We start from the raw sequence: 72,089 nt of genomic DNA, 5'->3' as shown, positions 1-72,089 counted from the left end.
GCAAATAGCAAACTCAGACTACATAATCCACATCTCTTAGCTTCCTCTTATTAACACACCATTGTCTTCTACATTCTTGAGATTTCATTCTCTAGCAAATAGCAAGTTCAAAGCTGACTACATAGTTTTGGTTACACAGCAAACAATTTCAACTTTTATTCTCCAATATATCCCCCCTTTGGGTCTCACACAGAGAAAGAAGACTAAGAGTCTGCGCACTCAAAGTATTCTCTCCCTGTTACCTTGGGCCGCTGAGCCAAAAACCTGTCCCTTTGTACCTGAGACAGGGAAAAAGACTCAAGAAGTCCTTACAATCTACTCCCACACTGTCGTTTTGCTCTTGTTCATCCTGCAGGTGTTGTAGGCTGTAACGATACATTTTCGGTGTTTCTTTCTCCACTAAGCTTGCTTCAGTAATTGCCACGAGCATCGGAAATTGTTTGGTTGCAGCACGCACTACAAGAGGCTTGAGACAAGGAAGCACAGCACAAGCGCACAGCTCAACAATACAATACTGACAGTTATTGCCATTTTAGTCAGCCATGCTCCCCATCCTCCGAGTCTACTTTCTAACCAGTCAAATAACTGATGTCCGAACCCTGCATTCTGTGCGCATACCTCGCACTGTGACAAGACAAAGTCCACTGAAGCCTGTAAATAAGGTGACCAAAAACCATCCTTCTTTATTTTCTTTATCACTTCCCCCCTTGCACAATGGTCCATCGCATGCATCCCAGGGCGGGTACTCTGGATGTGCGCGACTCAACTGGCAGGTGTGTTTACAGACATTTTTAATCTCTCTCTCGCCCAGTGTAGAGTGCCCTTTTGCTTCAAAACATCCACCATTGTCCCTGTACCTAAAAAGGTAACATGTCTGAATGATTGGTGTCCTGTCGCACTCACCTCAATAATAAGCAAATGCTTTGAGAGGCTGGTCAAGGACCACATCTGCAGCATGCTACCACCCACACTGAACCATCTACAATTCGCTTACCAACATCTGTTGATCTGTTGATCGACAGATGACTGAACAGCCACAGCTTTACACATGGTCCTTACACATCTGGAGAAGGATGCTTATGTGACAATGCTGTTCTTGGACTACAGTTCAGCATTCAACACCATCGTTCCCTCCAGGCTCGACAAGAAGCTCAGAGAACTAGGCCTTCACCCTGCCTTGTGCAGCTGGATCCTGGCCTTCCTGTCAGATCACTGGCAGATGGTAAGAGTGGGCTCCCTCACCTCTGACCCTCAACACAGGTGCCCCTCAGGGCTGTGTCCTAACCCCCTCCTTTACTCTCTATATACCTGTGACTATGTCAGCACCCACAGCTCCAATATGCTAATTAAATTTGCTGACAACACTACACTGACTGGGCTAATCTCAAATAATAATGAGCCTACAGAGAAGAAGTCATCACCCCGACACAGTGGTGTCAAGAAAACCTCTCCCTCAACGTCGCAAAAACAAAGGAGCTTGTTGTGGACTACAGGAGGAATGGAGACAGGCTAACCCCTACTGACATCAATGGATCTGGGATTGAGAGGGTGAACAGCTGTAAATTCCTTGGCATACAGTCCCAAGGATCTATGTGGTCTGTATATACTGACTGGTGAAAAAAGAACAACAGCACCTCTTTCACCTCAGACTTTTGAAGAAGTTTGGCATGAGTCCCCAAATCCTAAGAACATTCTACAGGGGCACGATTGAGAGCATCCTGACTGGCTGCATCACTGCCTGGTATGGGAACTGTACTTCCCTCAATTGCAGGACTCTGCAGAGAGTGGTACAGACAGCCCAGCGCATCTGTAGATGTGAGCTTCCCACTATTCAGGACATTTACAAAGACAGGTGTGTAAAAAGGGCCCGAAGGATCATTGGGGACCTGAGTCACCCCAACCCCAAATTGTTCCAGCTGCTGCCATCTGGGAAATGGTACCGTAGCATAAAAGCCAGGACCAGCAGTCTCCGGGACAACTTCTTCCACCGGGCTATCAGACTGATTAATTCATGCTGATGCAATTGTATTTCTATGTTATATTGACTGTCCTGTTGTACATAATATTTTTTATAAATTACTATACATTGCACATTTAGACAGAGACGTAACATAAAGATTTTTACTCCTCATGTATGTGAAGGATGTAAATAATAAAGTCAATTCAATTCAATAAATATTTGAATCAGTCCTGTTACAGTTTGACCAAAGGGACTTCTAATTCTGGAGCATGGCCTTCACTAGATCCAAGATGTTATCTGGTCCCGTAGCTTATTATTCAATAATTTGAACTTCTGTAATGGTGGGAATCTCAGGAAGAACCCTGAGGGTTACCTAGTTGTAAAATTGTCTGAAATAGTTGACATTCAGAGTGAGGGAGGATGAGAAACTTATCAGTATTTATATTGTTCAATGATGTGGTGCACAGAGTTTGAGAAAATGAAACCTGTGTTTTATCTCCAATTAATCTTGCCACAATTGGCTGTCAGTGGTGGCTTGTTCCTTGCTAATGTGTTTAAGATCATAAATTCCATTCTCCATTCTCTATTTTGGAGATTTTGATTCCAGTATTGAGTGAAGAGAACTGCATATTTGAGCCCTAGAAATTCTGCAGATGCTGGAAATCCAAAGCAACATGCACAAAATGCTGGAGGAACACAGCAGGTCAGGCAGCATCTATGGAGTGAAATAAACAGCTGACAGATCAGACCTGTAGTGATCTGTTTTCACTTTGACGTGATGATCAGTGTCAAAAAAGCCTAATTAAATCCACGGTGATTCAACGTTGTAAGACAATAAAACATGAAAACTTCCAAGGGGAGGGAATACTTTTTATAGGCAAGGTCCCTAATCAGGTGAGACCAAATGAATCAACATGGATTAGATTATGCTTTTTTGTCTGATTAATATATCGCTAATAGTAGAACTGTGGGCATGATAGACAAAAAAGAATGGCCAGTTCTATTAAAGAACAGAGTATTCCCTAAAGCTGGAGAATTCGATATTGAGTCTGCAAGGCAGCAACATGCCCAGACATAAGATGGATTGGGCCTTGTTGAAACAGTGCAGGAGGTCACAGACATAGCTGGGAGTGGGAAATTAGAGTACGGTCAGTGAGCTGGTGAGTACTGATCTCCCAGCCAACATTATTAAATGCAGATTGTGTAGTCATTTGAAGGAACTTGCTGTGTTAAGCCACATGAAAACTATTTCTTTGACTCCAAAAGCACTCTGAGACAAGCTGATACCATGAAAGGTGCATGGAATACAAGGGCTTTTTCTCCCCCTCTCCTGTAATTTGTTGAACGTGGGAATTTGCCTGTGGCATTTCTGCAGGAGGGGCAAAATATTTGCAACCCGCACAGAAACATAAAGGGGTCCCTGGATTCCCTGCCGAGTGTTGTTTCTAAACACAATCTGTTAAATCTGCAACATTGCTGAAATCATCAGAAAACACTGATGCCTGTAAATCTCCCTCTGATTATGTATACTTCCTTGCTGCTTCACCAAGAGGCCCCTGGAGGTTTCAGGGAAGGTTGGACAGGGGCACCTTATTCATGGAACTTTTGTGTAGACTCTATACTGGACGCCATGCTGTAAGTTGTGCCAACTTGTTGCTATGACAACCATATAATTTCCCTGAAATAAAGCCTTGTTCGTCTTCAGTCAAAAGGTTTTAAGAAAGAATATCCGAGCAGAGCTTATTGAGATTCTGTGGGCATAGGTAAATGCATGCAAGGCTATAGACATGCTGTGGTTACGTTACTGGATTGGCAGGTTTGAATCCCAACGTAGCAGCCTGAGGGGAAAAATAAGAAAGCCACCAATCATAAAATATAGAAACATTGATCCTGAAGCTGCCAAATTGTAAAACCCAATCAAATGGCCACCACGCGGACTCAACTCATAGTCTGGCCACACACTGACACAATGGAGCTTCCTTCTGTTGTATCACTGTCAAAGACAGACAGTTGAGCTCCAAGAGCTTCACCACAATAATAAAAGCTCACAATTCAGGGTGGTAGTGAACTCACTGGCCTGAACAGCGGTAGAAAGCTTCACCACATTTAGCGTGAACTTGGATCACAGCTGCAGAACTCTGACCTGCAGAGCTACAGACAGAAAGCGATGATATTTTAAAGCGAAAACTGCTCTCAGGTCTTTGAGCTTTGAAATCCGTTTTCCTTTTCACCTAAGTTCATTCTAGAATGACTACAGCATGTAAGAAGGTTACTGATCATCTACTGGCCCCAAGCAAGAGGAATCCACTCCTCTACTGTCGCAATGAGTCCACATTCAAGTTGGAGGAGCAACGCCTTATATTCCGTCTGGGTAGCCTCCAACCTGATGGGATGAACGTCAATTTTTTTCAACTTCCGGTAATTGCCCCCCTCTACTCCTTCACCATTTCCTACCCTGGTTCCCTCTCTCACCTTTTCTCCTTACCTGCCCATCTCCTCCCACTGGTGCTCCTCCCCCTTCCCTTTCCTCCATGGTCTTCTGTCCTCTCCTATCAGATTCCCCTCCTCCAGCCTTTTATCTTTCACCTGCCAACTTCCCAGCTCTTCACTTCACTCCCTCCCCCTTTCCCAGTTTCAACCATCACCTGCCACCTTGTACTTCTTCCTCCCCCACCCCCCCCCCCCACCTTCTCACCCTTCCTTTCCAGTCCTACTGAAGGGTCTCGGCCCAAAACACCCACTGTTTACTCTTTTCCATGGATGCTTCCTGGCCTGCTGAGTTCCTCCAGCATGTTGTGTGTGTTGCTAACCCATTCCACTGCCTCTCCTACACCCCCCACCCCCACTGGCCCTGCAGACTCATTCCTCTCAGATGCTAATTCCTAATGTTACAGTTGAATCTACCCCAGTGTGTACGCCAGACAGCTGGTATAGCAATGAGCCATTTGGCTTCTTACATAATTTTCCCTGATTCTGTTATGAAGGAAGGGTGGCAATGTCATAGAACCAAAGAGTCGTACAGCTTAGAAACAGGCCCTTCGGTCCTCTGAGTCTATACTGGCCATCAGGAATCCATACTACCACTGGCCTGTGTTAACCCTATGTTCCATATCTCTCTACGCATTGTGTATTCAGGTACCTGTTTAGATGCATCTAAATATTGTAACTGTATTGTTATTATTACTGTTACTATCTTCTACCTCTGGCAGCTTACTCAATATCGCTGTAACCATGGTTCCCTAACCAGGACCTTGACAGCCTTGCCCTTCACTCTAACTGGAGCATTCTGGTCTCAAACCTTCCTTATTTCTAAAAGCCTCCCCGTTGCCAGATATTCCTTTATCTGTCAACAGCCTCTTGAGAGATGTCATTGAATTTTCTTCCCCCATTTAACTCCTTAGCTTAAGGTCTCGTCCTGACTTTTTCCATGACTGTCTTGAAACTAATATAATCATGGCCACTGGTCCCGAAGGGCTCTTCTGCAGACACACCAGCCTCATTTCCTAAGAGGAGGTCAAGTGCAGCCCCTTCTCTAATAGGGCCATGATAGGGATCGTGAAACAAGCCCAGCAGAGATTGCACTTTCTGAGGGAGCTTAAACAAGCATCACTCCCCACTAACATCTTAACTACATTCTACAGAGGAGTGGTTGAGAGTGTGCTGACCTTTTGCATCACAACCTGGTACTCCAGCTGCAGTGCTGCCGACAAAAAAGCCTTGCAGAGGGTGGTTAGGGGAGCAGAGAAGGTTATTGGGGTCTCCCTACCTTCTGTCCAAGACCTCTTTCAGAGTCGATGCCTCCAGAAGTCATGGTACATCATTAAAGACCCCTCACACCCTCTCCATGAACTGTTTGTTCTTCTGCCATCAGGTAAGTGTTACAGGAGCATCAAAACTAAAACCACAAGGCTACTAAACAGCTTCCTCCCACAGGCAGTCAGACTGCTAAATAGCTGCTCTACCTGACTCTGCTTTGGACACTTTTAACTTGCACTGGACACTTATAACTTGTTTTTAACTGACATGTGGCTGTTGTGTTTTACTATTTATTGTTATGTTTATTATTTAGTGTTGCGTTTGTTATGTTATGATTGCACTGCTCCTGGGAAACGCTGTCTCATTCTGCCCTGCAGAGCTGATGTACGGTTAGAATGACAATAAAGTTTTTTGAATCTATATACGGCTTCAGAATACTTTCTGGGCACACTTAACAAATTCTGCCCCATCCAGTCTCTTAGCACTAAGACAGTCCCAGTCAATATTAGAGAAATTAAAACATAGAAACATAGAAAATAGGTGCAGGAGTAGGCCATTCGGCCCTTTGAGCCTGCACCGCCATTCAGTATGATCATGGCTGATCATCCAACTCAGAACCCTGTACCTGCTTTCTCTCCATACCCCCGATCCCTTTAGTCACAAGGGCCATATCTAACTTCCTCTTAAATATAGCCAATGAACCGGCCTCAACTGTTTCCTGTGGCAGAGAATTCCACAGGTTCACCACTCCCTGTGTGAAGAAGTTTTTCCTCATCTCGGTCCTAAAAGGCTTCCCCTTTATCCTTAAACTGTGACCCCTCGTTCTGGACTTCCCCAACATCGGAAACAATCTTCCTGCATCTAGCCTGTCCAATCCCTTTAGAATTTTATACGTTTCAATAAGATCCCCCCTCAATCTTCTAAATTCCAGTGAATTCCAGTAAAAACCATCTACTATTATAATCCTATTATTTCTACACCTGTCTATGACTTCCCTTCATGTATCCTTCTCTAATTCCTGCCTTTGGGAGCTGGGAGCTGGGGGAGCTATAGTATAATACCAGCAAAATCAGAGGTGCTGTCTTTCTGACAGGATGTGAAACTGAAACCTCCTTTGCTCTCCCAGGTAGGCACAATCCTTTTGTTGAAGAAGAGCTCTATTCCCCCATTTACTGAGGGATCGAGTTGAGCATAAGGCTACAAGCAATTGAAATTATACCCACAAGCCCATCAACTAGCTGGGAAAAATTATCACTGATTTCATAGGAAAAGGAAATCTAATTTTCTCCCCTTCTTACCCCATCCCTGACATATTTAGTTGTTTGCCTGTTCTCCATCTCCCTCTGGTACCTCCCCCCCACCCCACCTTTCTTTCTCCCTAGGCCTCCCGTCCCATGATCCTTTCCCTTCTCCAGCTCCGTATCACTTTCGCCAATCACCTTTCCAGCTCTTAGCTTCACCCCACCCCCTCCGGTCTTCTCCTATCATTTCGCATTTCCCCCTCCCCCTACTACTTTCAAATCTCTTACTATCTTTCCTTTCAGTTAGTCCTGACGAAGGGTCTCGGCCCGAAACGTCGACAGCGCTTCTCCCTATTGATGCTGCCTGGCCTGCTGTGTCCCACCAGCATTTTGTGTGTGTTGTTGTTTGAATTTCCAGCATCTGCAGATTTCCTCGTGTTTGTAAATCCTATACTTCCTTTCCTTATCTCTTCAACCCAGAAACTGTTCAAGCCTGGCTAAAAGAGAGACTCATATTTGGATGGCACCCTCTGCAGTCTCGGGACACCCCAAGGTTGTCAAGGTCTGAGCAGTCAATCTGTGCGCAGCAAACAAGGTTTTAAGATAAAAAATAATTTTATGCGTCACATGTCCATTGAAACTTCAAAGCACAGTGAAATACATCATTTGTGTCGGTGACCAACGCAGGCTGAAGGTGTGCTGAGGGCAGCTTCCAAGTGTGGTCATACCTCCCGTGCCAACATCGCCTCCAATAGTTAAAAGCTGTTCTACAGGGTTAAGTTAGCTTCATTAAAAAAACAGGATTCATTTGACTTTTGGAGCCGGGCAGTGTACTGAAGACAAGACTTCTACATTAAGGATTTAATGGAAGCCACTAGCTTTACAGTCAACATTTTGGGCCGAGACCCTTCTTCAGGACTTGTATCATCTTCCCTGCTGAAGGGTCTTTCCCCGGAAACGTTGACTGTTTACTCTTTTCCGTAGATGCTGCCTGGGCTGCTGCGTTCCTCCAACATTTTGTGTGCATTGCTTTGGATTTCCAGCATCTGTAGATTTTCTTTAGTTTGTGATATAGCAAATACACTTTTGTACTTTTATGTGAAGTTTGTTGAATAAGTATGAGAGCTCCTGACTGCAAATTTATGTCCAGGGATGTTTACACCTGTCTGAGTGGGTTAACAAAGCGACACACACAAAATGCTGGTGGAACACAGCAGGCCAGGCAGCAACTATAGGAAGAAGCGCTGTCGACGTTTCGGGCCGAGACCCTTCGTCAGGACTCAAAGGGTTAACAAAGCCTTGCTTTTAAGTCACAGCTGAAAACTGGCACCTTTAATATTGCAGCACCTACTCAATCCTGTACTCGACTGACTACTGTGTTCAGATCTGCAACTTGGCAAGTTTCGCACAAGAAAACAGGTGTGCCTTACACCAAATTCACCTGCCTTTGTCAGCTCCAAAATTTACCTGTAGACAGTAGGGGTTGGGACAGTGTGTGAAGTTAGGAATAGATCTGAGGAATCATTTAATTATAAAATAATTCAAGTATTTTTAATGAGTTTAAAAGGCTATCAATGAAAGAAATAGTTTAGAATCCGTACAGTGTATATGCTGTATAAATTGACAGGGGCCACACTCCTTGAAAGGGAAGAGATCTTATCTTAAAGTGAAAACAATTCACAAACACCTTGAGGTCTGAAATGATTGTTTGTTGAATCTAATCCAACTTCATCACATCAGATTACTGCACTACCAGTTAGTAGCACAAGTTTAGAGTTTCAGTGAGCAGACTAGCACTGAGATAAATGATACAATACCTCAAGGCAGCCTGCCAGAAATCCACCCACCAGCTTCCAATGGAAACACTGCACGAGCAGGGGAGAGATGGAAAATGGGACTAATCAGGGTGCCAATGTGGAGCAAACAAGGTTCTACAGATTCTGGTTTTGGGAATATAAACTTAAATCCTTTTACAAATCTCAGTCTGTTCTCTGAACATCAGAGAAACTCAACACCCAGCAGCTGGTCTGAACGGAGTCACGTGAACGGGGAAATCCTTGCCTTCAAGTCCTTGGTAATTACGGAATGCTACGGCTCAGCGGCTGCCCTGCCAATCATGCCTGCGTCGGCTCCTCAGATCCTCAAATCCACTCAGTTGCCCTACATATTCACTAAAGTATATCCCCTGGTCATTGCCCTGCATACAGCATGCTGCACATAAACCTGCTTCCACGTTTACTACCCTCCAACAGTGACTACACTTCAGATGTTCTTGGAAGGGACATGCAGAACAGCCCAGTGCACTTGTCTTCTACTTACTTACCTGAGTTGCCATTTGAGGTCACTGATCAAACTGTATCGATCAGCCTCTCAGATCTCAACAACCCATGTAGAGATGTGGAGGACCAGCATGGTCCATCTCCTAAACCTGAGGGAACGTGATCAGCTTTACAGTGAAGTTCTCCAAGATAGAATATTCTACTGACAGTTAATGATATTTTCAGTCATGGACAACATTCAACAATTATCTCAATGTTCCCATCGATGGTAATACTAGATAATTTCCTTATAATGATCACTCTTGCCAGGTCACTAGAGAATCTTAGAATCATAGAGAGCTACATCACAGAAACAGGCCCCTTGGCCCATTCAGCCTGTGCCGAACTGCCTCATCAACCTGCACCTGAACCATTGCCCTCCCTACCCTTCCTATCCTTGCATTTATCCAAACTTAACCTAAATGTTGCATTTGGATTTAAGTTGCAAGAATATATTGTAGAGTCAAGGAGTCATATTCCTTGGTTCTTTCTCAAACTGGGTTCTATTCCCTAAATTAAGAGGGCAAGAGGTTCCTTGGTTCAAGATTTTGTCCAAAAAACGTGTAGCACTCCCTCTACTCAATATTTGATTACCAGGTTTATTTTTGTCCTGGAGTAGGATTACTCACTGTGGCATGGCAGATATATCTCCCCAGAATACAAAAACACTAACAACTTTATTTCTGAACTTTGCAGTGCACGGATTTCATCCCCAATTCATGATTTCTTCAGTTAGCATCTTCTTTGGAACTGAGGATGACTTGTTTCTGCTTCATGTTTGGTTTCAAGGGTAAATGAAAAGGCCAATGTTTGATCTTCATCCTCAGTCTCTGATGGAACAGAAGGTCCATGACAGAGAGGCAGCTGGAAATTACAGGAGGAGGTGTGCTCCAATTGTGCACATATATATATAATTAAAATAAATAGAGCAAAAAGAAAACATATATACATATATATATATATATATATATATATATGTGTTATAGTGAGGTAGTGTACATAGTTTAATTGTCTATGCAGAAATCTGTTGGCGGAGGGGAAGAAGCTGTTCCTAAAATGATGATTATGTGTCTTTAGGCTCCTGTACCTCCTCCTTGGTGATAGCAGTGAGAAGAAGGCAGGTCCTGAATGATAGGGATCCTTAATAACCTTAATATTAAGGATAGGGATCCTTAATAATAAGGTAGCACCTTTTTGAGGCATCGCTCTTTGAAGGTGTCCTCAATGCTGGGGAGGCTAGAGCCCACGATGGAGTTGGATGGGAGGCTAGAGCCCACGACGGAGTTGGATGGGAGGCTAGAGCCCACGATGGAGTTGGACGGGAGGCTAGAGCCCACGATGGAGTTGGATGAGAGGCTAGAGCCCACGATGGAGTTGGATGGGAGGCTAGAGCCCACGATGGAGTTGGACGGGAGGCTAGAGCCCACGATGGAGTTGGATGGGAGGTTAGAGCCCACGATGGAGTTGGACGGGAGGCTAGAGCCCACGACGGAGTTGGATGGGAGGCTAGAGCCCACGATGGAGTTGGATGAGAGGCTAGAGCCCACGATGGAGTTGGATGGGAGGCTAGAGCCCACGATGGAGTTGGATGAGTTTGCAGCATTCTGAAGTTTTCTCAGATCCTGTGCAGTGGACCCTCCAAATCAGGTGGAGATGCAACCAGTTAGAATGCTCCCCACGGTACATCTGTAGAAATTTGTGAGTGATATACTAAGTCTCCTCAAACTCCTAATGAAATATAGCTAGTGTTGTTCCTTCTTTGTAAATGCATCAGTATGATAGGCCCAGGATAGATCTTCAGAGCTGTTGACACCCAGGAATGCCCTGCTCCTTTCCACTGCTGACCCCTCGATGAGGACTGGTGTGTGTTCCCTTGACTTCCCCTTCCTGAAGTCCACAATCAGTTCCTTAGTCTTACTATTGTTGAGGACAAGGTTCTTTACAACACCACTCAATCAGCTGATCTATCACGCTTTGAGTGGTCATGTGCCAAAAGATTCACAGGGCTCACGGGGGATGTTTGACTTTTCATGTGGGCTTTGAGAATATCCTTGAATCATTTCACTTGTCTATCCAGTAATCTTTTCCTTGACAGCTCTTCGATTAGAGTATCCATTTGGGGATCTTATGCACATGAGCAACATGTCCTGCTCATCCGAGCAAGGTCCTTAGTGCTGGGAATGTTGACTTGGCAGAGTTTCAGCCAAGAGGATTTTCTGTGTTCACAGTGAATGAGTTGCTGAGTCTCCTGGTCGTTCTCATCAAAAGTCATACATAGTCATATCTCATGGAGAAGTCGGGAGTTTCTCACAGGTGGTGGATTTTGGGGTAGTGCAGGTGTGGTGGGCACTCTGCTGCCCCTGTTCAGTGGGCTTCATCTTTCAGGGTCCTTGGGAGCATCAACACTGATTTTCTTGTGACAAGGTTTCTGCAGCTCGTGTTGTTTTGGGGCTTGGTGCTAGAAGCAGCAGGATAGATTACCCGCCAGCCAGTCCAACAGTCGTCAGCGCCTGACCCAAACCTCCTTGAGCTCTTGCACTTCGACAACACAATCCACGTTACCAGTGCCTGAATGTGTTATCATGGGGCACTGTGCTTGTCCCTGTGATAAAATCGTGCGTTAGTTATGACAAGACGTATTGTCAAGGTTAGTCTTCCCTCCTTGTCAGTCATAACCTTGCCAAAGGATCGTGTCCTTGCTGACTCTAACATTGTACTTGTCCAACATAATCGGTCAGTCTCTAACTGGGATGTGGGCCAGGGATTTGGCCTTGTCCTTAGTATACACTGGTGACTGTAGCATGCTGGTTTTGTACCAGAGTGAGCCACAGAATATTGAGATCTTCAGTAATCCATGGGGAGAGTTCTTGAGATGCGACGCCAGCTCATTCTTAATGACAAAATGCACAAACATGAACAGTCCATTCCTCCTAAAATGTACCCACCGCAATATGGCTTCTTCAAGCTGTAATGTCATTCTTGGGACTGTCCATGAGGGTAATAGGTTCAAATATTTACACTGGGGGATGAATTTGTTCAAAGTTCAATGTGAATTCATTATCAAAGTACATATCTGTTATCATATACAACCCTGAGATTTACTTTTCTTGCGGGCATACTCAGTAAATCCAAGAAGCACGGTAGCATCAATGAAAGACCGCACCCAACGGGCTGGACAAACAACCCACGTTCAAAAGACAACATACTGTGCAAGTACTAAAGAAAGTGGCACTGTAGTGTAGTGGTTAGCACAACGCTTTACAGTTCCAGCGACCCAGGTTCAATTCCCGCCACTGCCCGTAAGGAGCTGTACGCTCCCCCCCGTGTCCGCATGGCATGGGTGTCCTCCCACAGTCCAAAGGTGTAGATGTTGGTAGTATAATTGGCCATTGTAAATTGTCCCATGATTGGGGGATTGATGGGTGGCACCATTTGAAGGTCCAGATGGGCTATTCTGAGCTGTATGTCAATACATAAATACATAAATATTGTTTATGTCAATACATAAACAATAAATTAAAAAAAGGATTAATAATAATAAATAACTAAACAATAAATATTGAGAACATGGCATGAAGAGTCCTTGAAAATGAGTCCATAGGTCGGGGACAGTTCAGTGATGGGACAAGTGAAATTAAGTGAAGTTATCCCCATTAGTTCAAGACTAGGGGGAATAACTAGTCCTGAACTTGGTGGTGTGGGTCCTCAGACTCCTGTATTTGCTTCCTGATGGTGGCAGTCAGAAGATGTCCTGGGTGTCAGGGGTGGGCTGCTCGATATGGATGCCGCTTTCCTGCGACAGCACTCTGTGTAGATGGGCTCAATGGTGGGGAGCGCTTTATCCGTGACGGACTGGGGTGTATCCACTACTCTTAGTAGGATTTTCCATTCAGCGGCATTGGTGTTTCCATATCAGGCCATGATGTGGCCGATTGATATACTCTCTGCCATACATCTGTAGCAGTATTTCAAAGTTTTAGATGTCATGCTGAATCTTCACAAATTTCTAAAGAAGTAGAGGCACTGCCCTGCTTTCTTCATAATTGCTCATATGTGCTGGGCCCTCTCCACCTCTGTCCCCTGACTCATGAACCACTGGCTTCCTCCTCCTGAAGTCAATAATCAGCTCCCTGGTCTTGCTGGTGTCATGCCACCACTCAACCAGATTTTCAGTCTCCCTCCTACATGCTGATTTATCACCACCCTTAATTTGGCCAGTGGTGTCGTCAGCAAATTTTAATTTGGCATTTGTGCTGTGCTTCATCTCACAGTCATAAGCGTAAAGCAAGTAGAGCAGGGATGCAAGCACACAGCCTTGTGGTGCACCTGTGCTGATGGAGATTGTGGAGGAGATGTTGTTGCCAGTCCGAACTGACTGGGGTCTGCAAGTGAGGAAATCCAGGATCTAATTGAACCAAGAGGTATTGAGGCCAAAGCCTTGACAATAGTCATCGAGGCAGGTTACCACGTTCTTCTTAGGCACCAGTGTAACTGAAGTCTGCTTGAAGCAAACGGGTACCGCAGTCTGCCAAAGCGAGAGGTTAAAGATATCGATGAACACTCCAGCCAGTAGATCTTTAGTACTTGGTCAGGTAGCCCATCTGGGCCAGATGCTTTCCATGGCCTTACCCTCCGGAAGGATGCTCTCATGTCAGCCTCAGAGACTGAAGTGACAGGGTTACTAGGGACTGTGGGAGTTCATGAAGGTTCCTCAATGTTTTGTGGTCAAAGTGAGCATAGAAGGCGTTGAGCTCATCTGGAGCGAAGCCTTGTTGTTACCTACGTCGCTTGGTTTCACTTTGTATGAGGTGATGGCATTCAAGCTCTATCACAGCTGTCGAGCATCCTTCAGTAATTACAGTTTGGTCCGGAATTGCCACTTTGCCAGAGAGATGGCTTTCTGGAGATTGTACCTGGACCTCTGGTATCTTACTTTGTCGCCGGACCTGAATGGCACTAATCTGGCCCTTGGCAGATTCCAGATCTCGTGCTTCAGACTGGGGAAGACTGACTGATTTTGTGTGGACACACTGGTCTACGACTGTTTTTATGAAGTTGGTGACAACCATGGTGTATTCATGCGTGCAGGTGCAGCAGGCGGTGAAAAAGGCAAATGGTATGTTGGCATTCATAGCAAAAGGACTTGAGTACAGGAGCAGGGAGGTTCTACTGCAGTTGTACAAAGCCTTGGTGAGACCGCACCTAGAATATTGTGTGCAGTTTTGGTCCCCTAATCTGAGGAAAGACATTCTTGCCATAGAGGGAGTACAGAGAAGGTTCACCAGATTGATTCCTGGGATGGCAGGACTTTCATATGAAGAAAGACTGGATCGACTGGGCTTATACTCACTGGAATTTAGAAGATTGAGGGGGGATCTTATTGAAACGTATAAAATTCTAAAGGGATTGGACAGGCTAGATGCAGGAAGATTGTTTCCGATGTTGGGGAAGTCCAGAACGAGGGGTCACAGTTTAAGGATAAAGGGGAAGCCTTTTAGGACCGAGATGAGGAAAAACTTCTTCACACAGAGAGTGGTGAATCTGTGGAATTCTCTGCCACAGGAAACAGTTGAGGCCGGTTCATTAGCTATAGTTAAGAGGAAGTTAGATATGGCCCCTGTGGCTAAAGGGATCGGGGGTATGGAGAGAAAGCAGGTACAGGGTTCTGAGTTGGATGATCAGCCATGATCATACTGAATGGCGGTGCAGATTCGAAGGGCCGAATGGCCTACTCCTGCACCTATTTTCTATGTTTCTATGTTTCATTCAGGTCCTCGGACCAGCCCAGTCCACTGACTCAAAGCAACTCTGTAGCCTCAGCAGAGCCCTGCTCTTTAGCCTCTGCCCGTGTGCAGGTAGGAGGAGGATAGCCAAATGATCAGATTTCCTGAAAAGCATTCCAGGCATACGGGAGGCATTCCTCACCGTAGCATGGCAGTGGCCTAGTGTGTCGGGACCCCCGGTGCGAGATATGCTGATAGTAATTGGGCAGAGATTTCTCCGAACAAGCCCTATTGAATCCCTGACTAGATTTTTATACTGGAGAGTGGATTTGCCCATGTGCAGTTTCTTTAAATGTGGAATGGCTGCGAGAAATTAGCTACCACACTGGCTCGATAGAGCCTGGGAATCCCGCTCAATCACAAAATGCTGGAGGAACTCAGCAGATAAGGAAGCATCAATGGAGGGAATAAACAGTGAACATTTCGGGCCGTGACCCTTCATCAGGACTTGGCTCATCCTGATGAAGGGTCCCAGCCTGAAGTAGATAGATAGATAGACTGTTTATTCCCCTCCATAAATGCTGCCTGACCTGCTGAGTTCCTCCAGCATTTTGTGAGCTTTGTTCTGGATTTCCGGCATCTGCAGAATCCCTCGGGCACCCTTGCAGTTTGTGCAAAGTATCAGCAGATGGCACCAACATCAAAGCTCTGAATCATTGTATTAAACCGGTACGACCAGGAGGTGGAGAAAGAGAATCGTTGTTGGGAACAGCCTGGACGAAGTAATGGCGGGTATTGAAAACTCCCTCCTTTCCACACCGTTGCATGTGAGCATCAACCTGCCGGCTTTTATGATGATGTGATGTTCCTGAGTTGTGACTTCTGCTCTTTCTCACATCCTCTCGTCGATTAGCTGGTAATATTTAACTTCTGAAAATGATGTAATTGAGGGTGTGGACTATAACATGAAAGGTCAATGGTCAACAGGTGGGATTGTTCCAGTCTCTTTTGGGGTGGGGACTCTGTTTTATCAGCTCCTGTCTGAGACAGGAAGAGAGATGAGCTGGAAAAAATAGCAAAAACCAAACAGAAACAAGTGCTCTCTCCCTAAGTTCAAAATAAATTTATTACCAAAGTATATATATATATATGTCACCATATACAACCCTGAATTCACATTCATGTAGGCATTCACAGTAAATGCAAGCAAACAGAGTCATTGAAAATCCATGCACAACAAAGACCGGGAAACAACCAATGAGTAAAGGACAACAGAATGTGCAAAAACCAAAACCAAAATAATAATAAATAAGCAATAAATATCAAGTGTTTAGACGGTTCAAAAGTATGTTACATAAAGGCTGCAGGTTGCAGAGATAGTAATTCCGAGGAATTATTTCTAGAGGTTTTGTGAGCTGCACGCAAAATGTTGCTGTGTATCATCAGCGCTAACTTATTTTGTGTGTACGAGGGGTGATTGATATATCCGTGGCCTAAGGTAGAAGGAGTCAATATTAGAAAACCTAGCACATTTATTTTTCAACATAGTCTCCTCCTACAGTTACTTAGTCCAGCGGTCGTGGAGCATACGGATCTTGGACCTTCAGAAAGTGTCCACAGATGGGTGATTGATAAGTTTGTGGCCTACAGTCGAAGGAGATGAGTGAAACAGCTCTCGTTACGTGCATGTGCAGTTCAACTATTTGAGTGATTATGCAGAAAGTTTGAAGCTAATAACTCATCTCCTTCTAGCTTAGGCCACGAACTTATCAATCACCCCTGATGAGTCATTAACCAAACTTTCTGCATAATCACTCAGAGTTGAACTGTATGTGCATGTAACGAGAGCTGTATAACTCATCTCCTTCTACCATAGGCCACAAACTTATCAATCACCCTCCTGAGTCTCTCTCTCTCCCTCTGCCTCTTTCCCCAATATAATCAACTGCTCCTCCCACCCTGCTCTTCCTCTCTTTTACCTTCTCCCATTGAGCTGAAGATAACAGGCTCAAGGACATTTTACATCCCATTATTAATAGACTCTTGAACAGATGTCTAAAAGGCTGAAGTTGAATTCTTGATCTCCCAATCTCCCTCATCAAAGCCCTTGAACTTCAGTTGCTTACCCGCGCTTACGTTTCTCTGTCATTATCTTCTCTGCAACTTTATATTCTACATTCTAATTTCTTTTTACTGTCTTAATGTACTCATGGTGTGATCTGCTTGGGATGGACACAAAGCTTTTCATTGCGTCTCAGACAATGTGACAATATAAGCCAATAAATAGACACACAAACATGCAAAGCACAGTTTGAATCAGCCAGACTGAATCAGGAACAAATTGATTATCACTGACGTACGACGTGGTGAGATTGCTGGTGTGAATTCACTTTCGGCTACTGTGCATCTTTCCCCAGAAGGAAAGCAAATTAAATTTATCTGCCCCGTAGCGTGAGTGGAGCTTCGGAACCAATCGATATTGGTAACAAACAGACAGATGAACAAGCTTAACGGCCTTCTCTCAAACTCCAGGGGATCAGGCTGCTCTACCGATAATGGGTTCCCTGTATGGAGCCAGGTCGGTGAGTGAGGGCAGATCACTAATGAAAGGCAGCACTGTCACTGTACAGAGCTGCAGCCAAGGCCGCCGATCAAACACGAGTCAATAACCCCATTGCCCTCCCGTTTAAGAGCAGCCCCTAACCCAGCACATCATTTCACGGTGGGAATCCACGAGCTGACAGCAAATTGAAATCGGCCGCGAGTCAGGAAACTGGCAGGACCTTGTTCCCTGGGCGCTCCCACCTCCACAGGTAACCTGGATTTGTCCTCACCATTGCCCCAGATAGATTACAGACTATAAAACAAGATAAAGATACAGACCCTGCTCAACCACCCCAACACCGTTTAAGAAATCTAAGGGGGGGCTCTGCACTTGCACTCCACTCCACGTGGGGGTGACTTCATCGAGGCCTCAGTGGCCAGAACAAGGCCCTAGAGGAGGCTATTCAGCCTGGACTGCCACTGACCCCGACTCTGCTAGATCCCTGACTCTGATACAGCTCTGTGCAGAACTCTTAGCCACATGTGAATAGCTAGGCTGTCTAATACTCTGCTCCACGTGTCTGTCTGCGTGGAGTGGAGAGTGAGCTTCTAAACCCGGCAGGAGAAAGATTGGGACTGGCAAGAGTGCAGCACTGTGGGAGGGCAGTGGGGCAGGTGGCAGAGAAGGAGAGCCAGGGGTACAGTGGATGACAGGGGTGTAGATGCATCCAGCCCTGAGCCACCAGACAAGGTCATTTGATTCCAAACAACTGGTTTATTGATCATTGCAGAATATCTCTGTGGTGCTTCCCACTCCCTCCTCTCTCCCTTCCCCATTTCCCAACCATGATTCCCCTCTCCCTGCCCCCTTCCCACTCTCAGTCCACAATAGAGACCCAGATCAGAATCAGGTTTATCATCACTCACATCTGTCATGAAATTTGTTTTCTTCTGTGGCAGCAGTGCAGTGTAAAACATAAAATTACTACAGTACAAGTCTTAGGCAGCCTAGCTATATATATGTCCCTGAGACTTCTGCACAGTACAGTATAAACACAATAAAAACCCTAGCTGAATGTCAAACTTTGCCTCAGTGGGTTAGAAAACAGAATAATGAAGCTTACTGGCATGACAGTGCAGTCAGTGGTTAAGATCCTGGACTAGTCACTAAAGGCCAAAACATACAAGCAGAGACTCGAGTTCATATCCCACCACGGCAGCTGGGGACTTAAATCCTTCTTGAGCTACAAACCTGGCGGACAGTTCAAAGCGAGCCCATGTGGTTTACAAGCGCTCCTCAGGCGTGACACCTGCTGTACTTAGCCATCAAAGCACTTGCATCTCAACTACTGTCAGCCATCGGTAACCAAGAACGGGGAGCACGTCCACATCCTGTGAAGAAATGAATTCAGAAACGTTGGACGTTTCCGGGATCCACGCTCACTCGGGCCTGGGATGAACCATTAGATTCATGAGCAGACTTTCCCGAGTTCAATTACAGTGACAAGCTTTACACTTTCAAACAGCATAAAAGAGAGAACAGTGAGGTGTTCTGACGTGTCTCGAGAGGCGACAGTCTCTTTTTAAAGTAACGATTTATGACTTTATAGCTTAAATGGAGAGAAACAGCTGATCAGTCATCCAATTATATGTACATGTCTATGTACAGTATATATTGTAAGTCATCATATATATGATGTGTTGGTGTATATACACACACACACACACACTTATTTATTTGTTTGTTTGCTTGTTTATTTATTTATTGTCACAATCAATAGTTACTCATACATTGTTAAAAACCAGAGAATTTCTGCAGACGCTGGAAATCCAAGAAACACACACAAAGTGCTGGAGGAACTCAACAGGCCAGGCAGCGTCTATAGAAATGAATAAACAGTCGATGTTTCAGGCCGAGACCCTTCATCAGGACCAGGAAAAACAAAGATGAGAAGTCAGAGCAGGAAGGTGAGGGGAAGGGGGTAAAAAATATGAGGCAGAAGGTGATAGGTGGAACCAGGAAGTGGGAAGGGGTAAGGTAAAGAGTTGGGAGGTCGATTGGTGAAAGGGCTGGAAATCGGCTGAATCCAGTAGTAGAAAGAAGCCGTGGAAGAAAGGGAAGGGGGAGGAGCACCAGGGGGAGGTGATGGGCAGGTAAGGAGATGAGGTGAGAGAGGGAAATGGGAATGGGGAATGGTGAAGGAGATAGGGGAGCAATTACTGGAAGCTTGAGAAATCATCGTTACATTGTGTTTTATAGGGCTGCTTTTATATTTATTGTGTTTTTTATGCTTAATGTGTTTTTTATGCTGTGTTAGATCCTGAGTAACAATAATTTTGTTCTCCGTTACACTCGCATACCGAAGAATGACAATAAACTATCTTGACTCTTGAAGTGGGGGGAATACAGGGTAGGCAACTATTATTAAAATTAGAGCCAGGTTATGTAAGAGGGCAATGCGGAAACCGTTCTCTCACAGAGGAGACCCGGACCATTCTCCTTGAGAAAGCTGCACATAATGGACATTCTCTGGTCAGAGACTGAAAGAGCTTTGGTGACCGAGACTATTGACCGAGCTTGTGAATTGAAGACGGGTAAAGGAGGCTGAGGCTCCGATCGGCCTCCGTCTAGCTGAATGGCAAATCTGTCTCGAGAGGCTGAATGGGTGGCTCACGTTCCGATGCCCTCCCCACGAAGGGCCGGGCAAAACAAGCAATAAAAAGCCATCGCAAGCGCTGGGGTGAGCACAATGAGCAGTCTGTGCTAAGAACATCAGCAGTCCGCCTGCATAGGGGCGAAAGAAGCACACAATTGTTCCCTTCACTTTCAAAGCACACAGCCTGTCTCAGTCTGGGCATTGTAATGGGAAGGGCTGCAGGTTCAGCCTAGTGTGTTTTACTGCCGGCTGGCCCGTGCAGATCACCAGCTCCATTCAGCTCTTTTAGCCCAGCACAAAGTCCTGGACCCTGCCTTTAAACGGGCCCATACTAAAGCCAGTGTTTGGGCGATACCTTTTTAAGAAAGAATCAAGTATCACCGTAAATAAAAACCGTACTGATTCCTGGAAATGCAGGTTTGTGATCTGAAGAGAAATTGGGCAACTTGGCACATACCGGTAGAGTTTCGAAGATGAGCTAACTGTTCAAACACACTGATTTCTGACAGAGCTTGAAGGGGTAAGTGCTGAGTTGATATCTTCCAGGCTGAAGTGTCCAGAACCAGGGATCGCACATAGGGGTGGCTAGGTGCAGGTTTCAGATCAGAGTCTGATCAGAAGGGGTCAGCCATTCTGCATTGGGAGTGGTGGCAAAGGAGAGATAGACTGGCATAAACTCAGTCAGCCAAATAGCTTCCTGCTCCGTCATAAAGGGATTATTTCAAGAAATTCCTTTGCCAGGAGAGCGCTGAGTCTTTGTATTCAATAGGACTGTGATGACTCAGTCTCTGCATACACTGGGGACAGGCAGAAATAGATACTTGCCTTCAAGAATGTTGTGGGATCGGGAGTGAAGATCAAGATTAGTAAGGGTGTCAAAGGTTACGGGGAGATGCAGGAAAATGGGGGTGAGGGGGGTCCTAAATCAGCCATGACGGAATGGCAGTGCAGACTCGATGGGCCAAATGGCCTAATTCTAATCCTGTGTTTTATGGTCTTATAATCTTCTTGAAGGGTGAAGCAACTACAAGAGCCTCTAAACTGAACTGATCTCTTCCAAGGACTCTGTCACTCATCTTCTCAGTATTACTTACTTATTTATTGTTATTATTATTGTTGTATTTGCACAGTTCGTCTTCTTTTGCACGTTGATTGGTTGTCAGTCTCTGTGGTTTTTCATCGATTCTATTGTATTTATTTGTACTACAGAAAAAAAGTGAATCTCGTACTTTAAAAATAAATTTACTTTGAACTGTGATGGTGGGAAGGGTTGTGCCCGTGGTGGGGCTGGCTGAGCCACAACCCTCTGCAGCTTTTCTCAATCCTGTGCACTGGAGCCTCTACAACAGGCAGCGGTGCAGCCAGTCATCCCTGACTGCCTCCATACCCGTGGCCACTGCCGCCATTCTGATGTGGCGCAGTGTGAGGAATAGCACCTCACCGCTCATGAGTGCCTTCCTGACTCACTAGTGCATTCAGTTACATCAGATTTCCATCAAGAATATCCCTCCCTCGAACTGCCTTCTTTATCAGCCAGATGGACTCATCAACAGAAACACGAGGAAATCTCCAGATGCTGGAAATTCCAGCAACATTGATTTCTCTAACTTCTGTTAATGCCCATCCTCCCATTCTTACCCCATCCTTTATTTATTTATTTGTTTGTTTGTTACTTCCCTCCTTTTTTCTCTCTCTGCCCCTCTCATGATAACTCCTTGCCTGTTCTCCATCTCCCTCTGGTGCTCCCCTCCCCCTTTCTTTCTCCCGAGGCCTCCCGTCCCATGATCCTTTCCCTTCTCCAGCTCTGTATCTCTTTTGCCAATCACCTTTCCAGCTCTTAGCTTCATCCCTCTCCCTCTAGTCTTCTCCTATCATTTTGGATTTCCCCCTCCCCCTCCCCCTTTCAAATCTCTTACTATCTCTTCAGTACTTCTTCCCATAGATGCTGCCTGGCCTGCTGTGTTCCACCAGCATTTTGTGTGTGTTGCTTGGATTCATCAACAGCTTAGCTCCATAGCAACCCCAGCATTCAGAGATAAACCCCATTGTCCTGTCTTTCCCTCCCCCGCAACGGAAGACTAATTTCCCGTCTCTCAGCTCTGATGAAGGGTTTTCGGCCTAAAATACCAACTCTGTTTCTCTCCCCACAGACGCTGCCTGATCCAGTGAATGTTTCTAGCATTTTCTGCTTTTATTTCAGATTTCCAGTATTATGTTTTTATTTTACTTTAACCTAGCTATACAACTTAATATCCCTCATTTATTTTCTTTGGACTTTTGCATGATTTTCTCTGATTTACCTTGTGCAAATTTCTAATCCGGGATCTGAGGATCACTGGCAAGCTGCCATACTTTCAGTGAGTGGAAAAGTGTCAGACGAGGATTAGTTCAGCCTTCACTTCAATAGCTGACCAAAATGAAACAACATTGACTATGAAACTATAGCCACATAGAGAACTAGAACTGGTGCAGATGGTAGTTCACCTTTCCTAAGTAAGTGAGAATCTTGGATTCTTGATGACGACTTAATAATTAGCGCTAAGGAGCTACAAGAATGGTTCCAGGGCCAAGGCATTTTTCAGCTCCAGGATTAGCTTAGGATCATTGCGGTAGAAGAGGATGAAGGAACATTTACAAGATCATAATGGATTAAAGCTTCTCCTCTTCCTTCTCAGGCCTGATTAAGGACCTTGTCCCGAAAGCCAATTGTTTACTCTTCCATAGATGCTGCCTGTCCTGCTGAGTTCCTCCAGCGTTTTGCATGTGTTGTACTGGTTTTCCAGCATCTGCAGGCTTGACCACGTTTGAAATTATAGACCAGGTAGCCCGACTTCAGGAGTTGGTAAGATGTTGGAGTCCATTATTAAGGTTGAGATTTTCAGGGTACTCAGAGACACCTGATAAAACAGGCCAAAGTCAGGGGGAATCTTGCCTGACAAATCTGCTGAATTCTTTGAGGCAGGATAGATACTTTGATTTTCAAAAGGCCTTTGACAAGGTGCCAAGGCGAGGCTGGCTAACAAAACAAGAGCTCATGGTATTACAGGAAAGATGCTGGCCTGGATAGAAGATTGGCTGAAAGACAGGAGGCAAAGAGTGGGAATAAAGGGGACCTTTCCCAGCGTGTTAAGTCAAAATTTGGATGGCGGAATTGATGGCTTTGTGGCCATGTTTGTGAACAATAAGAAGATAGGTGGGAGAGCGGGCAGTGCTGAGGAAGCAGGGTGTCTGCAGAGGTACTTAGACAGATTGGCAGAATGGGCAATGAAGTGGCAGGTGAAATGCAGTGTAGGAAAGGCAAACTTGCATGTTGAGTTGGTAGTGAGGAAGGCAGATGCAATGTCAGCATTAATTTTGAGAGGACTAGAATATAAAAGCAAGAATATTACATTGAGGTTTTATAAGGCATTGGTCGAATCACACTTGAAGTATTGTGAGCAGTTTTGGGCCCCTTATCTAAGAAAAGATGCACTGGCTTTAGAGATGTCCAGAGGAGGTTCACAGGAATGATTCTGGGAGAAAAAGAATGAAGATATGAGATCTTACTGAAACCTATCAAATATTGAAAGACCTGGATAGAGCGGATGTAAAGAGCGTATTTCCTGTAGTGGTGTCATAAACTTCTTTCGATCTACCTGATGCAAAGACACCACCTACTACAGTGAAAGTAAATTTAACTCTTTATTAGCAAGTTACGAGATAACCCTCCTTAAGCACTCTCTCTCTGGGAGGCTGCTTCGAGGGTCTCTCCCTCCTGAAGCAAATACAGTTCTTTTTATATCATGCAGTCACGTACACGGATAACGTCTGGATTCACCCCCCCTTAGTTTCTCCAGATGCATATTGTTAACGTTATCAGTCATAAATTGTTTATATAACAGTTTTAATTGCTACTACGTCTGGATACAGACAAACACAGGCCCACCACCCGAAGTCTGCTGCCTGTGTAAATAGTCACTCCTTCTAATTGCTTATCTTGCAGGTGCCATAAGAAACACAAGGCACAATATGTTTCTCACACCAAGGCTGCCGTCACCCGCTCAGCTTATCTTATGGGAAAGCATTTGTGCACTTAAACTCTTTTTCTCAAGTTCATAGCTGCTATGACCTTTAAAAAAATAAGCCAGGGTCACAAGCGGCCTACGAGATGCTAACTTCTTAATATTACAGTGGGAGAGTCTAAAACCGGAAGGCACAACCTCAAAATAAAGGGACATTCCTTTAGGAATTTCTTCAGCCAGAGGGTGGTGGGTCTGTGGAATTCTTTGCCACACGCAGCTGTGGAGGCCAAGTCATTGGATGTATTTGAAGTGGAGGTTGATAGATTCTTGATTGGCCAGGGCATCATAGGTTATGAGGAGAAGGCTGTAGAATGGTGCTGAGATAGATAATCAATCGGCCATGATGGAATGGCAGGGCAGAGTCACTGGAGCAAATGGCTTAATTCTGTTCCTGTGCCTTATGGTCTTATGCCTTATTATGGACTTCTGCACCATAAATATTCATTGATTCTACAGTTTTACTGATACCAACTTTATATTAATATATTTCTAAATGCTGCCTTGGTGAGATTTGTATTCACAATTTAATATTCAAGAAGAATACCCTTAACCTCCCTTTGGTGCCCCTCCTCCTTCCCTTTCTCCCATGGTGCACTGTCTCCTCCTATCAGATTCCTTCTTCTTCAGCCCTTTGCCTCTTCCACCTATCACCTCCCAGCTTCTTAATTTATCCCCCTCCTCCACCCACCCATCCACCTTCCCCCTTATCTGGACTCACCTATCACCTGCCAACTTGTCCCCTTCCTCCTTCAATGGACAAGGAGATCAAGTGGGACATCATTAAATAGTGGAATATATTTGAGGGACTGAATGGCACATAACTTCATATATATATATATATAAAAGTAATAACAACATACAGCAGCAGAACAGGTTTTAGGGCTCATCACTGTTGTACCAGCCATTCATACTAATCCCAATCACCAGAATTTGGTCCGTAGCTTTCTATACCTTGATTATTCATATACTTATTCAGAGACTTCTCAACTGTTATGAGTCTCTGCCTCCACCACCCAATCTTCATTCCAGATTCCAATCACCCGAATGAAATTCTTCCGACTCCCTCGAAATCTCTTACCATAAATCCCTGCCCTCTAGTTTTAGGCACAGACGAAAACGTTCATGTTCTTGTTGCAAGCTATAAATGTGTACCCTGCTTGAAGAGGGAACATTTGCAGAAAGAATAGTGTTGATTAAAAACTCAGTTTGATAGTAATAAATGAAGGGCTGAATGGCTTTCCAGCTGCTGTATAAAATTTACAGCCAGTTCCATTTTCAATCTTTCCTACTCTAAGTGAAAAGCTTAAGCTCCTCTATATAAACTAAAACCAAGAAGATTTTAAAAGAATTGAATGAACTTTAATCCAGCGATATATAAGATAATCAGCTATAAATTCGGCTGAATAAAGAGACTTACTCAAGAGGAAGTAACTGACCAGCTGGCGAACAGATCAGTTTACAAGAACGCCTCTTTCTCCCTCGATGCTGATTTGACAACAATCCTGTCAATCTACATCCTGCGCTCCTTATTTGTCAGCACACTGTATCAATCAAAAAATGTTTCGCGTGTTTTGTCTATGAACAAATTGAGTTTACATATAAACTTTAAAAGGAATGTGTGACCTTTTGAAGGAGGCTTTGGACGGTGAGGGGGGAGATTAGTTGGAGAGTTGAGTTTGTAGTTTTTGATAGAAATTGGCCGAGTCAGTGTCACTGTGGGCAGGGCAAGCGTTCCCCCGGTGCCTCCCACAGCGCTGAATAAATCTGCTGAGTGGAGAGCGGAGTGGGGAGTGAGTAGGGATGATGAGAGCGAGTGGAGGTTGCTGTAGTCGGAGAGCCATGAGCAAAGTGTAGTGCAAAGTTTTGTGCTACCTTCGCCTCTTCTGTTTCTAAAACAATATCCCTCTCTCCCCTTTTCACCGTTTCCGAGCGCGGATCGTGATCTCCAAGCATCGACTCGATCCTTCTGCAGGGCCACAAGGTACGTGTCCAGGGGTGGGGGGGCGCTCGAAAAAGTTAGACGAGCCACTCGGCAAGGCGCCGTGTTTAATCGGCGGTCGATGCAGCTTCAGAGAGTAATGGGAGCGGACAGGTCCTGGCAAGATACAAACCGAAGCCAAGTGCAGTTAAGAACTTTATTTGCCCCGTCGTTTAAATGTTTTATCTTAGTGTTCGGTGGAGTTTAGAGCGACGTAAAAGCGTGCAGCGCTGAATTAATTGTCTACGCCTGAAGCTTTTAGTTTGTATTGGTTGTTAAATCCGACCAGTTTCACAGTGAGCGAGGAGACTGTCCCCTCCCATCGAAGGTAGTTCGCCCTGGAATTCTTCATCCGAGAGGCTGCAAAATGCATCGGAGATAGACTGGTAGATGTTAAGGGATTGTGGGGGGGGGGGGGGGGGTTGCTGCAATATGTGATACTGGGGTTAAATTTCAGCCATGATCTTATTGAATGGAGGAGCAAGCACTAGCGGCCGAGTTGCATTCATCTACTTCCGCTGATATCGTGATTATTATATTGCACGCGCAATATTTCTGATTGCAAAAGGTTTCTGATTGCTCATATGTTAATATTTGTATGAGCCTTTCCCAGAAACAATTACGACAGGTTTGCCGCTTTGTGTTTAAAAAAGAAAGCTGTTCCGGATTTTTTAATTGAGTGAGGTAAAGGGTTAATTTGTAAGGATCCGTTGCGGAACTGGGCTGGTATCCCCCTGAGTATAAAAGATGAAGGCACAATTCATTTGAGCCCTTTCAGGGGTAATTTGCGGAGTTCACTTTCCCTGGTGGAGCCCGGGATAAAAAGGGGAGGGTGCAGGGGAACAAAATCGGTTCCAGACGGATCTCCGGCAGCTCCCCGCTCCACGTGGTGGGAGTGTGGAATTCTTCCCAGGAAGCTGGGGTAGGTGCTGGGCTACTAAAACCGTGAAGAGGGTAACGACCCTCCCCGGGAAATGATTTCTGTGGTTGTCGCAAACGCAGCTCCCAGTGTGGACACGACCCCCTGCCAGAGAGACAGCACAGATAATAGTCACATTAAGTGATACTGACCCTGGGGGAAATGCACGCTCTTCAAATAAATGTTGTCCTTTACACCAATGTTAGTGCCCCGTCAGTGGAGCGGTCGCTGGCATTGGTTACAGAGAGTTTACTGAAATTAGTTTGCTCTTTGAAGTAATATCGCAAGCCACGCCGTTCCATCTGTGCTTGTACTTACCGACCCACTTGCTGTGGCTTGTCCCAGAGTGGAAGCTGATCAGCCCAACTGACTTTATGACACGGTATTTTCTGTATTGCAAACCTCTTCACCAGTACCACCCTCAAAAATCAGTTTCCCCCCTCCCTTCCTATGTCTTCCCTCCCCATGAAAATTTCGAACAATGGCACGATGATCAGAATACAAAGATAGTTTTAAAGATGGGCTTTATTTGTCACGGGTACATTGAAACATACAGTCCAACGTAACAGTGGTCGACACAGTCCAGGGATGTGCTGGGGCCAACCCACCAGCGTCTCCATGTTAGGCTTAGATAGAGCAGATTTGGAAAGGATGTGTAGGAGTCTAGGACCAGGGGGCACGGCCTTCAAATAGAAGGATGAGGAGGAATTTCTTTAGCCAGAGGGTGGTGAGTCTGTGGAATTGATTGTCACAGCTGTGGAGGCCAAGTTATTAGGTTATTTAAAGTGGAGGTTGATAGTAAAGGCGTTAAAGATTACGAGAAGGAGGGAGAATGGGGTTGAGGGGGGAATAATAAATCGGCCTTGATGGTGTGGCAGAGCAGACTTGATGGGCCAAATGGCCTGTTTCTGCTATGTCTTGTCTTCTGGAGCTGACATACCACGCCCACAGCCTTCTAGCCCTAACCTGATCTTTGGAATATGGGAACCTACACTGTCAGGGGGAGAATGTACAGAACTTCTTTCAGACACCAGTGGGATTTGAACTGTGATCACTGGTGCTGTAAGGCATTGTGCTAACTGCTAAGCTACCATGCCATGTCTCTCTCTCGTACACTTTGACCAAGCTTTTAGCCAGCTACTTGTTGTCTGGAAGCTAATGTGATCTTGCCTTGGGAGATGGTCCCAGTTTAAGTATAAACGCACGCTTTCGGGTGCTGACTTTGTCACCGTCGTCCACTGTTGGGTGCAGGTGATGAATGAATTCCAACTTGATCTGCTATATATCTGCGCTGAGGAGAAATTCTTCTGCTATTAGCTGTTTTGCCTCGGGTCTATAGTCTGCAAGAAAGGAAAAATCCTTCTTCCTTGTGTCATTATATATAATTTCAGCCAACTGCAGGAAATGGTCCTGAACTACTGACATTCCTATTTAAGTGCTGCACACATGAAAAGGCGTCTTTAAATCTTCAAAAGGCCTTTTGCTGCCTCCACGAGGCCTGGGATAAAAGGATTCTACTACTTTAAAGAAATGTGCATGGAATTCTTTTTCATTATCCAGGCAAAGAGCACCCCTCCCCCCACCAGTGCTGTCTTCCTGTCGCAGTCTGCATTGTGGTGTGGGTCTCCGCTTTTGGCTGAATCCTTTTGAATGTGGGCTCTGCGGCCTTGCCTCAGAGGAAGTTTGCTCACCCTCACAATCTGGTAACCATGGATTCGAGCTCAAGTGGAGAGTCAGTGTTAGCAATCCTTGCTGTTGCCCTACCGTTTCACTGAGGAAATGATAGTGAGTGTGTTTCATTGGGCCTTTCAATGCAGTAAATCATCTCAAACTTGCTGCGTATTTAATATTTCAGCAATATTGTAAATACTGTTTGATTTTTCTTTTTGTTACGGGTTGCATGTAAAAGTACGTGAATGGCAATTGTCACTACGCCACCACGCCTCACTAAAAGTAAAAACGAAGGAGACGCCCATCTCCTGTCTCTGGTTTTTCTTTCAGTTAGTTTTATGTTTCAGAGTTGCAAGGAGAGAAACAGACAAAGTTTGACACTGGGGAGAGAGCAGGACAGAGGTGAAAGAGCTTTTGGAAATAAATCCCCCAGGTTTTGGGCCTTGGCAGCGGAAGGCCCAGTTACCAGTGGGGGATCTGAAAGGTGCTAAAGAAATGGCAGATTGAAGAGGCCTTGGCGAACCTTCAGAGGTCTCACAGTGCTTGTATAAAACTATTGGTGCCAGCAATCTGTGTTCAGTTCCACTGCTGTCTGCAAGGAGTTTGTATGTACTCCTTGTGACTATGAATTTCCTCTAGGTCATATATGTCAAACTCAAGGCCCGCGGGCCAAATTCGGCCCGCGGTGGAATTATTTTTGGCCCGCGAGATAATATCTAATTACTATTAAAGCTGGCCCCAGTAATTGAAGCGCCTATGGCTTATGATATGGCTAATGCTGAGTTTATTCAGGTACCAGGTTTTCAGGGTTTTTAGTGTTTATTTGGCAGTCTTCTTCATAAGAAACGGAATTTGTAAAGTGAAACACTTTGTAGTTATAGCAGAGACTGAGACACATGAGAGCAGGCGGAAAAAATGGAGGCAACGAAAGCTGCGTTCGCACGCATCCGACTGATCCGGCCCGCATGAAGCTGCATTTTGCTCAATCCGGCCCGTGACCTAAAATGAGTTTGACACCCCTGCTTAGGTGCTCTGGTATCCTCCCACATGGATATAATTGGACGGTGCAGGCTCATTGGGTTGGAAAGGCCATTACTGAGCTGTATCCCTAAATAAAATCCTGCCAAAGGGTCCCGGCCTGAAGCATCGACTGTAGATGATGCCGTGACCTTCTGAGTACTTCCAGCATTTGGTGTGTGTTGCCTGAATAAACGTTGGGTTTGGAGGAAGTTCCAGAGAAGGCCACTGGGAAAATGGAGGCCTTGTCAGTGCCTTCAGGGAAGCAGAAAAATCCCATTGTACTCATTGCCAGGGACATCTTATCTAATTAAAAGCATAAATAGAAGCTTTTCTTAAAGAGCTGGGAAGATCTCCCAAACACAGCCCAATAGCACTCCCCCCCCCCCCCCCCCCCTTTACTCCTCCTATTATGTTGTGTGAGTGTAACTTCAGATTCAGTTTATTGTCATTTAGAAACCACAAATGCAATGCAGTTTAAAAAATGAGACAACGTTCCTCCAGAATGATATCACAAAAGCATATGACAAAACAGACTACACCAGAAAATCCACATAACGTTTGGCAATCCCCAATCCAGAGTCCGGAGAGGCTGCTGCGTATTAATATCGCGCTACCGTCTTAGCGCGTTCCCCGGAAAGGAGCTCCAATCCCACCAGACAAAACAAGACCAAAAACTAAAGCTGCAAGACCTTGTTAATCGAATTGAGATTGTCACGTTTTGTTGGATGGAGCAGGGTAGTAGAGTGTGGTGATGGTTAAACAAACTGGAGCCAGGCCTTGTATACTTTCAGGATGACAGAAATTCAGAACTATTCCACTGAAGTCAATTGATGTTGGGTTTTCATTAATTTTAAACTGTCAGACAGTGGTTATGCATGTTTTTATTTATTTTATTTGGAGATGCACAACAGGTACTTGCAACCCCAACTATTCCTAATCACAGGACAAGTTACAATGTCCAACTAACCTACTGGTTGATGTGTCTTTGGGAGGAAACCAGAGCACCAGGAGGTCACGGGGAGAATGTACAAACTCCTTCCAGATGGTGTTGGAATTGTACTCTGAGCTCCAGTGTCCCGAGATGTGATTGCATTTTGCTAATCACGATGCTACAGTGCTGCCTCTTTTTTTTTGGATTTGGGCCCTCTGCTCCGAGGTGGATCACAGGCCATTGATGACCTTCATTCTCTGAAGTCGGTGGTATGGTTGGAGCTCACCCACACTTCTGCAATCCATTGCATCCACTGTACAGGGGGTTGGCCTGTATAGCTTCACCAGAGCCCTGTAGACCAGCCTTGCCCGTCTCCACCGCTTACGACAGAGATGAGGAACTCGGTTCTGAGAGGCACGGAGTTGCCCAGACTGTCCATGGCAGTCTGGGGTCGTCGCCCTGTCACGGTGGAGATGGTTGTGAGATTCCAAGAGCAATGACTTTTGGAGCTTGGCTCCTGGTTTGGGAGACCTTGCCGATAATATCCAGGGGAAGGTTCAATCCAACCAGAGCCTCGATGGCAGAGCTGACAGAAGATGATAGTGAAGGTGGAGGAAGACTGCAACAGGGAAGGGTCCCCAGTCATCTGGCATTCCCTGCTACTGGATCCTGACCCCAATCCATCAAGGATTGTCTGGTGGCTGCCTCCCCACATTAAACAGTCACATACAGGTGTTCTCCATTAAGGGAATAACCCCTTAGGAGAAAAGTGTGCTCGTGTGACCACAGTACTACAGACTCGGTGGGCTACACGGCCTCTTCCCTTTTCTGTAATTAACAACCAGGCTGCAGACAAGTATTCCTACTCTTGCTGTAGAAACCTTTCAGTCGAGCTCAGACTCTTCTACCTGCAGCAATTGCTTGTGGCTGTTTGTGTAATAATGAACCAGAGGTGAATGGGGGTTCATTCACCAGCAGATGGGAGTTGATTCCTGCCACATTCCCATATTCAGCAGTCGTGTTCTGATCTGGACATGAATCAGGAAAAGCACATTTCTGCTGTGCCCCAAGGCACGTGAAACTGTTTGGAACTCTCCTGTTCTGGTCACGGATGATGCACTGTGAAATGGCGTAAGAGATGGCCCAGAATCGTTGCTTTGTGGTCGAGACGGAGTCTGGACTGAATTAACCTTTTAAACGAGGATGGAGGCACGGTAGCACAGCATTTACACCTTGCAGTGGTAAGATGGGGGTTCAATTCCCGCTACTGTCTGTGAGGAGTTTGTAAGTTCTCCCTGTGACCATGTAGATTTCCTCTGGGTGCTCCAGTTCCCCCCATGTTCCAAAGGCATATATTTAGGGTTAGCTACCCAGAGCAATCCTTACTGATTTGACACAAGCAGCACGTTTCACTGTATTGATGTACATGCGACATTTTGAGCTAATCTTTATTTTACTAAGGGTAGATGTGGATGGCTGGGAACTTCATACCATCTCAGTCCTGTTGAATGAGTAGGAGCTGTTATTGCAGGACTGTGGAAATAAGTGCCAACGCAGATATGGAAGAGGGGTGGCCAACACATCACTGTATTTCTCTGGAATGTTAAATATACGGTATTGTGGACCACTGTTAGACTATCAGAACTTGTTCGCTCCTGCAATGAGTATGTTTAAGTAAAGGACCCAAGTCTTAAAGCATCCTTCCTTTTCCCCAAGTGTATCTTCTCTGCCCTTGTATTTCTGTTCTCTGGGATAATAATCGTGTGCTGTAAAAGTATAATTTTTTTCTTGATACTGTTATGCATCCACTGGGAGGATGTTTCAGTTTTAAAGCAAGTTCTAACCACAACTGATCAGCTGTGTGAAAAGCTGAGGTTTCTGATGACTGGATAGGGTTGTGATGGAAGATATGAGTTTTAAAACTTGCTGTGTTTAAAAATAGCCAGTCGCTAATGAGTATTTGTAATGAAATTTTAAATTCTGGAAATCAAACAAGAAATTACCCAAAACTTTAATTCCTTAGTGTTTGCCCAAGGTGTACGTAGGTTATAGTTTAGAGGATTGTTGGATTTTGATCGGGGTGGATTAATGCATTAGGTGCTGACATCCGCTTTGCTTTTGTATTTTGGCAGAATGTCAGTGACTGTGCACGAGAACCGAAAGTCTCGCTCCAGCTCGGGCTCGATGAACATCCAACTGTTCCACAAACCCTCGCACGCGGACAGCCTCCTGACCCACCTCAACCTCCTCCGCAAGCGGCAGCTCTTCACGGACGTGACCCTCCGCGCCGGCGACCGTGCCTTCCACTGCCACCGGGTGGTCCTGGCCTCGTGCAGCCGCTACTTCGAGGCCATGTTCGCGGGCGGCATGAGGGAGAGCCGCGCCGACGAGGTGAACTTCCACGACTCGCTGCACCCGGAGGTGCTGGAGCTGCTCCTGGACTACGCCTACACCTCGCGGGTCCTCATCAACGAGGAGAACGCAGAGTCCCTGCTGGAGGCCAGCGACATGCTGCAGTTCCACGACATCCGCGAGGCGTCGGCCGAGTTCTTGGAGAAGAACCTTCACCCCATGAACTGCCTGGGCATGATGCTGCTGTCCGACGCCCACCAGTGTGAGCAGCTCTTCGAGCTCTCCTGGCAGACCTGCCTAACCTACTTCGCTGCGCTCTACCAGACCGAGGACTTCCTCAGCCTGCCCAAGGACAAGCTGCTGGAGCTGATCCTCAGCGAGGAGCTGGAGGTGGAAGACGAGAGCCTGGTCTACGAGGCGGTGCTGGGCTGGGTGAAGCACGACCTGCGCAGGAGGCGCGACCACCTGCCCGAGCTGCTGCGCTGTGTGCGCCTGGCCCTGCTGCCCGAGTCCTACCTGTACCAGAGCGTGCTGGGCGAGGAGCTGGTGGCCGGCCACCAGCTGGGCCGCGGGGTGGTGGAGGAGGCCATCTCCTGCAAGCTGCGGATCCTCCAGAACGACGGCGTGATCACGCTGCTGTGCGCCCGGCCCCGCAAGGTCAGTATCCTAGTGTAGCGGGGTGGCCGGTGATCGAGGCTGGGTTCCCACTGCTCCCTGTAAGGAGTTTGTCCCTTCTCTCCAGGTCCGCAATGGTTTTTCTCCCACATCCCAAAGATGTTCCGGTTAGGGTACTGGATGGATGTGGTTTGAGAAAGTGAATGATGAACAGGTCTCCTAACAGAGTAGCATCCTAATCCCACCTGGAAAGCATTCAACTCTGACAGTCCCTTTATTTGGGACTTGTCAAGTGACTGTTAGAACTCTATGTATACTCAATGGCCTCAGTAGGTACCTCCTGTACCTGAGAAAGTGGTCACTGAGGGTATCTTTGTGGTCTTCTGCTGCTGTAGCCCATCTACTTCAAGGTTCAACGTGTTGTGCGTTCAGAGATGCTCTTCTGCACACCACGGTTGTAATGTGTGTTTCATTGAGTTGCTGTCGCCTTCCTGTCAGCTTCAATCAGTTCTGGCCAATCCCCTCTGACCTCTCTCATTAACAAGGCATTTTCGCCCACAGAGGTGCTGCTCACCGGGTATTTGTTTGTTTATCTCAGTTTTCTAGAGGCTGCTGTGTGTGAAAATCCCAGAGCAGCGATTCCCGAGATACTCAAGCCACCCCATCTGGCACCAACAGTCATCCTGCGATTAAAATCCACTTGGGTGACATTTCTTCCCCATTCTACTGTTGGTCCGAACAACAAATGAATCTCCTGACCACATCTGCATGCTTGAGTTGCTGCCAAGTGATTGGCTGATTAGCCATGTGCATTAACGAGCAAGTATACCTCATAAAGTGGCACTGAGGGTGCATCATTTTAACCATTGTCCCCACAACCTTCCTGTTACTGGATTGGCGTTGTCTTCGAAGAGATGGCATGGTAGCATAGCGACTAGCATGTTGGTTTATAGCGTTAGCTGTAAGATCTGGGTTCAATACCCTGCTGCTGTTTGTATGTTCTGCCTGTGACCACGTAGGTTTCCTTCAGGATCTCCCGTTACTTACCTCTACATCTTTGGAAAGTGGGAAGAAGTGAGCATGCTGTGTCAGCACAGGAAGCTTATTAACATTTACAGTCATCCTCAAACTGTGCTGATCATTGATGCAAACTACGCATTTTACTGTATGTGGTAAAGCTAATCTTTTCAATCATCTTCTTTAAGGTCAACCATGACATCCTGCTGCTAGGCGGCCAGACCTTTGCCTGCGACAAGATCTACGCCATCGACCAGAAAACCAAGGCCGTGACTCCCAAGGCCGACATCCCCAGCCCGCGCAAGGAGTGCAGCGCCTGCGCCATTGGGTGCAAGGTCTACGTGACCGGCGGCAGGGGCTCGGAGAACGGCGTGTCCCGGGACGTGTGGGTCTACGACACGCTGCACGATGAGTGGGCCAAGGCAGCGCCCATGCTGCTGGCCCGGTACGGCCATGGCTCCGCGGAGCTGGAGCAGTGCCTGTACGCCGTGGGCGGGCACACAGCGGTCAGTGCCACACTGCCCGCCTCTCCCTCTGTCTCCGTCAAGCAGGTGGAGCAGTTCGACCCCCAGGCCAACAAGTGGAGCCTGGTGGCGCCCCTCCGCGAGGGGGTCAGCAACGCCGCCGTGGTGGGCGCCAAGCTCAAGCTCTTCGTCTTCGGCGGCACCAGCGTGAACCGGGAGAAGCTGCCCCGCGTCCAGTGCTTCATGCCAGGGGAGAACCGCTGGACGGTGCCCGCCAAGTGCCCGCAGCCCTGGCGCTACACCTCAGCGGCAGTGGTGGGCGACCACATCATCGTCATCGGCGGCGACACCGAGATCTCGGCCAACTCCGCTTACCGCTTCAACACCGACACCTACCAGTGGTCCAAGTTCGGCGACATGGCAGCCCGGAGGGTGAGCTGCCACTCAGTGGCTTCCGGCAACCGGCTCTACGTTGTCGGGGGCTACTTTGGTGACCAACGGTGCAAGACCCTGGACTGTTACGATGCATCGACTGACACCTGGAGTAACATCAGCACGGTGCCGTATTCGCTCATTCCCACCGCCTTTGTCAGCACTTGGAAGTACCTTTCGGTTTAAGACCTCCCGTCAAACACTGCGGCCTTCAGGTAACGGTGGGGCAAAGCTCCTTCTTCTTATGCTGGGCCACTGAAATAGTTTCCCAGAAGTAGGCTCCATGTTTAAGGGAAGGACGTATTAAGAGAAATTTTCCTCGCAACGGGGGTGGGGGGGGGGGATTAACAAGATAGGACTTGATACCCGAGAGAGGAGCAGAGGCAAGAACCCTCTGGAGGAGCTGTCCCAGCAAGTCAGGAGGGAAATGCTGAGGCTTTATAAGGCCTCAGGCCATTCTTGGAGAATTGTGAGCAGTTCTGTGCCCCCTTTTATCTAAGAAAGGATGTGCTGGCATTGGAGAGGGTCCGGAGGAGGTTCATGAGAATGATTCTGCGAATGAAAGGGTTAATGCATGAGGAGCATTTGACGGCTCTTGGCCTGTACTTGCTGCAGTTTAGAAGAATGAGGGGGGGAGGATCTCATTGATTGAAACATATTGAAAGGCCTAGATGGCGTGAACATGGAGACGATGCTTCCTACGATGGGGGAGTCTAGGACCAAAGGGCAGAGCCTCAGAATAGAAGTTCATCCCTTTAGAACAGATGAGGGGGAATTTTATTTTCAGCCAGAGGGTGGTGAATCTGTGGAATTCATTGCCGCAGACGGCTGTGGATGTCAAGTCATTGGATATGTTTAAAGTGGAGTTTGTTAAGTCCCCGATTAGTCAGGACATCAAAGGTTATGGAGAGACGGCAGGAGAGTGGGGTTGAGAGGGATGTTAAGTCTGCCAGGATGGAAGGGTGGAAGAGTCTCGATGAACCGAATCTGCATCTGTCTTATGGAATAAACCTCTGCTTGACTTTGTGTTTCTCCACCATTTTGAGTGTGCTGCTCAAGGTTTCCAGCATCTGCAGAATCTCGTGTGTGTGTGTGATGTACTGTAAGAGCTGTGACTGGCCCGGCCACAGGGTGTAGGGTTGGAAGTAACCTGTATATCGGGGAGGTGGCAGCTCTTTGGCCAGACTAAGCTGTTTTGGAGCACTTTTAAGATTTGACTGCAAAACTTAGTGAGGCCAGACCAGTGGATTCTTGAATAGTGATGGTCTAGTAGTGCTTTGAACACATTCAGAATGCCAGAGGAACTCGTCAGGGGTCAGGCAGAATCTGTGGAAAGGAATGAAGATGGAACGTTTCAGGATGAGACCATTCATCATGCTAGTCCTGACGAGCGGGTTCAGCCAACGCCTCTTCATTCCTTTCCTCAGATGCTTCCATGACCAGCATTTTGTAACTGTTAACTCTTGATTTCCAGTATCTGCTGGATTTCTCATGTTTATGCGATGTGTTTAACCTTTCTCAAGGCTAGTTTTTCAATCGCGTCCCCAGGTTAGCACATTGTAACTCTTGGGCTATCAGCCTCCATGGTCGCTAATCCACGCATTTCAGATGAGGGCCTGTGTGGGAGTTTATTCAGTACAGGGGTTACCTGTTGCTTTCAGTGTAGCTACAGTGGGTTTGGTTTGTGCATCTTTCCCACTGTAATGGGTGGATATCTCGAGCTCCTGGGTTTCCCTTGGCTCTGGGTGTTCCCAGTGATTCTGTGCCTTTGGCTTGCTACTGATAGTGAGGCTCTGGAGATGATGCTTGGATTACAGACGTGACCACAGTGGTGCTGGCACTGACGGGGCTGATAGCCGAAGGGAAACGTGGCCCACTGCTCCATTCTTTCACTGGGGTTGTATCTGGCCGTCTCTGCTACGGATTGGGGAGGGGGGGAGTGCAGGCAGCTTCTTGGTCGCCCATCTCCCTGCTGATCTGTGTTGGGATGGGGCCACGTGCACATTCCCATCCATAACTCCCAAATCTGAACACACGGTTGCTGGGGTAGGGAGGGGGAAATGTGTGCTAATTGGCCATCTCTTCTGAGAAGAGGGTGGGTGGTATATAAGGTGGAGGGAAGGGACGCTTTGGGCCCCTTTATCTAAGATGGGATGTGCTACCATTGGGTGGGGTCCAGATGAGGTTCATGAGAATTATTTCAGGAGTGAAAGGGTTAAATGCGCATCTGATGGCTCTGGGCCTGTACTAATTGGAGTTTAGAAGAATGAGGGGTAGATGTAATTGAAATTAGTTGAATGTGGAAAGGCCTAGATGGGGGATGTGGAGAGGATGTTTCCTGTAGTGAGGTAATCTCGGACCAGAGGGCACAGCCTCAGGATGGAAAGATTTTCCTTTAGAACAGGGGTGAGGTGGAATTCCTTTAGCCAGTGGACGGTCAATCTGGAATTCATTGCCACAGACAGCTCATTGGGTATGTTTAAAGGTTGCTAGGGTCTTGATAACCTTTGACACCCTAAAGTAATAGGGAGGAGGCGGGGGTTGAGAGGGATAATAAATCAGCCATGATGGATAGGCAGGGCAAACTTGATGGACAGAATGGCCCAATTTTGCACCCATGTCTTTTAGTCTTGCGGGAAGAATTTCAAGTTGTATACTTGGATAATAAATGAACCTTTTGAGGCTCAAAGTCCAAAAGTAAAATTTATAATCAGATTACATACATGTCACCACATACAACCCTGGAGATTCCTTTTCCTGCGGGCAAACCTCGACAAAATCTAACAATGACTAAACAGCATTAATGAACAACAAATGCACATCAAGGAAGCAGGTGCCATTTTTTAATAGGTAGAAATTGAATGAAACTTTTAATTTGGGTCACTACCTCTGACATTTTGCTCTTCACAAGCTGATAATTTTATGGTTTTTGTGTTGGATCTCTATTTTGGGCTGTTCCCCAGGGGTATGTGAAACCGGCTTGGGGCCATGGAGTCTGGTAGCAGGGTTAGATCGTTGGGGATCAGCCAGAAGAGTGTGCAGGATTCCTGTTAACTGCATGGTACCGGTGTGAAGATCGTCTGGTCCTGGGCTCTGAGGCCGATTCACTAGCAGATGCTGGCATTGCAGCCCAGCCACTGGGCATTCCCTGTCACTCCCACAGTGTGGGTGGGACAGGGCAGAGGGCGCCACTGTCTGGGTGCTGTGCTCGATTGGGTGTCATGGTCTTGGCATGTTTATTACTTTAGCCAGAGACTGGTGAATCTGTGGAATTCTTTGTCACAGGCAGCTGTGGAGGCCAGGTCTTTATGTATATTTAAAGCAGAAGTTAATGGATTTTTGATTGGTCAGGGCATGAAGGGATAGAGAGAAGACAAGAGATTTGGGCTGAGAGGAAGAATGGGTTAGCCATGATGATATGCTGGAGTAGACTTGATGGGCCAAAATGGCCTAATTCAGCTCCTATATCTTGTGGTCTTGTGTGATTTCAGGCCAATTTTGTGATCAAATTTATAAATCTCTTCTGAACCCCGGAAGGTCACTCTGCTCATGAGTATTGGGAGGTGTGAAACAATTATTGTTAAATAAATATACATACAAAATGCTTTCATACTGTCAAATTCACGGATGGTGACAATAGCCCTAGGCTTGGATGCAGCTGCCTCACACCATCTGTGAACAGGTTAAAGAGTGTGTCTGTCAGTATGGCTGCTTTCCCTCTTTCTAGCTTGCTGGCTATCTAGCCCAGGACGTTCGCAGCGTCTCTGAGTGAGATTGCTGTCACATCGAGCCCCCTTGCACAGTAAGTGTGTTAGTAGCCAGGTGCCCTGTTTTTAGTGCAGCCAGTTGAGTGATTTTTAAATATTAGCCCGGCTGCTTGGCAGGTTCTTCACTGCCGTTTGAGTGGGCGGGATTTTTTCACTGGAAACCAGTGTAGACTCACCAGGGTGAGGTAGAAATTTGGGCTGAACTGGTTATCGTTTATAGGAGCATGACGAAGCAGCAGAATTCTGTCAGCTGATCTCGGCCGGTGGAGGGTGTCCAATTACAATTTGAGCTGCTGTAATGGCAACCACAGCCAAAAGGGAGGGGCCAGAAAGGACCGTGTGGTGAGGGAGCCGGTGTGCTTTGAGACCATTAAACTGCCTTTATAGGGTCCTTATTTAGGGGGAGGGAGTGTTGGGGTGTACATAGGAGAATTACTAGTGATTATACTAAATGGGGAGGGAGGTGCCCAGCCAAGCAGCTGGCTTCTGTGACCATGAGGCCTTCCTGTTGTGCCTTTGTCTGGGGTGACAAAGACCTGTGGTGAACGCTGCACCTGATTGAATTCTCAAATATGGCGGTGCCAGGCTCAATGGTCCTGCAGAAAATGGAGGCCTCCACTTCCCTTGGACAGGAGTGAGCTGGAGGCTTCCAGCAGCCTGGCCTTCTCTCCGTTAAACAGATGCAAGCATGGCCTTTGGCTTTGTGTCATCGTAGAGGTTGGGGAAGTCGCCATTACCGTCGAGGCAGTTGGCGAGCAGTTACAGTAGTTAAGCCCGTCTCCCCTGTTGGGGCGTAGGCTGCCAGCGGCAGCTCTCCGGAAGTTGACAGCTGCCATTCTGAGAGCAAGCCCAGTCAGGAAATCGAGGGATTACGGTGCCTGTCTCCTCTGAGAAACGTGGCTTTTAAGAGCATGGGTAAGAGTAGACCATTCAGCCCCTTGAGGCTGCCCCACCATTTCAAAAATTACTGCGGATCTTTTAATCCTGTGACACTGCACTGCAGTAATCCCATGCCGTTTATTTCTGTCAGAGCACTTAAACTCCAAACCATACAGGCCCACTCTGCTTCGTTTTCCCCCTCACTGGATAAAAATGTCCCACCCACCCAGACCTGTATTCAGTCCCTGGAAAATGCTTTGATTTTATGGCATGTACATAGAGCTTGTTATTCATTTTGACCTGAAGAGAATGGAGAACCTCGCGGATGAATAAAGAGAGGCTTATGGAGTGCAGGGCTTTAGATTTGGAACTGGGGTGCAGGTGGTTAAAAGTGGGTGCTCACGTAGTCAATACTGGATAGACCAGGCCTTTCAGTAAATGGTTAACATCTCTGTATGACGGTCCCTTGAAATTGAAAGCTTAATGGTGGTTTGGTAAAAGTTAACAAGGTAACACAGTCAACAGGTAGATGCAGGGTAACCTATCTAATTAATACTCAACCAGCGGAAACCTAAAGTAGAATAATTTTCTGTGGTGAAGATCGTACGTACAGAGCATAGGAAAAGTGTGAAATGTCCGTCTGCCTGGCATCAGTTGATAATTACAGTTCTGAGGGATTTTTGGTGACCTGAGGTTTCGAGAGTCTGGGGAAGACGTGTTTGCTATGCTCTCATTGAACAGCACCATGCGGCTAAATAGTCTTCCTTCTACTATCTGAGAACCAAATTTGTCACCTTGGAATGGAAATGAAACAGATGTGACCTTGAGAGAGTGAGCAAACTCCAGCAAAAACCCTGGTAACTGAAAGCTTTGAATAAAATGAGTGTTGTCTTTTTGTTTGGTACAGGTGTGAAGGACCGTGTGGTGCTGTCGGAGAGTTTTTGTGAAGAGCTGCACTGGCACGTTTGCCAGCCTTTCCTCCGTTACTTGAAGCAGTGGAGCGAGAGGAAGGATTGAACCAGGACATCCAGTTGAGGACTGGTACACGGACAGCAAGTCGTAACCAAGAGTTTGGAGCTTCCAGAGAGTTCTTTAGTTGGCCATCTCTTGTCACATGCTCGTCCAGTCATTAAGACAAAGCATTTGCTAAAATGGCTGGTGGTTGTGGTAACCATGACCGATTCGGTGGATGGCCGCTAGTTTATGGTGCCATCCCAATAGTGGGGGTTGGCCTTTGACTTTCACCTCTGCACAGAGGCAGTGTGTGCGGGTAGGTGGGGAATCCTGCGGCCCCCCCCACTTCTGCAGCACAGATGAATGAGTGTTCTTCCTGTAACCACCCTCCCTCCTGTCCATCGGGGTAGGTTTACAGCAATTCAAGGAAGTGACTTGCCACAATTTGCTGAAGACTAGTGTTGGAGAACTGTTGGACAAGCCAGCAAAACACCTCCCAGGTGCTAATGTTTTAAACGCAGGAACTATGAACTGTAGTCTTGTTTCTCTTCAGAAATAGTACATGCCATTTTGGATACTAATTTGTGATGTGCCTCTTGCCTGTATCCCACTCTTTTTACATCTGGGACTCTGAGAGATGCATTTGAACACAACCTAATTAATCAAGCAAGGGTATTCTTGATCTGTGTGGGGTGTCTCCATTGCCATAACTATGTTGTTTTGCACCTTGTTTTTTTTTAATGCCCTTATAGACTTTTTGGTACTGTTTTCATATTGGGAGAGTTTTAAATCTTTGAGGAGGTGATTACAATGGGGGGAACAGTAAATAAAAGCCCAATGTGCTTTGTTTGTAAATCAGCCAAGTTACCAGAGATGCACCTCAACATCAGAAACATTGTTCCCAGAGTTCCCCACTCCGCCTGCAGTTCTGTACCCTAATTCTGGGCAGAGTTTGGAGAGAGTGAAGTGACTGAAGTACCCTGTATCAAGAAACCATTGGGATGACCTCGTGGAGCCATAGTGGACTTCAGTACAAAAACAGGCCCTTTGGCCCATCTAGCCTGTACCAAACTGTCCTACCTCATCCCATCAACCCACACCTGGGCTATAGCCTTCCTCATCCCTCTCATCCATGTTCCTGCACAAACCCCTCTTAAATGTTGCAGTGGTACCCAATCCCCCACTTCTGGCAGTTCATTCCATACTTCTGAGTGAAGAATTCCCCCTTCAGGTTTCCCCTAATATTTCCCATTTCACCCCTGACCTATGACATCTAGTTTGAGTTTCAGCCAACCTCAGTGGGGAAAGCCTTGCATTTACCCAATCCTAATTTTGTGTACCTCTGCCATACATCTCCTCGTTCTCTCATTTGAAGATTTTTTGTTTTAAACACCCCCACCCTGACCGCCCCCACTCCATCAGGATGAGTTGGCTCGGCCTGTGAAGCCCACACCTTTCTGAATAAATTAAAATGCACGTTGGATGGCAGATTCGGTGAAGGCTTCTACCACATGTTGCTGGATGAAGGGGCCCAAGTGACGAGCCACACAGGGTGGCCCCTGTAATTCGGGAGGGCACAGGTATTGGTTGCCGTAGAGACAGCCACACTTGGGCTGTGAGCTGAAAACCTATCTCCAGCACTAGGGAATGTTTGAATGCTTCATCCGCCAGGGTGGAGCAGTATTTATTTTTGTTTCAAAAAAAAATTTATAGATGAAGGAAACAATTTGTGCTCTTGTACTGTAGATGTTTTGTTTTCTAACAATGTAGGGAATTTTTATTGAGAATTCTTCTGGTCCTCGTCCGACCTGCACAGCCGTCTATCGGTGTTTAATCTGCTTCTGAGACTTGTGTTTGAGTTTGTACATGTCTTAACACTGTGTGTCACTTTAGTTTTGAAGAATTCATCTTTACAGCCTGGTGCTGCATTGAAGATTTCAATAAATGGTCTTTGAAATAAATAATATGTCCCTTGCTCATTCTTCATTTCCCACCAGCACACACATTCTTCTGCAAGAGCATTATCATTTTATCTTGCATCTAAGATATTTGCTTTCACATGCCTGATTTTTTTTTTCCTTAATGTTTCAATGTTAAATTTGCTTTTTTGCATGGCTGGCTAACTCTGGAGGGAGATTTTTGGGACCAGGGGTTCATTAGTTTAATATGTTTTGTGTCATATGGCTTGGGCAATCATGAGCTTTCCATGATTGTGATTGTTCTTGGCAAAATTTTCTACAGACAAGTGGTTTGCTATTGCTGCCTTCCGGGCAGTGTCTTTACAAGATGGGTGACCCCAGCCATTATCAATACTCTGCAGAGATTGTTTGCTTGGTGTCGATGGTCAAATAACCTGGACATGTAACATGTACCAACTGCTCACAGGACCATCCACCACCTGCTCTCATGGCTTTGTATGACCCTGGTCAGGGTGGGGTGGGGGGCTAATCAGGTGCTACACCTTGCCCAAGGGTGACCTGCAACCTAGCGGATGGAAGGAGCACACTACACCTCCTTTGGGAGAGATGTAACTCCACCCCACCACCCAGGGACCAGGGGATATGTTCTTAGAAATTAAACCCAGATCTTTTGTGGAGTCAAGTTTGAAAACGTTGACGTTCATAGAGTGGTTAACATCTGGTGTCCAATGGCAGTGAATGCTGGGTCAGTTGTTCATTTTTAAATGTGATTGGTTAACCAGTCTAGGCAGTATTTTGGGATATGGATAAAAGCTAGTCACATGTGCAACACGCTGGAGGAACTCAGCAGGTCGGGCAGCATCCATGGAAACAAGCAGTCAACGCTTTGGGCCGAGACCCTTCGTCTGGACTCCATGGATGCTGCCCGACCCGCTGAGTTCCTCCAGCGTGTTGTATGTGTTGCTTTAACCACAGCATCTGCAGTGTACTTTGTTTTTGAGAAAAGCTAGTCGTATGGAATTTAGACTAGAAATCAATCAAGATGATGGATTGGGGAAAGGAGCTGAATGGCCTCTTGCCACTTCAATTTTTTTTTTGATTTTTATCTTTGAGAAGAAAAGTCTGAAGACATTTAGTTGAGAAGTGTACATGCAGACCTATGCTCGTGCAGGTGTTAATGTATCAACTTCTTCATAAATCCTGTAACCCCTTCCCCAACAACACCACCAGAAGATTTGCAAATTAGCAAGAAAGCCGGTCACTGCCATCTTCTCATGGGTAATAAATGCCAGTCTTACTGATAATGTCCAGATCCTTAAAGCAAAATTTAATTTAAAAAAAGATAGGAATTGGCTTGACAAGGAGCTTCAAATATGATTTTGCAATTTCTGTAAGAAAACCAAATAGGACATACATCGTAAATGGTAGGGCACTGAAGAATGCAGTAGAACAGAGTGATCTAGGAATAATCAGAATCAGAATCAGACTTTAATCGCCAAGTACCTATGCACATACAAGGAATTTACTTCCGGCAGATGTTGTCTCTCTGCTCATAACAATAATAATGATAAATATAAATGAAAATATAGATTATACATACAGGTAGTGCAAGCTTTTGGTACGCTGACCTTTATAAATCAAAGCATTGAGTATAGGAGTTGGGATGTAATGTTAAAATTGTACAAGGCATTGGTAAGGCCGAATTTGGAGTATTGTGTACAGTTCTGGTCACTGAATTACAGGAAAGATGTCAACAAAATAGAGAGAGTACAGAGAAGATTTACTAGAATGTTACCTGGGTTTCAGCACCTAAGTTACAGGGAAAGATTGAACAAGTTAGGTCTTTATTCTTTGGAGCATAGAAGGGTGAGGGGGAATGATAGAGGTATTTAAAATTATGAGGGTGATAGAAAGAGTTGATGTGGATAAGCTTTTTCCATTGAGAGTAGGGGAGATTCAAGCAAGAGGACATGAGTTGAGACTTAGGGGGAAAAAGTTTAAGGGTAACATGAGGAGGAATTTCTTTACTCAGAATGGTAGCTATGTGGAATGAGCTTCCAGTAGAAGTGGTAGAGGCAGGTTCGGTATTGTCATTTAAAGTAAAATTGGATAGGTATATGGACAGGAAGGGAATGGAGGGTTTTGGGCTGAGTGCAGGTCGGTGGGACTAGGTGAATGTAAGCGTCGGCACGGACTAGAAGGGCCGAGATGGCCTGTTTCCGTGCTGTAATTGTTATATGGTTAAAACCAAATAGGACCATGAATTCAATATTATTGACTCCTAAATCTGAAGGATATTAGAATGAAATATCTTTCTGGAGCGAATGGTATTGGATCTGGTGATATTGATCCTGGGGTCCTTTGCAAGTCGAGAACGAGGCATAAAACTTGGATATTAAGTGTGATAGGAACAAAGGGAAAAGAGGAGTTCTCCAGGTGAATTGCACCCACATTCCACTCACTCCCCTCACCTTTAACCAAACCAGGGACCTATTTCCCCAGAACTTCTGGATGAACACCTGTCAGCTGTCAAGCACATATAGTAAATAACCTCAGTCAACAATCTTCAGGTCTGAATATGGACTCTCAAGTGTCCACTGCATTTAGAATTATTTATTTACCTGTTTCTACTGGCCTTGTACACAGCAGTACAACAACCGAAGCAAGAACACAGCTCAACAGAAACCAATCCGATATTAACGGGACAATTTGTAAAGGTGATTTTGTGGCCCTGAAAGATCAAATTGACCGGTTATCATATTCCAGGATGAAGCAAGGGATCAAGAACATTCAGACGGCAACAAATGATCATCGACTCACAGGGTCAAAACCAGACCATTCTGCCCTGCAGGTTGGTGCTAGCCCCCCACTTATTGAAATCAAACATCAGTCCTATTTTTAAAAAATTTATTGAGATGCAGTGCAGGATAGGTTCTTCTGACCCTTTGAGCCAGGCTCTCCAACAATCCCATGATCTAATCCTAGCCTGGTCATGGGACAATTTACAATGACCAACCGGATTGTGGGAGGAAACCAGAGCACCCGGAGGAAACCCACAGGGTCATGGGGAGAAGGTACAATAGTGAGAATTGAACCTGGATCCCCTGTGCTGTGAGGCATCGTGCTTAACTATGTTACCATGCCACCCTGTGCTCCACAATTTCATCAACCCCACCCCCCACCACCCGCGAAATTCCACCACACACCTACATATTAGAATCAATTTATGGCGGCCTGTTAATCTGTCAAGCTGCATATTTTTGAGGGGCGTGAGGGGAAGCTAGGGGAAATCCACGCAAACACAGAGAGAACATGGAAACTTAACAGACAACAGTGGAGATCGGGATCAAACCGTGGTTATCATGCAGGGTTCCCTAAAGCTTCACTTGCAGGTTGAGTTGGTGGTGAGGAAGGCAAATGCGATGTTAGCATTCATTTGGCGAGGACTACAATATAAAAGCAAGGATGTAACGTTGAGGTATTATGAGGCGCTGTTGAAGCCTCGCGGAGTCACGTGAGCAGTTTTGGACCCCTTATCTAAGCCAGGATTTGCTGACATTGGAGACGGTTCAGAGGAGGTTTGTGAAAATAATTCTGGGATTAAAAGGGTTGTCATATGAAGAGTGTTTGATGGTTCTGGAATAAGGAGGGATTTCATTAAAAAAACCTATTGAATATCGAAAGGACTCAATAGAGGGGATCTGGGGGAGTCTAAGACCAGAGGACCCAGCCTCAGAATAGAGGAGCATCCATTTAGAATGGAGATGAAGAGGAATTTCTTAATCAGCGAGTGGTGAATCTGTGGAATTCACCACCACAGGTGGCTGTGGAGGCCAAGTCACTGGGTATATTTAAAGCAGAGGTGGATAGATTCTTGATTAGTTGGGGTATGAAGGGATATATAGAGAAGGCAGGAGATTGGAGCTGAGAGGGAAATGCCATGATGGAATGGTGGAGCAGACTCAATGGGCCAAATGGCCTAATTTTGTTCTTATGTCTTATGGTCTTCTTATGTATTTATTTAGAGACATAATGCATAACAGGCCATCCCATCCCAGCCCAATGAGCCACGCCACCCAGCAGCCCACCTAATGAACACAGGACAATTTACAATGAACAATTAACCTACCGACCGGTACGTCTCTGGACTGCGGGAGGAAACCCATGCAGAGAACGTACAAACTTCTTATAGGCCGTAGCAGGAACAACCCCGGCCGCTGGTGCTGTAAAGTATTGTGCTAACTGCTATGCTACCATGCTTAAGTCTAGCTGTTTTTCAGTTCTCCCTGAACCCTTGAAGTCTGGCTAGCCACAGGATTTACAAATCCCTGAGAAGTAACAACCTTTGTTCTGCCAAATCTTGTAAATGTTAGAACCCAAGCCATTGCTGGACTGAAATCCATTCATCATTCTTTCAAAATGTTGACATACCCAGAACTTTTCCCATCAAAACACAGCAGTGTGACAATGGATAAAATATAACCAGATGAAATTCCCCTTTCAAGGGAACAATGGACTAATTCACCAACATAGGAGTGAAAAGCAACCATTTCACAATCAGAGTTAACAAATTCTGATAAAGACTGTACAGAGATTATGAAAGAATCAATCAAGTGACTAGTTATTATTATAACACCATAATACATAGGAGCAGAATTAGGCCACTCGGCCCATCAACTCTGCTCCATCCCTCCAACATGTAGGAATATTCCTTCTTTTGTACTATATTAAGAAGAAATATTCAGAGCAAACTTTAGCAACTTGTAGGTACGGCAGACAGGATTGGTTACCTGCGCAGATGGTACCAGACTCCTCCAAATGATCATCAAGATGAGTGATATTTGAGAAAACTTAAAATTGCAAGTAAGGGAGTCTAAAGCTAAAGAGTGTTAGAGCACTTTTTGAGGTTAGCACATATAGCAAATAACTTCAGCCACCAATCTTCAGATCTGAATACGGACTGTAGATTAAATCTAGAATGCAGCTCTGAACAATGGGTTCCTAAGAACTGTGAATCACAGATAGCTGGAAGACCAGTCATGCTGATTTGAATTCATTATTAGGGTGTCTGTAGTGTGGGCGCGAAGAGGGAGTTGTGACGTCTGTGCGTAGTTCAAAGGAAGTATTGTGGATGCCTTATAAATATGGAATTGTCCTTTAGAATATAAAATGTCACGTAGTGTTGGGTCAAGGAGGCCTTCTTCCTCTGAAAGGCATCGCATGATGCCTGTTGTATCTCATTTTGTTGAGTAAAGAGACTGCTTCATATCTACCAGTACTTCTCTCTAGTAACTTGATTCATCTGTCAACAAAGAGCAAACTGATATTTGGAAGCAGAATATTAAGGGAACTTCACGTTTTACTGTTTTGGTTCTTTTCTCAGGTCAGTTTCTTGGATTTTGGTATCAATGGGGCTAAAGATCAACTACTCACACAAATTTAAAGTCAATACCATTTGTGACATACGTATCTCCCATGTTTCTCATTATCTAGACCTTATACCTCTGTCCTTTGGTCTTGAGACCATGAACTCTTTTTTTTTGCCCACCTTACCTAATTGTCTTATAGTGCTGTACACTTCAATCAGATTTAATTGTTTTGTTACAAGGAGAGCAATCCCAGATTTATTTTATTTGGTTTTATTAGGGATGCAGCATGGTAACAGGCCTTTCAGCCCATCGAGCCCATGCTGGCCACTTCACTCCCATGTGACCAATGAACCTACTCACCCAGTATGTCTGGAATGTGGGAGGAAATCGGATCGAACAACTTAACCTTCTGTTCTTCAGCCTCCAAACCGCCTCGTAGACCTTCCCATATTTTCGCGAACAGCAGCGATAGGCAGGCCACACAAAATGCTGGAGGAACTCAGCAGGCCAGGCAGCCTCGGAACGGGAATGGGAATCGGAACTGAAACGTTTGGCCAGCGGGAAGTCACGCTTGTGCCAGATGTTGTGATGGTTAAACCACCACTCCAATAAACTAAAGCATGTGAGTTCAAATACAACCGTACATACTGTCTATATATACAGCATTTAAAAACGTACAAGCTGCTAGCAGATTGCTGTAAAGTCCCAGCTGCTGTAGTTAAGGGTTCCTGCCATCCTACCCAGTCTGGCTCACAATAAACCCACCTCTCCATCAGTGTGATTAGAGCCATTGCCTTGTGCAGTGCCACCACAGGCTGAAGCTGAACGCACAGCACTGCCTCTGAGAAGCCGGAATGACCAGCCTTGTCAGTCATGCCCAGCTGATTAAAAAAGGCCTTACGTAACCACAATACAACCAAGCTGAGTCAACGCGGTTGCGAAATCATGCAATTTATTAGATTTCTTTGAGAAAATCATTAGCCAATTTTCAGACAGCAATTTGTTAAACACAGTTTGTCTGGAGCAATGCCTAAGATGGGTGCAAAGGTTTACAGAGTAACACAACTTGAAAACAGGCCCTTCGGCCCAACTTGTGCATGCTGTCCAACATGCTCATCTAAGCTAGTCATGTTCGCATGCATTTAATCCATAACCCTCTCAACATTTCCTTTCCATGTACCTGTGGAAGTGTCTTTTAAATATTGTCATTGTACCTGTCCCAACCGCTTTCCCCGGCAGCTCATTAAACACACCACCTTCTGGGTGAAGAAGATGCCCCTCGAGCTCCTTTTAAATCTTTCTCCTCTCTATGAACACTAGTTTTTTGTTTCTTTTCCCTGGGGAGAAAAGACTGTGTGCATTCTCATGCAGTGTACACGTAGGGTATTTAAACTTCCAGAAAGTGTTTAATAACTTGCCCCATAAAACTCACAGCATTGGAGGTAATTAGAGGCATCAAATGTTGGTCATTTTTATTTTTATTCTTTTTTTCTTTAATTGGATTATTTCAGGTTTCTTGCTTTGCGAGCAAGCAAGTCTCAAGGTCGTATAATTCTTCGATGATAAATCTAGTTGAATTTTGAATAGAAAGGATAGAGGAGTGAGGCTAAGCAACAGAAGATGGAGGATGAGGAGTAACTCGCTGTGGGCCCTCAGCTACTTACAACCTTCAATCAGAGGCTTGGATGAAAGGCCAAGTGATTTGAAGTCAGGTTTGCTGATGATATAAAGAAAGATGTGAGCAGGCCGCCACTTGTCTGCAGAGATATAGAGAGAACAAGTGAGTGTGCAGGAAGTTAGAGCACACTGGGGAAATGTGAGTTGAAAACTGGGGGCGCAGTCACCACAGTGCTTTACAGCGCCAGTAAGCCGGGTTCAATTCCCGCCACTGCCTGTAAGGAGTGCGTACGTTCTCCCCGTGACCACGTGGGTTTTGTCCCGCAGTCCAAAGGCGTGACAGTTAGTAAGTTAACTGGTGGTTGTAAATTGTCCTGTGATGAAGGTAGGGTTACATTGGGCGTTGCTGGGCGGCACATCTCGAAAGATCAGAAGGGCTTGTTCCGTGCTGTATCTCTATAGATAAATCAAACTGTAGTTGATGAAAATAAAGAGAATGCTAGAAATACTGGGTCAGGCAGCTTCTGATGGGCTGAATGGTCTGTTATGTGGTTGTAATTAGTGCAGCCGGAGCACTCTCTCAGTTATTCACACTCTCCCCCCGCGGGAGCTGTGCAAGCATTGCTACTGGGTCTCTTGTCTTCTGGAAGAACGTGAGAGATTTGAAAAGAAGCCGTTATTCTGTTGAGAGCATTTTGTGTCAGTGGACAATGCTGGAAGTAAGGAGTCAGCAGGATACAGCACAGAACACTCCACTTCTCCCACGTCCCATCCCACCAAATTCCTCAGAACCCCAGCGTTCACCTCCCCCAGCCGGGCTGGTAGACAGAGGGTGCTGAGTAACCAGACAAATGTAAACTGGTTCCACTGCATTATTATCTTCATTGTTAGCACAGGCTGACTGGCCTGGGTAATGAGAGGTTCCGTTTCATTATGTTTCGGGACCTGAATGAATCATAATTAGAGTGTGTTTGTTTCAGTTATCGTCGACCTTTAACCTTCACATTGTACAAACTGACTGTCTGACATTCAGCTGTTTCTCTAAATGAAAAGCACAAAGGTAACTCAATCTTTGAACAGAAACCTCCCCCATCTGTGCTGTCTGCAGGAACCCTCCACCCTGAATACAGCTTGTGCTCATTATCAGGGTGTGAATTTTCAGACCCATGAGACCCAAAGACCAAATACTTTTAATTCACTATTAAAGCTGAGTGGCAGCAATAAATATCAGAATGTAGAATTAAAATCTATATCTATCTCTCTACCTGTATAAATCTATCTATCTTATCTATCAAATCTATCTATCTAATCTACCTATTTTATCCCTCTTATCTATCCATCTATCTTATCTGTCAATCTATCTATCAAGATACAGCCTGGAATAGGCCTTTCTGGGTCTTCAAACCACACTGCCCAGAAATCTCCCTATTTAATCGGAGCCCAATCACACGACAATTTACAATAACCAGTTTACAATTTACAACCAACGTCTTTGTACTGTGAGAGAGAACCAGAGCAGCTGGAGGAAACCCCTGCGGTCATGGGGAGAACATGCAAACTCCTTACAGGTAGCAGCGGGAATTGAACCCAGGTCGCAGGTACTATAAAGAATTATACTAACCACTACAGTACCATGCCACCCCATGAATGAAAGTTTAAAAAACACAGCAGAGGCCAGAAATATGAAGTAAAAACATCCAAAAAGACCATAAGATATAGGAGCAGAATTAGGCCAATCACGTCTGCTCTGCCATTTCATCACGGTTGATCTAATTTTCTTCCCAGCTGCAATTCCCTGCCTTCTCCCCATATCCCTTCATGCCCTGACCAATCAAGAATCTATCGATTCTAACTTAAATATACATAAAGACTTGGCCTCCACATCTGCCTGTGACAAGGACTTTCACAGATTCATCACTCTCTGGCTAAAAAAAATTCCTCCTCATCCCCATCCTAAAAGGACGCTGCCCCCCTATTCCGAGGCTCTGTCCTCTGGTCTTAGACTCTGCCACCATAAGAAACGCCCTCTCCTCATCCACTCTCTACCAAGGCCTTTCACCATACAATAGGTTTCAATTAGGTCACCCCTCATTCTTCTGAATTCTAGCAAATACAGGCCCAGAGCCATCAAATGCTCTTCATTTGACAAGCCATTCAACCCTGGAATCATTTTTGTGACCCCCCTTTGACCCCTCTCCAGCTTCAGCACATCCACATCCATCCATAAGGGGCACATAACTGCTCACAATACTCACTGGTGCTTTATAAAGCCTCAACATTACATCTTTGCTATTATGTTCTAGTCCTCTTGAAATAAGTGCTAACATCACATTTGCCTTCTTCACCACAGACTCAACCTGCAAATTAACTTTCAGGGAATCCTGCACAAGGACTCCTAAGTCCCTTTGCATCTCAGTTTTTCTCCATTTAGAAAATAGTCAACCCTTTCATTTCTTTCACTGAAGTCCATGACCATACACTCTCTGATACTGTATTCCATTTGACACTTCTTTGGCCATTCCCCTAATCTATCCAAGTCCTTCTGTCGCCTTTTTACTTCCTCAAAACAATCTGCCCATATCATCTGCAAACTTTGCCATAAAGCCATCAATTCCATTGTCCAAATCATTGACATATAAAGTAAAAAAAAATTGGTCCTAACACAGACACCTGTGGAAAACTATCAGTCACCAGCAGCCAATCATTTTATTGCCACTCTTTGCCTCCTCCTAATCAGCCACCGCTTTATCCTATAAACCTTGGGCTCATAGCTTGGTAAGCAGCCTCACCTTGTCAAAGGCCTTCTGAAAATCCAAGTACACAATGCCAAGTGATTCTCCTTTGTCTTTTCTACTGCTTATTTCTTCAAAGAATGCCAACAGATTTGTCGGGCAAGATTTTCTCTTGAGAAAACTATGCTGACTTCAGCCTATTTTATCAGGTTCCTCCAAGTACCCTGAGACCTCATCCTTAATAATCAACTCCAACATCTTCCCAACCACTGAGAGCAGACTAACTGGGCTATAGTTTCCTTTCTTCTGCCTCCCTCCCTTCCTGAAGAGTGGAGTGACATTTGCAATTTTCCAGTCTTCAGGAACCATTCCAGAATCCAGTGATTTTTGAAAGACTATTATTAATGCTACCATGATCTCTTCAACCATCTCTTTCAGAACCCTGGGGTGTACACCATCCAGTCCAGGTGACTTATTTTCCTTCAGATCCTTCAGTTTCCCAAAAACCTTCTCTCTAGTAATGGCAGCTTCACCTTGACACTCTCGAACTTCCACCATACTGCTAGTTTCTTCCACAGTGAAGAATGATGCAAGATACTTCCTCAGTTCTTCCACCATTTCATGGTCCCCCCATTACTACCTCTCCAACATCACCTTTCAGTGGTCTGATATCTATTCTCACCTCTCCTTTGAGCTTTATGTATCTGAAGAAACTTTTGGTAACTTCTTTACTATTATTGGGGTTGTAATCCATCTTTACCTTCTTAATGGCTTTTTAGTTGCCTCTTGTTGTTTTTTAAAAGCTTCCGAATCCTCTAACTTCCCATTAATTTTTCCTCTATTCTATGTCCTTTCTTTGGCTTCTCTTGTTAGCCATAGTTGTATCATCTTGCCTTTAGAATACTTCTTCCTCTTCGTGATGTACATAGCCTGTGCTTTCCAAATTGCTTTCAGAAATTCCGGCCATTGCTGCTCTGCCATCATCCCTGCCAGTGTTCTTTTCCAATCAATTCTGGCCAACTCCTCTGTCATGCTTCTGTAATTCCCTTTACGCCACTGTAATACTGATACATCTGACTTTAGTTTCTCCTTCTCAAGTATCACTTTCCCCTGAGGGTTCTGTTACCTTAAGCTCTCTAATTGTTTCTAGTTCATTGCACAACACCCAATCCAGAATAGCTGATCCCCTATTGGGCTCAACCACGAGCCGCTCTAAAAAGCCGTCTTGTAGGCATTCTAGAAATTCCTCCTCTTGGAATCCAGCACCGACCTGATTTTCTACCTGCACATTGAAACCTATAACTATTGTAACATTGCTCTTTTGGCATACACTTCCCAACTCACATTGTAATTTGTAGACCACATCCTTACTACTTCTTGGGGGTCTATATACAACTCCCATCAGGGTCTTTTTGCCCTGGGAGTTCCTTAGCCCTATCCACAATGAGTCAACACCTTCCAACCCCATGTCACCTCTTTCTAACGATTTGATTTGATTTTTTACCAACAGAGCAGCACAGCCCCCTCTGCCTTCCTGCCTGTCCTTTCGATACAATGTGTGTCCTTGGGCATTAAGCTCCCAGCTATAATTTTCTTTCAGCCATGATTCAGTGATGCCTGCAACATCATACACGCCAATCTGTAACTGTGCTGCAAGTTCATCTACCTTATTCCATATACTGTCCTTGCTCAAATATAGTATCTTCAGTCCTGTATTCACGCTTTTTAACTTAGCCTGCCTTTTATCGTTGTAGCTCATCCCATTGACTATAATTTTGCCCCTCAGCCTCTCCTCACTACACATTGCCTATTTGTAAACCAGCTCCCTTATCTTCATCCAGCTTTCTTACGATACTTCTTACATTGAAATATACACAGCTCAGGACACTAGTCACACCATGCTCAACCCTTCGTTTCCTGACTTTGTCTGATGCCTCCACAACCTCTCCACTAACTGTTCTGGCACCCCAGTTCCCATTCCCCCGCAACTCTAGTTTAAACTCCACTGTGCAGCGTTAATAAATGTTTCTGCTCGAATATTAGTCCAGCTCCAGTTCAGATGCAAACTGTCCCTTGTGTATAGGTCCCACCTTCACCTGGACAAGAGCACAATGGTCCCAGTGCTGGAAATACCCAGCAGGGCAGGCAGGATCTGTGGAAAGATAAATAGTTAATATATCAGGTCCAGGACCCTTCATCACAATTGAACTCATGCAGAGTCCAGGACTAAAACGTTTACAGATATCCTTTCCACAGATGCTGCCAGACCTGCTGAGCGTTTTCACCATGAACATTTCAATAGACAATAGGTGCAGGAGTAGGCCATTCGGTCCTTTGAGGCAGCACTGCCATTCACTGTGATCATGGCTGATCATCCACAATCAGTACCCCATTCCTGCCTTCTCCCCATATCCCTCGACTCCCCTATCTTTAAGAGCTCTATCTAACTCTTTCTTGAAAGCATCCAGAGAATTGGCCTCCACTGACTTCTGAGGCAGAGCATTCCACAGATCCACAACTCTCTGGGTGAAAAAGTTTTTCCTCAACTCCGTTCTAAATGGTCTACCCCTTATGCTTAAACTGTGGCCTCTGGTTCTGGATTCCCCCAATATCGGGAACATGTTTCCTGCCTCTAGTGTGTCCAATCCCTTAATAATCTTATATGTTTCAATCAGATCCCTTCTCATCCTTCTAAATTCCAGTGTATGCAAGCCCAGTCGCTCCAATCTCTCAACATATGACAGTCCCTCCATCCCGGGAATTAACCTCATGAACCTATGCTGCACTCCCTCAATAGCAAGAATGTCCTTCCTCAAATTTAGAGACCAAAACTGAACACAATACTCCAGGTGTGTCTCATCAGGGCCCTGTACAACTGCAGAAGGACCCCTTTGCTCCTGTACTCAATGCCCCTTGTTATGAAGGCCAACATGCCATTAGCTTTCTTCACTGCCTGCTGTACCTGCATGCTTACTTTCAGTGACTGATGAACAAGGACACCTAGATCTCGTTGTACTTCCCCTTTTCCTAACTTGACATGAACTTCGTTCATGAAAACAGGAGATTCACAATACATGCATAGACCAGTTCAATTGGATGCAATGGTCAGAGATAATCTGATGGACAGTGACAAGTTTCAATCAGTTAATCTGACTTTAGCATAGACATTTTTATTCGTACAGCTTTCTTCTTTTGCTCAATGTCTGTTAGCCTTTGTGTGTAATTTTCACTGATTTCTAGTATTTCAAATCTCTGGGAAGTACGTGGTGACATACTGTATATGTACTGTGATAATAAACTTTGAACTTTGAAAGGCTGGATGCCCTCAGTAAATTAGGCTGCATCAGTGGAAAGAAAAACAAGCTGAAGGCCTATTTTCAGCATGATTCCAGCACTTTCCGTTTTATTTCGGACTTCCAGGATCACCAGCTATGTGACTTTTGATGACACTGTCCATGGTTTTATTGTTTTTAATTTTAATTTAATTATTTTGAGATTGCATGCTAATGTGTCCCTTGACTATATTTGTTTAGTAACTGAAAACAGTTGGCTCTGTTAAACATGAGTGCAAGTCACTTCAGAGCCAAACCAGGAATAAAAATCCAAAATAATTGAGAACGATCTATTTTTAATCCTGTTTTCACCTTCCATTGTCACCACTGAAAGTACCAGCCTCTCTCACAACCTCAGCTGCGTCTCTCTATCTGCATTTCTCCAGTTGCTCTTCCACACTGACTGGAGGGGTGAGTGGCCACCCCCCGTGGCAGGATTCTCTCACGGAAAAGCCAGTCTTGCGCCACAGACTGTGCTCAGTGTTGTCACAGGCATACTCCCACAGCGGACGATTGCCGTGAAAATTAGCCATTTGCAGTGACAGCAGGATGCTACCTAGCAAGATAAGGAGCAAAGGAGGAAGAGAGGTGACTTGATAGAGGTGTACAGGGTGATAAGATCAAATGGATAGCCAGAGACTATTTCCCAGGGCAGAAATGACTAATACAAGGGGGACATAACTTTAAACTGATTGGAGGAAAGTACAGTATAATAATAATGATAAGAAGAAGTACTTTATTGATCCCGAGTGGGAAATTATTTCATTACAGCAGCAACACTTAAAACACACTTAGCAATAATAATAAAAAATAATATTAACTAACAATAAAGTACAGAATAATAATATACACAGTAATAATCTACCAAAGTGCAATAATAATGCACAAAATAATAAAACAGAGACTATTGTACTATGATGTGTGTTCCTCTGTTGCACAGAGATGAACTGTTGTATATGGTTATTGCATTTGGTAGGAAAGATTTTCTGTAATGATCCTTGTGACAGCGGAGCTGACTGAGTCTGTTTGGAAGGGGGCTCTGCTGCTTGTTCAGTAGGTCATGGAGAGGATGTGCCAGATTGTCCATAATGGATAACACTTTGTTTCGTGACGACCTCTCCACCGTGAACTCAATAGCGTTCGGGTTGTAGCCAAGGATGGATCCAGCCTTTCTGAGTTTATTTAGTCTTTTTGCATCACCAGCACGGATGCTGCTCCCCCAACATAAAGCAGTAAAGATAGTGCCATGCTAGCGACAGCTTGTCGCAGTAGCTCCTGTGTTTTATACCGTTTTTCATATCATTTTATGTTATTTTTATATTTTCTTGTGCGAATTCTGGATTATTGTGTACCTGGACCATTTGTGATGGCTACCTTGTGTTTGGACTGAAGGTAGCACAATGGTTTGATATGGGGGGGGTGTCAGAGGTAAGTGTTTACACAGTGTTGGGTGCGTGAAATGCCCTGTCAGGGGTGATGGTAGACGCAGATATATTAGGGACGTAGGCAAATGGATGACAGAAAAATGGCAGGCTAGGTTTGAGGGGTTAGATTGACCTCAGAGTAGGTTTTAAGGCTGGCACAACATCACGGGCCGAATGGCCTGTGGGGTACTTCAGTGTTCTATAAATTAAAATAAAATAGACATCAGTCTATAAATTGAGGGATAGAGTTTAAGAGTCGCGGGGTAATGATGCAGCTCTATAAAACTCTGGTTAGGCCACACTTGGAGTACTGTGTCCAGTTCTGGTCACCTCACTATAGGAAGGATGAGGAAGATTGGAAAGGGTACAGAGGAGATTTACCAGGATGCTGCCTGGTTTAGAGAGTATGGATTATGATCAGAGATGAAGGGAACTAGAGCTTTACTGTTTGGAGAGAAGAAGGATGAGAGGAGACATGATAGAGGTGTACAAGATATTAAGAGGAAGAGCCAGCGCCTCTTCCCCAGGGCACCACTGCTCAGTACAAGAGGACATGGCTTTAAGGTAAGGGGAGGGAAGTTCAAGGGGGATATTAGAGGAAGGTTTTTCACTCAGAGAGTGGTTGGTGCGTGGAATGCACTGCCTGAGTCAGTGGTGGAGGCAGATAAACTAGTGAAGTTTAAGAGACCACTAGACAGGTATATGGAGGAATTTAAGGTGGGGGGTTATATGGGAGGGAGGATTTGAGGGTCGGCACAACATTGTGGGCCGAAGGGCCTGTAATATGCTGTACTATTCTATGTTCTATAATCTACACACAGCTTTAAAAGATAAGAGTGAAATAATAAAGCCTTTCTGTGGGAACTGCCAAACTGCCAGCACTCTCCTTTGCCTCTTTTGTGTTTGTGGTGACTGCATCTCACCTTCCCTGTGCCCATGGGTCTGTCCGATTAGTGTTACAGCGGAAACAAAACCAGCAGCAAATCTACGCACAGTAAGATCCCACTAGTACTGATTCTGCTGCAGCTACTTACATCCCCTACGGACCCGTCTTCTGTTTCTCATCCCATTGCCTCTCACTCCCACCTTGCCCGATTACGCTTGCTTCACTTCACACAAGATTTACATTTCTGCGGCACCTTTCAGCGACCCCCCCCCCCCCCCCCCAAGGCACTTCACGCCCGCTGGAGTACTTCCGGAACATAGACGCTGGGATAAAGCAGGAAGCCCAATTCGTGTACAGCAAGGTCCCACGAGCAGCGACGTGGTGTGTTGCTGCTGAAGTGGTGGTACGTGAACATTCTGTTTAAGCCAAGACACCGGGAGGTCCTCCCCCCCCCCCACCCACCGCTCTTCCTCAAAATTGAGTTTTTCACACTCCCCTGTGAAGGCAGATGGGTCTCCTTCTCAAATGTCACCTAAAAGACGTGGACTTCCCAGAGTGAAACGCGCCCATGGTACTGCACTGGAGAGCTAGCTTACACTTTGCATTCAAGTGCCCAGAGCGGGATTTGAACCTGATTCTTTCATGTGTATGAATGAGAGAATTGCAAATAGCTGGCAGCTCTTCCCTCCTGATTAATCCTTCTGAATCTACCCTCTCCTTTCTCCCCCGGCCCTTTGCTTGATATATCTTTTTCCCGATTCTGACTGGAGTTTGTAAGATCCACGCCAGCTATGAAGACGCTGACGATACCACTGTTGTTGGCTGAATCTTAAAACCCGCTTAGGAGGCACAGGGTCAGTTAGATCGGCCGGTTGAATGGTTTTGCAACAACAACCTAGCAAGACCAAGGAATTGATGTGGACTTCAGAAAGGGGAAGCTGGGAGATCACAAGCTAGCTCTCCAGCAGGGTCAGCAGTGGAAAGGGAGAGCAGACTCGAGTTCCTTGCCGTCAGCATCTCAGACGTTTCTGGGCCCAACATTCTGATGCAATCACAAAGAAGGCACACCAGCATCCAAACCTCATTAAGAACTTGAGGAGATTTGGTGTGTCACCAAAGACTAGCAGATGTACTGTGGAGAGTATTCTGTCTGGCTGGATCACAGCCTCATATAGTGGCTCCCATTCTCAGGTTCATAAGGGGCTACAGAGAGCGAGCTCCATCGCGGACACAAGCCTCCTCACTATACATTTTTATGTATTGCAACATAACAGCCTATGTTAGTGATAATAAACCTGATTCTATTCTGAGGTGATTTTATAATGGCAACCCTGAGCCAGTGGCTGTGTGACTCTCTCCACAGTTGCTGCTAACACCACTGAACATTTTGCAGCTTTCTTCCACAGTATCCACAGCATTCTGCTTTCATGAGGTGGTTGAGATGTTTGATTGAGTGATAGATAATCAATAGGAGTGGCAGGAGAACTCAGTGGGTCTTTAAATCATCATCCTGGGACCTCTTAGTTTGAGGGAGTTTTGGAGTAATGGCTGGGGTGATGGGAACTGTGCCTTCTGGGCTGCCGGTTATAGCCAGGAGACATTGGGTTGAATACAAGCACCTTGGGAGTGTAAAGTTTGCAGCACAATTGCAGTTTCTGTTTGATGATGAAGTCCCAGCAGGGCAGAGAGAAGGAGGGTGGAGGCAGACAGGGAACCAAAAAGTCCCACGGTTTGCCTAACAATGGTGATGCTTCAAGGTTCACGTGGCATTGCATTCCTGTTATAATTGGCCAAACCCTACCAAGACTGGATGCGAAAAGATCAAGGTGAAAGCAAATGCTGGAGAATCCTAAGCATGAGATATATTCACTCAGGCATCAATTAAACCCACGTTCCACCCTTCACTGTCTGGTATTTCCCACAGCTCAACAGTTTCAATTGACACCAGCCAATTCAAAGAATTGTCACTCACCCTCAAGGTGTTGCCTTTTATTTTTAGGTGGAGCAAAGACACAATAATTGCTCTGCATAGCTTCCCAAGCGACCATGAGTCAACCAGGTCGTGTCGGATTGAGAATCATACAGTGTGACTGTATGACAGCTGAAGAATATCACATTCTCCCACCCCCCCCACACCAGCTGGTGTCCAGCCTTAGTCAATACCGTACACTTATTGACCTGATGGGACTGTCAGCCACATCACTAGATTACTGCTGCTAATATTAATACCAACATTACTGATTAATACTAATACCAACCTAATCCTACTTCAGTATTAAAAACTGGCTGGAACATCAGATTCCCCTGTCCCACTTCATTATTTAATAAGGATTTTTTTTTTCTCCCCCACGTGAGAAAGGTTCTGACATAGACCATCTGAATGGAATGTTCCTTAGTCATGCAGCTAGGCCCGTTCCCTGCAAGACCAGACGGAACCCTGCACACAGCTTGGCTTAGCCACCCACAGAGATGGCGGTCAGAATGAGGGCCACGTTGGCTACGTGGCTGACGAGGGAAGTCAAAGACAGCATAAAAGCAAAAGAGGGTACATACAGTATAGCAAAAGTTAGTGAGAAGCTAGATGATTGAGAAACTTATAAACAACAATAAAAGGTCTAGATAGAGTGGAGAAGATGTTTCCTATAGTGGGGGAGTCTAGGGCCAGAGGGCACAGGCTCAGAATAGAATGACATCCCTTTAGAACAGAGATGAAGAGGAATTTCTTTAGCCAGAGGATGGTGAATCTGTGGAATTAATTGCCTAATACGGCTGTGGGGCCAAATCATTAAAAACAGAGGTTGATAGGTTCTTGATTAGTAAGGGCATCAAAGGTTACAGAGAGAAGGCAAGAGAATGGGGTTGAAAGGGATAGAAAATTAGCCATGATGGAATGGCGGAGCAGACCTGATCTGCCAAATGGCCTAATTTTACTCCTACATCTTATGGTCTTATGAATATAATGTTTCTTTCTCTGAAGACACATAGGTCACATCCCAAGGACAGTGTCCATTTTGGATCTCCCTAGCTCGGGTCCTGGCCACACCAGCACCACGTACAGTGATGCCAAGAGCTTCTCACCTCTGATGGCCAGGATCTCTTGCTCAGTTGAGAGGAAATGTTGCTCCCATATTCCCAGCAATTTTTTTTTTTAACCCTGCCTATCCCTCCAGTCAATTCTTGCTACCTGCTCCAGCTCTTCCAAACCAGACTCCCAACATCTTCATGTAATCAGTACAATTGGTGGAGTGTTGCCAAAAAAAGGGGGCCTGACCTTTTGCTCCAATTGACCTGCCCTCGAGGACAGTTCATGCTGCACTCCTTACCATTCCAAAGTGCTTCGGTTCAGCCTGATCTCTCAGCCCTGCCCAAAAGACTCATTTTCCACTGCCCCAGAGATTACTCTGAAACTCCCTCTGGTAATTTTCATTGTAATCAAACTGATCGCAGGCCTGCAGTTCGGCAGTGAACCCCAGTAGGAGACAGTGACATGGCCTTTGACACACCACCACCCCCCCTGCCTGCGATCCTTGTCCAAATTTCTTGATCTCACTGTTTTCATCTCTGGAGACATACTGTCTACCGACATCTTTTATAAACCTAACAATTCCTCCGTTTATCTTGATTATACCTCCTCCTAGCCTGTCTCCAGTAAAAACACTAATCTCTTTTCTCAGTTCCTTCATCTTTACCTCCACTGTTCCCAGGATGAAGCTTTCCTTTCCAGGACATCAGAAGTGTCTTCCTTCTTCAAAGAAAGGGGTTCCCCTTCCTCCACCATTAATGCTGTCCTCACACACCTTTCTTCCATTTCCCGGACATCTGTGCTCACCCCATCTTCCCCGTTTCTTAACAGTTGATACTTCTAAAGAACAGTGCCAGCTGCAACTTGGGAAATGCACCGGCCATTTGGATTTCGGACACCAGTATGATGTTGACTGAGGGCTAAGTGGAGGGCAGGGGACCTGGGGAATGTCCCCTCATCATTTTTTGGGAAGAAATTGTGGGATTTTTTACATCCAGGTAAGAATCAGAATCAGGTTTGATATCATCGGCATATGTTGTGAAATTTGTTAACTGTGTGGCAGCAGTACAATGCAATACATGATAACTATATAAAAATACTGAAATTAAATAATTACTGTATACATATGTATATTAAATTGTTGAGTTAAAATATGTAGTGCAAAAACAGAAATAAAAATAGTGAGGTAATGTTCATGGGTTCAATGTCCATTTAGAAATCAGACAGCAGAGGGGAAGAAGCTGTTCCTGAATCACTGAGTGTGTGCCTTCAGGCTCCTGTACCTCCTTCCTGACAGTAACAATGAGAAGATGGCATGTCCTGGGTGATGGGGGTCCTTAATGATTGACGCTGCCTTCCTGAGGCACCGCTCCTTGACGATGTCTTGGATACTACAGAGGCTAGTACCCAAGTTGGAGCCGACTGATTTTACAACTTCCTGCAACTTACTTCGATCCTGTGTAGTAGCCCACCACCACCCTCCCCCATACCAGACGGCGATGCAGCCAGACAGAATGCTCTCCACGGTACATCTGTAGAAGTTTTTGAGTGTTTTAGTTGACAAACCAAATCTCCTCAAACTCCTAATGAAATATAGCCACCATCTTGCCTTCTTTATAACTGCATTGATATGTTGGGACTAGGTTAGGCCCTCAGAGGGCCATAATTTAAAATGTGATCTGACAGTGCAGCACTGCCTCAGACCCGTTCAGGAGCTGAGACTTACCAGCTCTCAGCGGTGGGATCTGTTCTGGTACTCTCTCGCGGCAGAGGGGATCTAACTTCCCACTGAGCCAGAGCTGACACTCTCTCCTCTAGGCAGACACCAGAATCAAGGCCCTGTCACGCAGGAATGTAAACATGAAAGAGATAGCAATAACTTCAATAACTTGGAGCAGTGTCAGATAAACACATGCACAAAGACTTGATGCACCGTGATTACTTCATGAAGTATGAAGAAATCCTATCTATTTAAATCGAGCTGGTAATTCAACTTGCCTACGTGACTTCCCATCTTTCGAGAATAGTTAATGGTGTGAAACGCCTCAAGGGATTGTGACAAGATAAAGTGATACACAATGCAAGCTTTAATGTTGCCCAGAAATAAAACAGGAAGTTCTGGAAATACTCACCAGGTCAAACAGTATCTATGAAGAATGGGAGTTAACGTGCTATTTCATTAATTTATTTTGTTAATAAGGGATATTACAGGCCAAGTTTAGACTGTTAATACCTTCTCCCGGGTACAGCAATCAAATTGAACATTGATATGAAGGACGCTGAGGCTTTGGGAAGGGAGTGGAAAGGGTTTACCAGGATCCTGCCGGGTTTCGAGGGCATGTGCCATCATGAGAGGCTGGATAAACTTAGACGGTTTTCTCTGGAGCGGCAGAGACTGAGGGGAGATCTGACAGGTGATTATGAGAGGCATGGATAGAGCAGACAGGGAGAGTCTGTTTCCCAGGGTTGAAACGTCTGATACCAAAGGGTGTGCATTGAAGGTGGGGGGGGGGGGTAAGTTCAAGGGGGATATGAGGGGTGTTTTTTTACTCAGAGAGTGGTAGATGCTTGGAATGCACTGCCTAACACGGTGGTAAAGGCAAGTACATTAGAGGCATTTGGATAGGCTCAAGGGTGTAAGGAAGATGGAGGGATGTGGACGTGGTGTAGGTAGAGGGGTTAGTGTTTGGGTGTTTTTAATTTGCTTTTTAGCTGGTACAGCACAACATTGTGGGCTGAATGGCCTGTTCATGAGCTATACTGTCTGTGTTCCATGTTCTATGATTGATGCAGTGTTGGCGCGTGGCCTAGTGGATAAGGCATCGGTCTAGTGATCTGAAGTTCATTGGTTCGAGTCTCAGCTGAGGCAACGTGTCTGTCCTTGAGCAAGGCACTTAACACATTGCTCTGCGACGACACCAGTGCCAAGCTGCTTGGGTCCTAGTGCCCTTCCCTTGGACAACATCGGTGGCGTGGAGAGGGGAAGGCTTGCAGCTTGAGCAACTGCCGGTCTCCCATACATAGCACAGCGGCAACTCTCTGATACTTCCTCTTATTCACCCCTTGATCATGACCCCACTAAGGAGGCACCAGGCCACTGTCTCTTATACCATCTCCAACCTTATCAGCTCTGGTGATCTCCCATCCACTGCCACCAACCTCATAGTTCCCATACTCCGCACTTCCCGTTTCTACCTCCTACCCAAGATCCACAAACCTGCCTGTACAGGTAGACCCATTGTCTCAGCTTGCTCCTGCCCCACCGAACTCATTTCTGCATACCTTGACACTTTCTTATCCCCCCCTTGTTCAATCCCTTCCCACCTATGTTCGTGACACTTCTCACGCTTTGAATTTTTTCAATGATTTTAAGTTCCCTGGCCCCACCGCCTTATTTTCACCATGGACATCCAGTCCCTATATACCTCCATCCCCCACCAGGATGGTCCCAAAGCTCTCCACTTCTTTTTGGATTCCAGACCTAACCAGTTCCCTTCTGCCACCACTCTCCTCCGTCTAGTGGAATTAATTCTTACTCTCAATAATTTTTCCTTTGGCTCCTCCCACTTCCTCCAAACCAAGGGTGTAGCCATGGGCACCCGTATGGGTCCCAGTTCTGCCTGCCTTTTTGTTGGCTTTGTGAAACAGTCCATGTTCCAACTCTATACGGGTATCCGTCTCCCTCTTTTCCTTCGCTACATCGACGACTGCATTGGCGCTGCCTCCTGCACGCATGCTGAGTTCGTTGACTTCATTAACTTTGCCTCCAACTTTCACCCTGCCCTCAAATTTACCTGGTCCATTTCTGACACCTCCTTCCCCTTTCTTGATCTTTCTGTCTCCATCTCTGGAGACGGCCTATCCATTGATATCTACTATAAGACTACAGACTCTCACAGCTACCTGGACTATTCCTCTTACCACCCTGTCTCTTGCAAAAATGCTATCCCCTTCTCACAATTCCTCTGTCTCAGCCGCATCTGCTCTCAGGATGAGGCTTTTCATTCCAGGACGAAGGAGATGTCCTTTTTTAAACAAAGGGGCTTCCCTTCTTCCATCATCAACTCTGCTCTCAAATGCATCTCTCCCATTTCCCACACATCTGTCCTCACCCAATCCGCCCACCACCCCACTCGGGATAGGGTTCCCCTTGTCCTCACCTACCACCCCATCAGCCTCCAGATCCAACGTATAATTCTCCGCAACTTCCGCCATCTCCAACGGGATCCCACTACCAAGCACATCTTTCCCTCCCCCCTCTTTCTGCTTTCCGCAGGGATCGCTCCCTACGTGACTCCCTTGTCCACTCGTTCCCCCCCATCCCTTCCCACCGATCTCCCTCCTGGCACTTATCCTTGTAAACAGAACAAGTGCTACACCTGCCCTTACACTTCCTCCCTCACCACCATTCAGGGCCCCAGACAGTCCTTCCAGGTGAGGCGACACTTCACCTGTGAGTCGGCTGGTGTGGTATACTGCGTCCGGTGCTCCCGGTGTGGCCTTTTATATATTGGTGAGATCCGACGCAGACTGGGAGACCGTTTCGCTGAACACCTACGCTCTGTCCGCTAGAGAAAGCAGGATCTCCCAGTGGCCACACATTTTAATTCCACGTCCCATTCCCATTCTGATATGTCTATCCATGGCCTCCTCTACTGTCAAGATGAAGCCACACTCAGGTTGGAGGAACAACACCTTATATACCGGCTGGGTAGCCTCCAACCTGATGGCATGAACATTGACTTCTCTAACTTCCGTTAATGCCCCTCCTCCCCTTCTTAGTCTTTTTTGTTTTTTTTCTCCCTTCCCTTTTTTTTCTTTCTCTCTCTGCCCATCACTCTGCCTGTTCTCCATCTCCCTCTGGTGCTCCCCTCCCCCTTTCTTTCTCCCAAGACCTCCCATCCCCATGATCCTTTCCCTTCTCCAGCTCTGTATCACTTTCGCCAATCACCTTTCCAGCTGTTAGCTTCATCGCACCCCCTCCGGTCTTCTCCTATCATTTTGCATTTTCCCCCTCCCCCCACTACTTTCAAATCTCTTACTATCTTTCCTTTCAGTTAGTCCTGACGAAGGGTCTCGGCCCGAAACGTCAACAGTGCTTCTCCCTATAGATGCTGCCTGGCCTGCTGTGTTCCACCAGCATTTTGTGTGTGTTGTTGCTTGAATTTCCAGCATCTGCAGATTTCCTCATGTTTCCCATACAACCCTGCCCAGGCCTGTGCCCTGGAAACCTTCCAAGGCGCAAATCCATGGTCTCACGAGACTAATGGATGCCTATTATTAGATTGATGCAGGTAATAGAAGATCATGCTTTACTGAAAATGGTAAACTCCCGTTTGAGAGCAGAGGCTGGTTAACAACGTATCATTCAGCGGTGTTCCCTCACAGATCCATAGACCCTGAGCACAGTTAAAGATTGAAAGTACTTTTATTATCAAAGTATGTATGCAGTATACAACCTTGAGAGTCGTCTTCCTCACAGACAGCCATGAAACAAAGAAAAACCATGGAACCCGCTCAAAGAAAAATATCAAATATCAACGCCCCCCCACCGTGCACAAAAAATGTGCAAACGGCAACAACAAAAAGAGCGAAAACAGAATATAATAATGCCCAATCAAAAAGCATATTTCAGTATGGTAGAGCTCAGCGTTTATTATCTACAGGCTGCCCCAGTTCAAACATTACCCAAAAGTAGTAACAAGACAGATTGAACTAGAACAGAAACACGTCATTAAAACTGGATCTACAATCCGTGTGGATTAAACCTTGTTCCGGCACCATCCAGTGATAGCATTGAGGGAGACACGGGTCTCTCGAACGCCAGGAACTTCCCTCAGGGGATAGCACCCAAATGGAGTTTGCACGTGATTGAGACACACACGCACACAATTGCTGGAGGAACACAGCAGGTCAGGCAGCATCTAAAGAGGGAACTGCACGTCACCTTTTCAGCCAGGACTCCTGTCTGTCCTGCTCAGCATTTCCGGCACCTACAGAATCACCAGGATCTGGGAGCTGGTTTCAGCTGCGTGCCAGCGTTTCTCACCCATGTTGCGAAGATGTACTGGCTAGTTATAGGATAACTGGCTACTCCTTAGTGTGGGTAAGTTGCGAAAGATTCTAAAGAGAATTGATGGGCATGTGAAGGGAAATGAACTGGAGAATAAGACTGGCAGGATTAGAATCCAGCCCTTGATAGAACCATAGAACATTACAGCACAGTTCAGGCCCTTCAACCCTCCATGTTGTGCTGACCCATATAATCCTTAAAAAAAGTACTAAACCCACACTACCCCATAACCCTCCATTTTTCTTTCATCCATGTGCCTGTCCAAGAGGCTCTTAAATACCCCTAATGTTTTAGCCTCCACTACCATCCCTGGCAAGTCATTCCAGGCACTCACAACCCTCTGTGTAAAAAACATACCCCTGATGTCTCCCTTAAACTTCCCTCCCTTAATTTTGTACATATGCCCTCTGGTGATTGCTATTGGTGCCTGGGAAACAGGTACTGACTATCCACCCTATCCATCCATCAGTTAATGGGCCAAATGGCCTCCCTTTGTAAATCCGTCAACAAGCTGCAAATGGGAATAGCAATCTCTCTGAATTTTCCTGTCTTTACTGAAAAATAGAGGTACTCGTTGTTCTTAATTTATGGTGTATTTTGTGACAACGTCAGAATCAGGATCAGGTTTGATATCACCGGCATGTGTCGTGAAACTTGTTAACTTTGCGGCAGCAGTACAACGCAATATGTGACAAATATTAGAAAAAAAGCTGAAGTACAGTGTCCATTTAGGAATTGGATGGCAGAGGGGAAGAAGCTGTTCCTGAATTGCCAAGTGTGTGCCTTCAGGCTTCTGTACCTCCTACCTGCTGGTAACAGTGAGAAAAAGACGTTTGCTGGTGATGGGGGTCCTCAGTAATGGAGCCACCTTCCTGAGGGAGTGAGTGCTCCTTGAAGAGACCTTGGACACTAAGGGAGCTAGTGACCATGATGGAGCTGTCTAACTTTATGACTTTCTGCAATGTGATGTTGTAGTAAATGATAAAAAAATCTCTGCTAATCCAGCACTCGGTGATGTCCAAATGGCAGATTTTCTGGACTTGTGGATATCACTCCTATCACCTTGGACTTGTTGTTCTCACCATGTCGTGTGGTTGAACAATAACTTTTCCAGTGAACCAGGTGATCCTGAAGGGAATGTGTGAGCTAGGGATCTGGTGAGTTTCCGTGGAGTGTGGGAGCCGAGATCATGCTGTGTTTAAAGTGTCTGCAGGAACCAGGGATTAGTTTTTAAACAGAATGCAGAATACAGCACAAGAAGAGCCAAAAGCCATAACACTGGGATTTTTGAAAAATCAGATAGCAGATTATCAGATTCCTACTGTACTTTCAGCTATGTAGTCACTGACGTAATGTATAGTCAAGCAGTGATTAGGCAGACAAACGGAATGTTGAGAATGAGTAAGAGCTGGGAACGGGATCTTTTACATCTCCCGAGGATGCAATTATTTGTCTTTTTTTTCAGTCAAAATGTTCTTTATCTGAAAGAGGTGCAGTGCTCCCTCAGCACCACTCCGTCGAGCTCAGAATAAAGGCTCTAAGCACTGAGGAACTTCAACACTCAATAACCTGACAGAGGGAAGGAGGGGCTCAAACATTTTTGGGAGAGGAGCAGCTCCTGAAGAACGTCTGACCATGGGAGTGGATGGACCTGCTCCATTGTAAAGAAGCAGTGAAACACTTGCATAGAACAGTACAGCACAGGCCATTCGGCCCAGAATGTTGTGCCGAACCAGCTAAGAAGCAAATCAAAAACATGCAAACACTGATCCCTCCTACCTACACCACGTCCATATCCCTCCATCGTCCTTACGTCCATGTGTCTATCCAAACATCTCTTAAAAGCCTCTAATGTATTTGCCTCTACCACCGTACCAGGCATTCATCACTCTCTGAGTAAACTTACCCTTCACATCCTCTATATTTAAGGTTGGATAAGACTTTGCATAGTAGGGGAATTAGAGGTTATGGGGAAAAGACAGGGAGGTGGAGATGAGTCCATGGCCAGATCAGCCATGATCTTATTGAATGGTGAAGCAGGCTCGACAGGCCGGATGGCCGACTCCTGCTCCTATTTCTTATGGTCTCTTTGAATCTACCCTCTCTCACCTGCAATGTACGCCCTCTGTTATTAGACATTTCAACCCTAGGGAAAAGATGCTCCCTGTCTACTCTAGCTATGCCTCTCATAATCTTGTTAACCTCTATCAGATCTTCCCTCGGCCTCCGCTGCTCGGAGGAAACAACCTGATTTTATCCAGCCTCTCGTGATAGCACGCGCCCTCCAAACCAGTCAGCTTTTGGCCCAACCACAAACCTTCTCTACATTCCCAACTCTCAGCAAACATCATTATATTCACATAGAGCTTCTCATCATTATATTCCAACCCAGACTTTGCATCACTCAGCTCACTGCCTCCACCTCCATCCACCTCCCTCTGTTGGACTTCATCTCTATTTCTGCATCATTGTATTAAAACTAACTCAGTGACCACTTTATTAGGTACACCTGTACGCCTGCTCATTAATGCAAATATCTAATCGGTCAATCACGTGGCAGCAACTCAATGCATAAAAGCATGCAGATGTGGTCAAGAGGTTCAGTTGTTGTCTGACCAAACATTAGAATGGGGAAGAGATGTGATCTAAGTGGCTTTGACCGCAGAATGATTGTTGGTGCCAGATGGAGCGGTTTCAGTATCTCAGAAACTGATCTTGGATTTTCACACATGGCTGTCTCTAGTGTTTACAGAGAATTGAGCAAAAAAAAAGCATCTAATGAGCGGCAATTCTGTGGGCGAAAACTCCTAAATTGCAAATGTTTCTCCACTCTGTAAGAAAGGAAGAAGGCAGCAGAAAGGAAATTATAGACCAGTTAGCCTGACCACAGTGGTTGAGAAGATGTTGGAGTCAATTGTTAAGGATGAGGTTATGGAATACTAGGTGACAAAGTCAGCATGGTTTCCTTCAGGGAAAATCTTTCCTGACAAACCTGTTGTAATTCTTTGAGGAGATTACAAGTAGGATCGATAAAGGGGATGTAGTGGATGTTGTATATTTGGACTTTCAGAAGGCCTTTGACAAGGTGCCACACATGAGGCTGCTTACCAAGTTAAGAGCCCTTGGTATTACAGGAAAGTTACTGCAAGCTTACGGCTTTGGCTGATCAGTAGGAGCCAGCAAGTGGGAATAAACTTTTCTGGTTGGCAGCCAGTGACTAGTGGTGTTCCGCAGGGGTTGGTGTTGGGACCATTTCTCTTTATGCTGTAAATCAATGATTTAGTTGATGAAATAGATGGCTTTGTTGCCAAGTTTGCAGAAGATTCAAAGATTGGTGAAGGCCCAGGTAGTTTTGAGGAAACAGGAAGGCTGCAGAAGGACTTAGACAGATTAGGAGAATGGGCAAGAAAGCAGCAAATGAGATACAATGTGGGAAAATGCATGGTCATGCACTTTGGAAGAGGAAATAAATGTGCAGACTATTTTCTAAATGGGAAGAAAATCCAAAAATCCGAGATGCAAAGGGAGTTGGGAGACCTTGTGCAGAACACCCTGAAGATTAACTTGCAGGTCAGGTCGGTGGTGAGGAAGGCAAATGCCATGTTAGCGTTCATTTCAAGAGGTCTAGAATACAAGAACAAGGATGTGATACTGAGGCTTTATAGGCACTGGTGAGACCTCACCTTGAGTATTGTGAAGAGATTTGGGCTCCTCATCTAAGAAAAGATGTGCTGGCATTGGAGAGGGTCCAGAGGAGGTTCACAAGGATGATTCCTGGAGTCAAAGGGTTATCACACGAGGAACATTTGAAATCTCTGGGTTTGTACTTGCTGGGATTTAGAAGGATGAGGCGGGATCTCATTGAAACCTTTTGATTGTTGAAAGGCCCAGACATGGTAGATGTGAAAGGACGTTTCCCATGGTGGCGGAGTCTAGGACAAGAGGACACAGCCTCAGGATAGAAGGGCGTCCATTTAAAACAGAGATGCGGAGAAAATCTTAAGCCAGAGGATGGTGAATTTGTGGAATTCATTACCACAGTTAAATGTGGAGGCAAGGTAGTTGGGTGTATTTAAGGCAGAGCTCGATAGGTTCTTGATTCCACATCAAAGGATATGGAGAGAAGGCCAGGGAGTGGGGCTGAGAAGGGGGGGAAAAAAAGGATCAGCCATGATTGAAATGGCAGAGCAGCCTCTATGGGCCAAATGGCCTAATTCTGCTCCTATGTCTTATGGAAAACACTTTGTTAATGAGAGAGGTCTGAGGAGAATGGCTCGACTGGTTGAAGCTGGCATGAAGGGGACAGTAACTCAAATAACCACGCATCACAACAGTGGTGTGCAGAAGAGCATCTCTGAATCCACATGAAGTGGATGGGCTACAGCAGCTGAAAACCTTGAACATACACACTCTGGCCACTTTATTAGGTACAGGAAGTAACCTCTGTGTGTGTAGG

The 72,089-nt window shown here is 45.6% G+C and overlaps 1 protein-coding gene across 1 annotated transcript; it reads left to right on the top strand.

Annotated features, from left to right (window-relative positions):
• The first annotated feature begins 25,921 nt into the window (after positions 1–25,921).
• On the top strand, positions 25,922–43,223 carry enc3 (ectodermal-neural cortex 3). Its single transcript, XM_073068430.1, has 4 exons — positions 25,922–26,241; positions 32,912–33,788; positions 34,952–35,874; positions 41,213–43,223. Exons 2-3 carry the CDS (start codon positions 32,913–32,915, stop codon positions 35,843–35,845), a joined length of 1,770 nt encoding a protein of 589 aa, XP_072924531.1. The 5' UTR covers positions 25,922–26,241; position 32,912; the 3' UTR covers positions 35,846–35,874; positions 41,213–43,223.
• The last annotated feature ends 28,866 nt before the right edge of the window (positions 43,224–72,089 follow it).

This window comes from Hemitrygon akajei, chromosome 16, assembly GCF_048418815.1.
Source record: "Hemitrygon akajei chromosome 16, sHemAka1.3, whole genome shotgun sequence".
Taxonomy (NCBI): domain Eukaryota; kingdom Metazoa; phylum Chordata; class Chondrichthyes; order Myliobatiformes; family Dasyatidae; genus Hemitrygon; species Hemitrygon akajei.
The sequence above is the reverse complement of the archived record's forward strand: the minus strand, read 5'-3'. Positions and strand labels throughout refer to the sequence as shown.

What these genes read in the sequence shown, in the direction of transcription:
- enc3 (XM_073068430.1), top strand. Translation starts at nt 32,913, where the DNA reads ATGTCAGTGACTGTGCACGAGAACCGAAAGTCTCGCTCCAGCTCGGGC. An exon ending in TGTGCGCCCGGCCCCGCAAG is followed by an intron (nt 33,789 to 34,951) that starts GTCAGTATCCTA and finishes ATCTTCTTTAAG; the next exon opens with GTCAACCATGACATCCTGCT.